The 72089-nt window shown below is 37.2% G+C and overlaps 2 protein-coding genes and 1 long non-coding RNA gene across 4 annotated transcripts in view; all 3 read right to left on the bottom strand.

The window, feature by feature from the left end:
- The window catches only part of RSPO2 (R-spondin 2), a 223442-nt gene extending 213661 nt beyond the window's left edge, over window positions 1–9781 (bottom strand). The window contains exons 1-3 of one of the 2 annotated variants that reach the window (XM_032251699.1): window positions 9756–9781; window positions 7432–8499; window positions 6193–6256 (exon numbers count right to left, since the gene is read on the bottom strand). The gene's annotated coding sequence lies outside the window, so the exon portion shown is untranslated. Of the gene's footprint in view, window positions 1–6192; window positions 6257–7431; window positions 9719–9755 lie in introns of those variants that run through there. The other variant, XM_032251690.1, reaches the window with a different exon arrangement.
- An 18840-nt stretch (window positions 9782–28621) lies between these two features.
- Window positions 28622–53016, bottom strand: LOC116532571. The gene is made up of 3 exons (XR_004260910.1): window positions 47510–53016; window positions 35883–35923; window positions 28622–32637 (listed from the first exon to the last, which is right to left on the bottom strand). It is a non-coding gene; the product is annotated as an uncharacterized LOC116532571 (long non-coding RNA).
- Window positions 53017–57672: 4656 nt separating this feature from the next.
- The window catches only part of EIF3E (eukaryotic translation initiation factor 3 subunit E), a 59661-nt gene continuing 45244 nt past the window's right edge, over window positions 57673–72089 (bottom strand). Inside the window, exons 9-13 of the mRNA XM_032251779.1 lie at window positions 71735–71836; window positions 70271–70380; window positions 59340–59442; window positions 58927–59061; window positions 57673–57855 (exon numbers count right to left, since the gene is read on the bottom strand). Of these exons, the coding sequence (XP_032107670.1) occupies window positions 57817–57855; window positions 58927–59061; window positions 59340–59442; window positions 70271–70380; window positions 71735–71836 (489 nt within the window). The 3' untranslated portion in view covers window positions 57673–57816. The remainder of the gene's footprint in view (window positions 57856–58926; window positions 59062–59339; window positions 59443–70270; window positions 70381–71734; window positions 71837–72089) is intronic.

A 72089-nucleotide genomic window follows, 5' to 3' on the forward strand; every position in this document is an offset into this window, starting at 1 on the left:
TCAGGGCTTTTCAAGGGTGGAGAGCATTTGGCTTCCATCATCCATCCTTCCTTTACTCTTTGCAGAGTGTTATGAGCACTGGCTTGGGAGACCAACAAACCAGACTTGGAATTCGGCTGTGTGTTTTTGGGTAACATGCTTAATATCTCCGAACCTCAGTTTCCTCATCTGTAAAATGAGGCTCATTATATCTGGCCTTTAGTACCTTGTTAGGGATTAATAAGAGAATATATAAAACACTTAGAATAAGGTCTAACATGCACCAAGAACTTGCATAAGGTAGTATGTGCATAGCAGGTATGCAAAAACACAGATTTATTTGACCAGGAAGGTGCCTTAAATGCCAAAACTTCTTTCAGTAATTCCCCCTTGTTCATTTGACCCTCTTTTACTGTACCATCAGGATTCGACTCAAGCCTCTTTGCCTCCAAAATAATGTTCCCAACTTTGTAGAGTTCAATGTGTCTTCCTCCATGTTCTCAAAGCAAATTGTTTGACCGTCCTCATGGCAGCAATTACTGGAGTGTTGAATGTAGTCATCTCCTTGTCTGTCAGCCCTATCCTGCCATACCCTCAACGCTTGGAAGATAAAGGAGAGACTGGTGTGATGGTTACAGGTACAGACTTCTGGAGCCAGACTGCCTGGGACCACATCCCATCCTTCTTTTGCCAGTTAACTGTGTGCCTCAGCATTCTCCCTCAAACCAGAAGTGAGAATAACAGTACCTATCTCCCAAAGTTAACTTAAAAGTGTGCCCAGCACATAGTAGGCACCATAGAAGTGTTAGCTTTTATTTATTTTTTAAATTCTTTGAGTTCTCTGGTTTTAGGAGACACCAGGTATTTGATACACAGGGGTTGGAGAAACCAGGGCACCACTGCAAATTACAAGGAGAATGAGCCTGGCATTTCCTTCAGGGCAATATATCATATAATGGTTCAACAATAATAAAACTGGTAAACAAAAGATTTGGAAACAGGATCTCAAAGAGATATTTGCACGCCCATGTTCATTGCAATATTATTCACAATAACCACAATGTGTCCATCCAAAGATAAATGCGTACACAAAATATGGTAAATACATAAAATGGGACATTATTCAGCTTTAAGAAGGAAGGAAATCCTGTCATTTGCTATAATATGATGAACCTTGAGGACGTTGTCCTAAATGAAGCAAGCCAACCACAAAACAACTATTGCTTGATTTCGCTCATATGAGGTTGTTAAAGCAGTCAAACTCATACTAACGGTGAACAGAATGGTGGTTTCCAGAGGCTAGGGGTAGAGGAAAAGAGGAAGTTGTTATTCAATGGGCATAGAGTTGTGTCATGCAAGAGAAAAAGTCCTTGAGATCTGCTGTAACATGATTGGCATATAGTTGACAATATTGTAAAATACACACAAAAATTGTTAAGTGGATAAATATATGGTATGTGTTTTTAACCACAATTAAAAATGTTTTAAATTAAAAAATTTAAAGCCAAAAAACAACTACATCAGGCATGTCAAGCTCAACACCATAAACTTATTCCTCTTTACTCCCGCTTCAGGTGACTGCTGGTCTGCATGAGACAGTCAATTCTTAGTAAAAACTGAAAGTGGGTTATCTTTCTTTATGACATGTACATATGTCTCTATGTCTGCGCCAATGTGTTTATTTTTACTGAACACACATTGACATCATTTGAAAGTCCTGAGGCAATTTGGGAAAAACTATACAGAATAAATGTTATCTGACATTTTAATGCTTTACTTTCTCTTTACCCAAGGAGTAGTCTGCTTTTCAAACAAGTCTTCTACTAGATAGCCTGTTTTACTTTTCTTCATATCACTTATTTCACTGGCACTATACAATAAATTCACTGGGCTATTGATCTACTGCCTGACAGTATAATTTAATTCCATGAGAGCATAGATTTGGTTTTTTACTACTATATCCTCAGCACATGGAAGAGTTCCCAGCACAGAGTAGGTGCTCAATTAACACTTGTTGAATTAATGAATGATTCTCCTGATACCAGGAGGGACAAGAGAAAAAACGTAGACTGTCCTAAGCTTAGCCATCAAAGTAAAGATGCTTGCATTGAATAGAAATTGTCTCTGGAAGGATAGAATTCTTTAATGTTTTTGCTTGCATTATTTTATGCCTTTGAGTCAGGCGATGAAACCCTTAGTGCAGCTCCGCGACCCAGCAAACATGATTCTTTAACTAGATACGTCTAGAGCACAGTGAACTTTATAGACTTCTTAACCACCAGATAATTCCAGGAATTGAATGTAGGGACAAGAATCCTTTAGATATAGGAAGAGATAGATGGAGAATCACTCAAGGGGGACCAAAAAGACAGGTACAATTATATCCTGAGCCATTTTAATATACTCCCAGATAACATCGCTTGAAACTGTTCAGGAGCAAATGAGAGAGGTATCAGAAACACACAGACTTAAGGGTGTTACCCAGACATTCATTCAATCAGCTTCAAAACTGAGTCCTTACCTAGAGTTAAAACTCTTCCTCTTTATTTCTTTTTGAAGCTAGGAAAATTTTCTACCAAAGATGTCTGCCAGCTTTTTAAGGCTTAGGATCCTTGATTGCAGAGTCATTCTTCAGGTATCCTGATGCCTTCTTCACACTGTTTTTAAGAGGATAAACTACATTTTTCTCATTCTGACCAGAGAAGATCCCATGTCTATCATCAAGGAGGTGATTATAGACACATATCACAGCTTCAGTTCCGTTGAGCCAGCATTCAGTTCATAGCATCCAGTGTCATCCCTCTGCTGACCCACAAAGATTATTTTTGTATCTTCATTTCTGTTTTCTTATGGAATCCTGCATCAGAGCTCTATCCAGAATGATCGTTGAGGAAGCTACCATAGCTCTGGAGGGAGAAGGTACCAAAAACATTTTCTCCCTTTTTTTTTCTTCAAAACTATCCCAGAGGAGAAGCTTGAGGGAAACCTGGTTGGGTTTATAATTCTCCTGCAGCAACAAAAACTTCCAGCAGCCGACTTTGCACAGCAGTTTCAAAACCAGAAACCAAAATAAACTGCCAATAGGAGCCTATCGACAGCAAGATGTCATGTGCTTTTTCCTGTTGTATAACCTAGCCTCCATTTTACCTTCCCTCCCAGAGGTCATTCCATGCAGAGAGATCAGTTCCTCTTTCCTGCCCCAAGCAAGTGGCCAATGAATGTATCTGCAGTTTATAAGATTCCTCAATCAGATTGAATATGACAGGAAAAGACTTTGGCAGGATCTGAGATCTCTGGGAGACAAGGATCTGGGACTGTGATTTCTTTGCCAGCCTTACTCCTGATGAGGGAGGATGGCTCAAGGAGAGCTCAGAGTTCAGGAAACATGTATTTTAAAAAAGCAAGCACTTGCATACAAGCAAAATCTAGATTAGAAGTGAAATGTTTGCAGCGTTAAAAGTGAATAACGTCAAGAAAGGCCAGCAGGCTGCTGCCAACAAATAAAAGTGAAAAATGAATGGTTTAGTCTTAGCAGTGGCAGTGGGACACACTGAATAGCAGTATGTGGGTGACTTTCACGTTTATAATAACAAGGGTAGCTATCATTGACTAAGCATGTGCCGTGCCCCACTGTGGCAAGTTTTTCCCATCTATTAACTGAGGCACAATACCATGTATGCAATCCCTTTTAACTCTTATCTCATCAGATGACAGCCTCCAGAAGCAGGGAGGTTAATAGCTTGAGCGTAATAATTTAGTTGCCAAAAAACAAAAAAAAAACAAAAAAAACAAAAGAAGAGCTGGAATTCCTTCCTTCTTTCTTTCCCTCCCTCCCTCCCTTCCTTCCTTCCTTTCTTTCGAGACAGGGTCTTGCTCTGCTGCCCAGGCTAGAATGCAGTGGCATGATCTTGGCTCACTGCAACCTCCGCCTCCCAGGTCAAGTGGTTCTCCTGTCCCAGCCTACCAAGTAGCTGAGATTACAGGTGCCTGCCATCATGCCCGGCTAATTTTTATACTTTTAGTAGAGACGAGGCTTCACCATTTTGGCCAGGCTGGTCTCCAACCCCTGACCTTGTGACCCACCCACCTTGGCCTCCCAAAGTGCTGGGATTACAGGCGTGAGCCACTGCACCCAGCCAAAGAACTGGAATTTCAACTAAGGTCTATCTGACTCCAACTTAGCCATCCTTGCCCCTGTGCAAGGCTGCTGTAATGGGAGCTTTGGACTGGCCTCTGGGTGAGTGTTCAAGCTCTGACTTGTGTCCTCCTTCCCAGCTATTTGCCAGTCATGCTATTGTATAAGGGGAAAGAGGGGTGGTGATTCCTACATTATTTCTTTCTTGGGAGTGGCTTCACTCTATTCCTAGAAATGGGGCAGATGGGCCTTTGCTATGGGATGATGAATAGCAAAGAGAAGCCCATAGAGGGGCATTTTGCCATACTCTCCACCACCATATATCTACCCCAGGGCCCGTGTACCCACAGGGTACCCACCTGAACCTGATCTTGATTGCTTTACTTTCCCTGATCTTGATTTTTTTACATTGGAAAACTCATCTTGTTAGTAATTCCTCTGTTTCTAATAATGCTTCGGTCCAGCTTGGTGTTTGCTGACTCCTCACACACCTCCCCGTGAGTGTGGCTTCCTTCAGCTGCCAATGTGGAGAGCAGCTGCAGGGATGCCAGGAAGCCCCAGGGCCATGGCTTCCTTGGCAGAAGCTCCAAAGAACACAAATATTCCCATTTTTCTTTTTGGCAGAAGTGGTAGATAAGTGCATTAACAAAAACAGGAATATGATGAAGGGAGGCTGAGAAGACAAGGGTGAAGAGGAGAAACTCCTGACCAAACAAGAAGCCAAACAAGAGGGGAGCATGCCCCCACCCATGCTGCTGGATGGTCTATATTGTGTGTTTTAGACTCATCCAGATGACAGTCTTATCTCCTGTCTTCTCAGCAGTTGCTACCACATTGCCAGAGCTCCACACATTTTGGTTTTCCGTGGCGGTAACAAAAACACTTCTCTTCCCCACAGCTAACACATGGACACAGGGAGGGGAGCACTACACACTGGGGTCAGTTGGGGGGAAATAGGGGAGGGACGGTGGGGGGTGGGGATCTGGGGAGAGATAGCAAGGGGAGAAATGCCTGATGCAGGTGATGGGGAGGAAGGCAGCAAATCACACTGCCACGTGTGTACCTATGCAACAATTTTGCATGTTCTTCACATGTACCCCAAAACCTAAAATGCAATAAAATAAAATGGGAAAAAAAATAATAATATTGCCTGTGATGACAGTGATCATGTATATGACCCTGTGCTCAGTGCTTTACAGGATGATGATGATAATTCACACTTTTATAGTTTACCGTGTACAAGCAATGTTCTAAATGATCAACAGACAGGCAGGTTAACTCATATATCAATATATGAGTTAACATATTAATCCTTACTGCAAAACCATGAAGTAGGTACTATTATCCTATTTTACAGATGAGAAACTGAAGAACAAAGAGTTAAGTGACTTTCCCAAGGTCACTGATCTGAAAAGTGGGTATTTATGCCCCAGGAAACTAAGGTTCAGAGGCATTAAGTAACCTGCTCAAGGTCACATAGTGAGAAAGTGGTAAAACTGAGTCTCAAGCCAAATCTGCCAGACTCCAAAGTATATACTAGCTATATACTTTGGCATATAACTCTATATAGTCCAGCTGCCATGCTAGACTAACACAACCACATACATATATATGTAGATACACATATATGCACAAAATATACACATATATACGCTATGCACAAAACTGAGTCTCAAACCAAATCTGCAGGACTCCAAAAGTATATACTATTAGCTGCTATGCTAGATTAACTCTATATAGACACATGACCACACACATATATACGTAGATACATATATGCACACACATCCTAGAAAACTAGAAGTTTTTATCCAAAAATTTGGGACTCTTGAATTCTAAGACAGTATTTTTTTATTGCCTCCAAAAGTTGTATATCTTGGTATACACAGAAAAGCATTACATTTGAAGGTGACTTGGGCCACACACAAAAGGCACCTTGAGGCCCCTTTTGACCCTGCCCTGCCACCTGTGAGCTGAAAGGTCAGTATTTTGGCACATCTAAAATCCACTTTATTTGGAAAGTTCTGCCTCAGAGAAATGTTGCAGGCATGAAAGCAAAAAGTGATTTGAGAACCTACCTCATCGTCCCCTTCTCACCTCTCCCATTTCTCTGCTCCTTCACTTGCTCTGCATTTTGGTGTACTGAGGAATAAGAAGAAATGGGTTGAATAAAGTCAGTTTCACTAAAAACACACAAATATGGCCCACCACCTGAAAGATTCCCATTTCAACTCTCCTTTTCCTTTCTTATTCCTCCAGGAAAGCAGAACAGTAGTAATTAAAATGGAAGCATGAAGAGGCCCTGGGCATATTGCAAACACCATTTGCCTAAAAGACTGCCAAGCTGCAGAATCCACTTTTTTCTCCCTGAATGAGCAGCAACTACTGTCTTGCCATGCCATCATAAAAACCTGCCTTCTGGATGTGCAGTGCAGGCGTGTAATGGCACTGGGTTTCCCTCTGAGCCAAAGCAGCGGGAGCTGCCCCACTTGGGCATTTTTTTTTTTTTACCAGAAAGAATAAACATTGGCACACATATCATTGGGGGCAGGCATGCCCTGGCAGAAGGGCACATTGTGTGACTGGCAGCCGGTACTCTCTGGCTTTCAGTTTTATATTTCTCAAATTCTAATTGACCTGCAACCACACTGGGAGGAGTTTTGCTTCATTTCTGTATTATATAAGACTGGGTGGCCCCAGGGCCTATGGGCTGTGGAGTTCTCTGGAGCCCAGGCTTGGAGTGAGTAGAGCTATTCCCAAAGCTGCCTTAATGCATGAAGAGGAGAGAAAAGAAGACAGCAACTATGAGCCTTCTCCTCCTCTCTGCCATTTCCCTTCAGAGGCCGTGCAGTGATAGATGCTTCATACACCCTGTTGCTCCTAATGCCAGATGCAACGCACATGTGTTGTCAAACTAGGATTAGTTTGTTATTTCTTCTTTAAGTAGGTTAAGCTTTTTTAAGCAGGGGTAATTAAGATTATGACTAGACAATGAATGAAAGAAATCATGGGGCTTAATGAGGGTACTGTAGTTACCCTAGAATGGAAAGGATAACAAGTTTGCTTTTATTGGTATGAGAAAAAAAGGAGACGGCAATAAAAGATACGTATATGTATGTATATATGCAGCTTCATCCACACTAACACCTGGTAGAATTGGGCGCACACCTGACCATTAATATAAATCAATGCTCACTTTGGGAACTGTTTTTTTAAGAAAAAAAGGGTTTTTTTTTCTGCATATATTCCCACTGCTTATGTGGTTCCTTAACTTTTCTGTGGTTACTAATTTCAAAATATTAAAAACATATTCTTACCCTGAAAGACAAAGGTGGTGATGATGTCAGCACACATCCTTTCTGATCATAGGCTCTAGGTGTCTCCCAAAACCGGCACAGTGAAAACAGAAAGGCATGGGAGAAGAAACAAGAGCAGCCAGAAAGGCTGTGCAAACCCTTCCTCAGTTGATTCCATTCGTAAACTCTTTTCATCTGTATTCTGCTCCCAGTGAGCATTGCTGGTACTTTTAGCGGTACTTTCAGCAATGCTCACTGGGAGCAGAAGACAGAGGAAGAAATCAAGAGACTCTTGACCAGTCTCTTGCTTCTAATTGCTCCACCCTCCATTCCATCCTTCACACAGCTGCCAGATTGATAGCTCTAAAAGGCCACCTTGTTCATGCTTTTCCTCTCTTTATATTATTTTCTAGAAGCACAAAAATTCCTCTTTGAGAACAATGTCCTGCAAATAATAGCTCCATGTTTGAAGACAAAAATCTTCAAATCAGCATTGTTTATTGACTGCAGCATATTTAATGTCTCATTAGTTAACTGTTAAATAAGCCATGGTTCAACTACATAATTTGAAAACATGGAGCTGGGGAAAAGAATAAGATAGCTCTAAATGTGCTGATATGGACCAATCTCAAGATACAAAGCAAGATTTGTATAGTATCTTCCTTTGCATGCAACAAAGGATAAACAAAGGAGATGCTTATACGTACACTATTTACACAAAGATACATCAGCAGTTAACGATCGTGGTTGTTTCCTGGGAGGGAAGTTACAGAACTGAATATCTGTCAGGGCTTTTTTGTTGTATGCTCTTTGGAGATTTTAAAATCATACATAGGTGTTACTTTTGTAATAAGAAATATTAATTTAAAGAACAAAAGCAAAGCCTTCCATGTAATGAAAGCACTTATCAACCTGGGTAAGTGATGAGGGCACTTCACCACCTGATCCCACCTACCTTTGATCCCACCTACCTTTGACCTCTGATGTTGACTCAAGGTCACATCACACCATTTGCCATTGCCTGACCTGCTCGTGCTACCCAAGAGTATTCCACACATGTGAACGTGGCTGGGTTTCTTCATGTATATACTGAGGATTATAACAGCACCCATGACACAGAGTTTTTTAGAGAATTAAATGAGATAAAACATAACAGGTGCTTATAACAATGCCTAGCAAACACGTTCTCAATAAATGTCAGTTGTTATTATTGTTTTATCCTAAGATGGCACCTCTCTGCAGAAAGGCCTTTGCTCCTTTCTCTGCCTGGTGAAAGGCTACTTATACAGTAAGGCTTAGCTCAAATATCATCCTGTGCTCCTCACAACCTCTGTGCTCTAAGCACTTTGTTCATACGCTTGTTTTGTGCCTTTCACATTCCATCATAATTACTATCATACCAGTCTACTTCTATCTAGCCCTTATGAAGTATATTGAGCAAGGACCGTGATATGTATCCTTTTCTTGAGTCTAATATACTTTCTCATAGTTCCTCAGTAATTATTTAGATAATTTAGTGTAATTAAAGCAGTAAAAAGAAATCCCCAGAAAATGCAGCATGTATGCATTGCAGCAATCAAAATCTTCTCGCAGTATGTCTGCTAATGGTTTCCCCACTATGTGACACCAAAGGAACCTTCTGGGAAATAGAGATCAGCATTAGTGCCAAGATTCCCCCTAAGGTGATCTAAGCACTTCACACCATTTTGGTTGTCAAGCCTCACTCTTCACAGCTCATCTTTCTTGCCAGAATGCTGGACCAGCTTTTAGTACTTAGCAATATAGATTGTGAGCTAACACTTGGCTGATGTCTAATTTAAAAGATTGACTGTGCATTAAAAGCCCTAGAAGGCTTAAAAAAAAAAAAAGACTTGAATAAACCATTGCAAAAGGAATCTCTTGGCTGATTATTGTTTTGGATTTGATATTGGATTTAATATTAACACAATAGCATATTCAATTGTCCTCTGTGCTCATGTGAGAAACAATATATTATTCATAGGTTTAAAACACAATTCCAGAGTTAAAAGATCTGAGGGAGAAAAGGTTATTTAGACTGATATTTCTCCATGAGTCATGTGTTATAAGCACCACCTGGAGTACTTAAGACTCAGGTTCTCAGAGTCTACCTAAGGCAATGAGGACCCTAGAGTCTGCTTTTTCATATAGAATACCTTGGTGATTCTTAAATACATGAAACTTGAGAGCCACTGATTTATAATGGCATTCAGATAAGCCACTGAGGCCAGAATGTCAAGATCAGCCTGGACAACATAGCAAGACCCCATCTACACACACACACACACACACACACACACACAAATTAGCTAAGCATGGTGGTGTACCTGTAGTCCCAGCTACTCTGGAGGCTGAGGCAGGAGGATCTCTTTAGCTCAAGGGGTTCAAGGCTAGAGTGAGCTGTGATCATACCACCGCACTCCAGCCTGGGTGACAGAGTGACAGCCTGTCTCTAAAAAATAAAAAGAAAGAGAAAAATCAGCTTGAATAAGAAAGTACAGCAAATGTAAAATTCTCATAAAACAAGCTTCACCAAGTCACAAAATACTGTGTGTTGTGTGTGCTTTCTGCCTTATATGCCTTTTAAGCATGGGTTCTGCATCCTTGGTTGCCTATATGACGTCATGCTTGCAAAGAAATCAAGGATATAGCATGGTTTGGATGACAGTGGAGACTTGAAATGTGGTTAATTAGTGATTGATTCTCTTTCTTCTTAGGCTCCACCTTGAGTTTTTCAATTCTAATCAGAGCTACACTTTCCCAGGTTTCAGGCTTGACCAGGGACAATGGTCATGAGGAGAAGGAAAGCAACATAGTGTGTCTTTGGTCTCAAGTAATGAGGAAGACATACAATGAAAATGGAATGAAAATCATTCTCTACTCTTTGTGACCCCTTGCTCTGCATTTTTAAGTGCCTTCTGAGCGCAGTCAGCTCCCTTTCCAGTCCTTCTTTACACCAAGCACAGGACATAATGGTCAAAAGCAACATACTCCACAAAGCATGTTCTCCCACAGTATACAAGTCAGCTCAGTGTGGTTTGGGAGTCTTTGAGCTTTATAAATAAGTGTATATGTTAACGGAGATGTATGGCAAAGCTACCTATGGTCTCTAGCAGAAAGAACACTTGTTTTCCAGCCAGAATATAGGTTTAAGACCCATTTTACCTTTTCTTTTTCCCCCCCCCATTTATTTATTTTATTGCATTTTAGGTTTTGGGGTACATGTGAAGAACATGCAAAATTGCTGCATAGGTACACACGTGGCAGTGAGTATATCTGGCATTTCTCCCCTAGCTATCTCTTCCCATCTCCCTCCCCTATTTCCCCCCAACTGACCCCAGTGTGTAGTGCTCCCCTCCCTGTGTCCATCTGTTCTCATTGTTCAACACCCGCCTATGAGTGAGAACATGTGGTGTTTGATCTTCTGCTCTTCTGTCAGTTTGCTGAGAATGATGGTTTCCAGGTTCATCCATGTCCCTACAAAGGACCCAAACTCATCGTTTTTGATGGCTGCATAATATTCCATGGTGTATATGTGCCACACTTTCCCTATCCAGTCTATCGTCAATGGGTATTTGGGTTGGTTCCAGGTCTTTGCTATTGTAAATAGTGCTGCAATGAACATTCGTGTGCACGTGTCCTTATAGTAGAATGATTGGTAACCCTTTGTATATATACCCAGTAATGGGATTGCTGGGTTAAATGGAATTTCTATTTCTAGGTCCTTGAGGAATTGCCACACTGTCTTCCACAATGGTTGAACTAATTTACACTCCTACCAACAGTGTAAAAGTGTTCCTGTTTCTCCACATCCTCTCCAGCATCTGTTGTCTCCAGATTTTTTAATGATCGCCATTCTAACTGGCGTGAGATGGTATCTCAATGTTGTTTTGATTTGCATTTCTCTGATGACCAGTGATGATGAGCATTTTTTCATATGTTTGTTGGCCTCATGTATGTCTTCTTTTGTAAAGCGTCTGTTCATATCCTATGCCCACTTTTGAATGGGCTTGTTAGTTTTTTCCTTGTAAATCTGTTTTAGTTCTTTGTAAATTCTGGATATCAGCCCTTTGTCAGATGGGTAAACTGCAAAAATTTTTTCCCATTCTGTTGGTTGCCAATTCACTCTAATGACTGTTTCTTTTGCTGTGCAGAAGCTGTGGAGTTTGATTAGGTCCTATTTGCCTATTTTGGCTTTTGTTGTCAATGCTTTTGGTGTTTTGGTCATGAAGTCCTTGCCTACACCTATGTCCTGAATGGTTTTGCCTAGATTTTTTTCTAGGGTTTTTATGGTGTTAGGTCTTATGTTTAAGTCTTTAATCCATCTGGAGTTAATTTTAGTGTAAGGTGTCAGGAAGGGGTCCAGTTTCTGCTTTCTGCACATGGCTAGCCAGCTTTCCCAACACCATTTATTGAACAGGGAATCCTTTCCCCATTGCTTGTTTTTGTCAGGTTTGTCAAAGATCAGATGGTTATAGATATGTTGTGTTGTCTCCGAGACCTCTGTTCTGTTTCATTGGTCTGTATCTCTGTTTTGGTACCAGTACCATGCTGTTTTGATTACTGTAGCCTTTTACCTTTTCTTATGTATACAGCCCTAATTAAGCAAGTCACTTCTTGCACAACCAGTTTTCTTAACCACAAAATGAGAATGAGAATTCCTACTTTATCCTCAAAAGGATAAAAGAAATAATATGAAAACAGGACTTACAATACTGTGTTGCACATAGTAGGTATTTAATAATATGTTATTAGCTTCATCATCAAATATAAAAGTGGCTGTAGATTTCTGCTATGGGGTATCATATAAACTGCATTGCTATGGGAAATACCAAGAGTAGTACAGGTCATGCTTAAGTTGCTGTGGTCCTTGCCAAGGAGATAAAAAAAAGAAATACACAATAGTAATATTGTATAAAAGTCATCTAATATAAAATATATCATAAGGCAGTATGTAATCAATTGCTAGAGTAAGAATATAACTAAAGAATGTAACAAACAAAAGAGAAGGAGTAATTCAAAGGCCAAAAGGGCAATTTGCTAAGATCACTTTGAATACTACTGAAGCATTTGTGAAAGTATATCTTCATTCATTCGACAAGTGTCTCCAGAGTGCCTACTCCAACCAGGCACTGTTCTAGACCCTGAGACACAGGACAGACAAGACAGAAAATATCCCCCTCTACATGGAGCCTATATTTTAGTGACAGGAGACAGACAAAAAGAGACTAAGTTGATGTTAAGACTACTACAGTCTCAGGTAGTTTGTCATAAGTTCTATGAAGAAGAGTGAAACGGGGTAAGGGATTAGAGTGGGACTAGCTGACAGCTATTTGAGAAATAGAGAATCAAGGGAGTTCTCTCTTAAGAGGGAATGGTGATCAGAGCTCTGAATGTAGTAAAAGAGTGAACCAAGAAAAGATCAGAGGGGAGACAGCGGAGAAGCAAGTGCAAAAGTAGGAATGAGCTTGGCCTGCAAGATCCTGCAGGAGGACCAGTGTGGCTGGAGTGAGCTGAACTTGCAGGGCAGTGGCAGGGACAAGAGGAGAGAGAAAAGTGAGGGCACAGATCACAAAGGACCTTCTTGGCCACCAAAAGAGAGAATTTTACTTTAAGTTGTGATGTAAGCCTATTGTAGGATTTTGAGCAATTTATTTCCTCAACAATGATCATGGGTAGAGAACAAAGAGAATAAATATGAGGCCATTTAGGGGGTTAATAAACTGGTAAAGAAAAGATACCAATGGCTTAAGCTGTTAGAGACCAGAAAGGAAATTAGAAATATAGTTATTTTAAAGGGTAACTAAAGAGATGCTCAAGGATAAATGATGAAGAAATATGAAAAGATGGCAGATGATATAAAATGGCAAGGTAAAGAAGAAATGAGTTACAGCTGTAAAGAAAAACAGTTCAGAAAAAGATTATTTAGGTCACAAACTGTAAAGACCTAATATCTGGAGGCTGCACACTTAGATTTGAATTTCGAGGTTATTACTTACTATTCATGTGCCTTTAGAGGTGTTACTTAACCTTTCCCCAGTTTCTTCATTTGTAAAATAAGAATAATGAGATCTGCATCATAGAGTTGTGAGTCAGGTAAGAAAACACATCAACTTTCTGACATGTAGTAGGGTCTCCAAAAATATTTGTTCTTTCCTTTCTACCCCCAGTTAAATTTATACTTTTTTCACTAACTTACAATAACAAAAAACTTATAAATTTCATCTTCATCATTTAGAAGCACGTGTAACTTCCTCATGAAGACTTTGTTTCATCGGATTAATTATTACAGTTTACTTTTGTTAATTACTATACTATCCAATAATATGAGTTTTGAAAACCGGCCGAGCATTATGGCAAGAAGGGAGATTTCCAGGCAAACGATGTGGGACAGTCAGATCACCTTAAGGAGAGAAGCCCTGTGCCAAACGCTATTTGCCAGATGGCTTGGTCTTGGGCCCACTGCAACTGAACTTTAGCAGGCACATTGTGAGGCGATTTTGATTGTCTGGGACAAGTATAGCGGGAGGCAGGCTTTAAGGTAATCAAAGCATAAACTGTATAGAGCTTTATGGATTAAGGTCACAGCCCCTCAATGAATACATAATGCCCTAAAGATGATTCCCTTCCCATTTGCTCATGCAAAAGGAGAAATGGAACAACAGAAGGAGATGACTTTTATTTCCATTGTATCGTATTGAGTGACTCCAGGACTCACTGCAGTTCCCACTTAGGGCCTCCCTTGCAGGAGATATTCCTATTCATCTTGTGGTATATAGGAAAATTGAACGGTTTTCTAAAAATTAGAATGTACTCCATCAAGCAATTGAAGATGAAATGTTGAGTCAGAGTCTTGGGGTATGAAATACAGCTCAAGGCTTCGGCTTTAATATCATCAAAAGTACTTTATGAACATCCTAGGTACTGATGTGTGCTATTGGGTCCTAGGGGACAATTCCACAGACCAAAAGGAACGGGCTCCAGGGAGAGTTTCCTGCAAGGAGAAAGGCAGAGTCCCCATTCAATGTGTCAGCAAATTCATCAAGATGCTGGTTGGTGCTCAGCATCATGCAGAGTAACAGGGCTACAAAGCAATATGTTTTATGGCCTCAGTGGTTTAGAGTCTGATGCATGGGTTTAAATACTGGAGGGTTTTACCATTGGTTTGCATCCTGGAAACTGACTGTACATGTAACAAGTAAGTAAGTGTTCTTTCCTAACTTGTCCTGTCTGGCTGCCTTTCTCTTACCCCTTGTGTGCCCATATCTCACTGTCCAGATGACCCCATGTGCCTTGCTGCCCTTCTTTCTTCTCCTAATCCATCAAATGTATTTGTTCATCATTACATTATATGTGTCTTGCTCTTCTAGCATTCAGCTAAACTGTTATTTACTTAATGTGTGCTTTCTCCCTACAGGTAACTAGTGGTCTTACCTCCCTTAAAAATGTGCATGGTATATGCAGTTACTGTCTGGTCATCTGTAACCCTAGACTAAACTTTCTGTTGTTCTACAGAGTCTGAGCTTATAGTATTAATCGGTATAGTTCCTTTCTTCAGACACTTTCAGAAAAATCAAGGGTAGAATAAAATTTAGGTTTTCAGTTAAGAAATAAATTGATAAATATTCTCTCTTCCTCTGTACTAATATTTCAAATACCGTTATATTGTTTTATATTGTTTTGCCATCCATACGAAGGCATCTGTTGGCTACACGAACTTCACTTATCAAACAAGTATTTATGAGCTTCTATTCTAGGTGATAGAAATATGTATAGGTGATAGAAATTACAAAGATAAAAGAATGTCATGCATGTCCTCAAATTCCCTAACTTCTAGTAGACAGAAATTAAATTGGATTTAGGGAAACTGCCAGACAAAGATCCATAAGGGCAAGAACCACCAAGTCACCACACAGCAGATCTGTTTTGTTTGTTTTAAGACAGAGGCTCATTTTGTTGCCCAGGCTGGAGTGCAATGACACGATCTCAGCGCCAACCTCAATCTCAGTGGCACAATCTTCATCTCCCGGGTTCATGTGATTCTCATGCCTCAGCCTCCTGAGTAGCTGGGACTACAGGCGTGTACCACCATGCCCAGTTAATTTTTGTATTTATAGTAGAGATGGGGTTTTTCCATGTTTGCCAGGCTGATCTCAAACTGTGGCTTCAAGTAATCCATCCACCTTGGCCTCCCAAAGTGCTGGAATTACAGGCATGTGCCACTGAGCCTGGCCCCAGATTTCTTTTTTTGAGCTGAAGAATCATTTGAGCATGATGACTTAATTATAAAAGTATAGATCTGGGAAGAAGATGTTGCCCCAATCTAAGGGCTATGGAAAGTACTGTGGTCTCCAAGGGAAATATTCTTTACATTGTCCAATGAGGCAGAGCTCAGCTCCTTGCTAACTAGCAGACTCCAATGCTTACAAGGAGCTAAGAACCTTCTTGGAGGGGAACTAACATGCCAACATCAGCACCAAAGATACAAATATAGGAAAATAGGAGGTGCTGGTCCTGGGTGTCTCTGACTAAGGTTTACAAATGGAGTATCTCTGGAGGGCAGTGAGAAACACAGTTTCAGTGTAAGGGCCGAAACCTTCATGGGGAGAAAGAAATACAACCTCGAAAACCATCTTACTGAAGTCCCCTAAAGTACATCAGTGACAAAGGAGCCAGACAGTTGAGGAGAAAGTACAAAATTCATACAGCAGCCCAAAAACTGGGGTCTGAAAGCAACATTGTTTTTAGTGCCAAATGCAGACAGCAGAGATTATTTATCTTCCTTAATCACTGTCACTGTTCTCTCCCACAACCATTGATGTTGGCAACCATAATTTGAGGTTCACAGATAATCCATATCACTCCAAGAGGTACTACTTAAGTATGAAACCTAAGTGGGTTGTAATCATGAGTAACAACTGTCTTTTTTCAACTTTGTGGATTAACTGTTGTGCTTTGTATCAAGATATTGCTAATTTAATTTTTAACATTGTGAATACTGTGACTCTATTTTCTGAGTGTTGCAGCAAATCCACATGGGTCTGCAGCAACCTCAATTCTTGTTTCCTCAGGAGAAAGAATTCAACTGAGGGGCATAAGGCCGAAGATGAGACCAAGGCAAGTTTTAGAGCAGGATGAAAGTTTATTAAAAAGCTTTAGAGCAGGAAGGCAAAGAAAGTAACGTACACTTGGAAGAGGAACAAGTGGGCATTTTGTTCAAGGTTCATTTGACCTTAGACTTACAGTTTTATATGCAGGCCTACTTCCAGCATCCTGCATCCAGTTTCCCTTGATTCTTCCCTTAGGGTGAGCTGCCTGCATGCACAGTGGCCTGTTAGCACTTGGGAGGTGAGCATGCGCGGTGTTACTGGAGTTGTCTGCATGCTCACCTGAGGTGTTCTTCCCTGTCCTGCTGGAATGCCCCCTAAAGGTCATATACCGGTTAAACCCCATCGCTTTGCCTCTTAATGAGCATACTCAAGCCCACTCACCGAGCTCCTGAGATCTTCTGGGGAAGCTGCTGATTATCAGTTTCAGGTGTTTGTACCTGTTGGGAAACTGCCTTTCCCTGGTGCTGGCTGTAACCAATTATTATTTTAGAGAGACAGTTAACATCTGCCTGACCATCAGCTGATGGTCATCTGACTTTCCTGGTGGGGTATGGGAGAGCCCCTCTTGCCCTGCTCATGCCTGACTAGCTATCTACTGTAACAAGAAGTCAGATAGTAGAAATGAGATTGATTACATTATCTCCAGCATAATCCAGGCATTATTGAAAAAATAAGGCTAAATGACTGTGTTATTTAAATAACAGATGAAAGCACACAGGCAAGTGGTTTAGGGAGGTAAATAACCAACAGCATACGGTTGGTACAATAGTACAATGTACAGAGAAGAATTTGAGACTGGACATGGTAGAGAAAGAGAAGTGAAAGCACATGTGGAGACTAAATCTCACAAGTCCACAATGAAATGGCCAAGTACCTCTAAATTAATTAAACGTTTTTTTCATCTCCCAAAACACATCAATACTCAATGGAAAACAGTGACCACTGGGACTGAGCTCCTGAGGGTAGAGGCAGCTATGGTCTCTACAGATCAACAGACTTAGTCTTTCCCCTTGCTGGCTCTGAGGAATCTGGGCAGTCAGATGAGTGGGATTCCCCCCAGCGCAGTGCACCTCCTCCACCAAGAGCAGCCAGTATTTCATTAAGCAGGTCCTGGATCCCATGCCTCCTGACTAGGTGCGATCCCCTCCACAGGGTTTGCCAGGCATCTTATGTAGGAGCATTCCCACTGACATCAGGTCTGTACCCCTCTGGGACAAAGATCCCAGAGGAAGGAGAAGGCAGCCATCTTTGCTGTTCTGCAGCCTCCACTTGTGAAACCTCCAGGTATAGGAGGGACCCTGGCAAAAAGGGTCTGGAGTGGACCCCCAGAAAAACCACAGAATTCCTGCAGAAGAGGGACCTACCTGATTGTAAAAAGAAAAACAAACAGAAAATAACAACAGCATCAACAAAAAAGTCCCTATAAAATCCCCATCCAAAGGTCAGCAGCCTCAAAGATCAAAGCTAGATAAACTCAAGAAAATAAAAAAGAATCAGCAAAAAAAAACACTGAAAACTCAAAAAGTCAGAGTGCCTCTTCTCCTCCAAATGATTGCAACACCTTTCCAGCAAGGGCACAGAACTAGGTGGAGGCTGAAATGGATGAATTGACAGAAGCAGGCTTCAGAAGGTGGGTAATAACAAACTCCACTGAGCCAAAGGATCATGTTCTAACCCAATACAAAGAAGCTAAGAACCATGATAAAACATTACAGGAGCTGTTAACCAGAATAACCAGTTTAGAGATGAACATAAATGACCTGATGGAGCTGGAAAACAGAACACGAGAACTTCACAATGCAACCACAAGTATCAGTAACCAAACAGACCAAGCAGAGGAAAGAATTTCAGAGCTTGAAGACTATCTTGCTAAAATAAGACAGGCAGACAAGATTAGAGGAAAGAGAATGAAAACGAATGAACAAAACCTCCAAGAACTATGGGATTATGTAAAAACACTGAACCTACAACTGATTGAGGTACCTGAAAAAGATGGGAGAACAGAACAAGCTGAAAAACAAACTTCAGGATATCATCCAGGAGACAAGATGATATGTTGGCCTCAACAGGCCAACATTCAAATTCATGAAATCCAGAGAACCCCAGTAAGATACTCCATGAGAAGATCAACTCGAAGACATATAATGATCGGATTCTCCAAGGTTGGAATGAAGGAAAAAATGTTAAGGGCAGCCAAAGAGAAAGGCCAGGTCACCTACAAAGAAAAGCCCATCAGACTAACAGCAGACCTCTCAGATGAAACTGTACAAAAGAGACTGAAAGCCAATATTCAACATTCTTAAAGAAAAGAATTTCCAAACCAGAATTTCATATCCGGCCAAACTAAGTTTCATACGTGAAGGAAAAACAAAATCCTTTTCAGACAAACAAATGCTCAGGGTATTTGTCACCACCACGCCTGCCTTGCAAGAGCTCCTGAAGGAAGCGCTAATTATGGAAAGAAAAAACCATTACCAGCCTCTGCAGAAACTGGTCTTTATACTGATGTATAAAGACCAATGACACCATAAGCAACTACCTCAACAAGTCTGCAAAATAACCAGCTAGCATCATGATGATGAGACCAAATTCACACATAACTACATTAACCTTAAATGTAAATTGGCTAAATGCTCCAATTAAAAGACACAGAATGGCAAGCTGGATAAAAAGTCAAAGCTCATCACTGTTCTGTATTAAATAGACCCATCTCACATGCAAAGGCATACATAGGCTCAAAATAAACAGATGGAGGAAAATTCACCAAGCAAATGGAAAGCAGAAAAAAAGCAGGGTTGCAATCCTAGTTTCTGATGAAACAGAGTTTAAACCAACAAATGTCAAAAAACACAATGGTAAAGGGATCAATTCAACAAGATGAGATAACTATCCTAAATATATATGCACCCAACACAGGAGTACTGGGATTCATAAAACAACTTTGTAGAGACCTACAAAGAAACTTAGACTCCCACACAATAACAGTGGGAGACTTTAACAGCCTAGTGTCAATATTAGACAGAAAATTAACAAGAATATTCAGGACTTGAACTCAGTTCTGGATCAAGCATACCTGAGAGGTATCTACAGAACTCTGTACCCAAAAACAAGAGAATATACATTCTTCTCGGTGCTACATAGCACTTACTCTAAAATCAATCACATAATTTGGAAGTAAAACACTCTTCAATAAATGCAAAAGAGCAGAAATTATAACAAACAGTCTCTCAGACCACAGTGCAATCAAATTAGAGCTCAAGATTAAAAAACTGGCTCAAAACCAAACCACTTAGAAATGGAACAACTTGCTCCTGAATGACACAGGGGTAAATAATGAAATTAAGGCAGAAACCAAGAAGTTCTTTGAAACCAGTGAGAACAAACAATGTACCAGAATCTCCGGGACACAGCTAAAGCAGTGTTAAGAAGGAAATTTATAGCACTAAATGCACACATCAAAAGGCTAGAAAGATCTCAAATAGACACCCTCCCGTCACAACTAAAAGAACTAGAGCACCAAGAGCAAACAATCCTCAAAGCTAGCAGAAGACAAGAAATAACCAAGATCACAGTAGAACTGAATGAGATAGAGACATGAAAACCCCTTCCAAAAAAAAAAAAATCAATGAATCCAGGAGCTGCTTTTTGGAAAAAAATAATAAAAGAGAGAGATAGATTAATAAAGAAGAAAATAGACATGAATCAAATAGATACAATAAAAATGATAAAGAGGATATCACCACTGACAAACCCACAGCCAATATCATACTGGAGGGGCAAAAGCTGGAAGCATTCCCCTTGACAATTGGCACAGATGAGGATGCCCTCTCACACCACTCCTATTCAACATAGTATTGGAAGTTCTGGCCAGGGCAATCACGCAAGAGAAAAAAATAAATTGTATTCAAATAGAAAGAGAGGAACTTAAAACTATCTCAGTTTGCAGACGACATAATCCTATACCTAGAAACCCTTACTGTGTCAGCCTAAAGTCTTTTTTTTTTTTTATTGTACTTTAGGTTCTGGGGTACATGTTCAGATCATGCAGGATTGTTGCATAGGTACACACATGGCAATGTGGTTTGCTGACTCCATCCCCCACCTCACCTACATCCGGCATTTCTCCCCATGAAATCCCTCCCAGACCTCCCCACCGCCCCCCCAACTGTCCATCCCTGGGCCGCCCCCAACAGACCCCAGTGTGTGATGCTCCCCTCTCTGTGTCCATGTGTTCTCACTGTTCAACACCCAGTTATGAGTGAGAACATGCAGTGTTTGATTTTCTGTTCTTGTGTCAGTTTGCTGAGAATGATGGTTTCCAGGTTCATCCACGTCTCTACAAATGACACAAACTCATCGCTTTTTATGGCTGCATAGTATTCCATGGTGTATATGTGCCACATTTTCCTTGTCCAGTCTATCATCGATGGGCATTTGGGTTGGTTCCAGGTCTTTGCTATTGTAAACAGTGACACTATGAACATACATGTGCATGTGTCTTTATAATAGAACGATTTATAATCCTTTGGGAACATATCCAGTAATGGGATTACTGGGTCAAATGGTATTTCTATTTCTAGATCCTTGAGGAATTGCCACACCATCTAATGATTGTTTCTTTTGCTGTACAGAAGCTCTGGAGTTTAATTAGGTCCCATTTGTCTATTTTGACTTTTGTTGCCAATGCTTTTGGTGTTTTAGTCATGAAGTCCTTGCCTAAGCCTATGTTCTGAATGGTTTTGCCTAGGTTTTCTTCTACAGTTTTTATGGTGTTAGGTTTTATGTTTAAGTCTTTAATCCATCTGGAGTTAATTTTAGTGTAAGGTGTCAGGAAGGGTCCAGTTTCTGCTTTCTGGCCACTGCTAGCCAGTTTTCCCAACACCATTTATTAAACAGGGAATCCTTTCTCATTGCTTGTTTGTGTCAGGTTTGTCAAAGATCAGGTGGTTGTAGATGTGCAGCACTGCCTCCGAGGCCTCTGTTCTGTTGCATTGGTATATATCTCTGTTTTGGTACCAGTACCATGCTGTTTTGATTACTGTAGCCTTGTAGTATAGTTTGAAATCTGATAGCATGATGCCTCCAGCTTTGTTCTTTTTGCTTAGGATTGACTTGGCTATGCAGGCTCTCTTTCGGTTCCATATGAAGTTTAAGGCAGTTTTTTCCAGTTCTGTGAAGAAGGTCATGGGTAGCTTGATGGGGATAGCATTGAATCTATAAATTACTTTTGGCAGTATGTTCATTTTCACAATATTGATTCTTCCTAATCATGAGCATGGAATGTTTCTCCATCTGTTTGTGTCCTCTCTTATTTCCTTGAGCAGTGGTTTGTAGTTCTCCTTGAAGAGGTCCTTTACATTCTTTGTTAGTTGTATTCCTAGGTATTTTATTCTCTTTGTAGCAATTGTGAATGGGAGTTCGCTCATGACTTGGCTCTCTGTTAGTCTGTTATTGGTGTATTGAAATGCTTGTAATTTCTGCACATTGATTTTGTATCCTGAGACTTTGCTGAAGTTGCATACCAGTTTAAGGAGATTTTGGGCTGAGATTATAGTGTTGTCTAAATATATAATTATGTCATCTGCAAATAGAGACAATTTGACTTCCTTTTTTCCTAATTGAATATCCTGTATTTTTTTTTCTTGCCTGATTGCTCTGGCTAGAACTTCCAATACTATATTGAATAGGAGTGGTGACAGAGGGCATCCTTGTCTAGTCCCAGATTTCAAAGGGATTGGGCAGTTACTTGAGGTGACCGTCTGTACCTTATAGGAGCACAAGTGCTGCGGTGAGAGCTCCGCTGTTCCATGCAGAGCTGCTGGGCAGGTACCTTTAAGTCTGCTGCAGCTGAAATCATAACCACCTCTTTTCCCAGGTGCTCTGACCTAGGAAGGTCAGCTTTATTTATAAGCTCCTGTCATGCTTCTGCCTTTTTTCATAGATGCCCTGCCCTGCACGAAGTAATCCACCACATAAACAGAACCAAAGACAATAACCACATGATCATCTCAATAGATGCAGAGAAGGCCCTCAATAAAACTCAATAGCCCTTTATGCTAAAAATTCTCAATAAACTAGGTATTGAGTAGTCTAGTCACAGTCTGCGAGCAGAGGCGTTGCTGAGCTACTGCAGGCTCTGCACAGCTGCAGTGTGAACTGCCCCGGTAGTGGCAGACTGCCTCAGTAGTGGGGGATGTCCTTCCCCCCATTGAGCTGGACCGTCCTGGGTCCAGCTGTGCTTGCTGCGAAACTGTCAATCCAGAGCGTTTCAGATTGCTTGTTTTGTAGGGGTGGTACCCACCGAGCCAGATCACCTGGCTCCCTGTCTCAGCCCCTCCCTTTCAGTTGAGTGGGTGGCTCTGTCTCTCAGGCGTTCCAGGCACCAGTCAAAATGACTGCCCAGACTTGTGTGAGTTTCTGTGCGCTGACCCAGCACCGGCTGAAACCACCGCACTGAAAACTCATGGCGCTTTTCAGCCCAGGAATCTCCTGGTCTGTGGAGAGTGAAAACTTGTTTGGAAATGTGGTGAGCCCTCACACTATGCACTGTTCTCAATGGGAACTGCATTCTGGATCTGTTCCTATTTGGCCATCTTGGATCCTCCCCCCAAAAGCTTCTTAAACTGATAAGCAACTTCAGCAAAGTCTCAGGATGCAAAAATCACAAGAATTCCTATACACCAAGAAGCAGAGACCCAAATAATGAATGAACTCTCATTCACAATTGCTACAAAGAGAATAAAATACTTAAGAATAGAGCTATTCTTAAGGGAAGCGAAGGACCTCTTAAAAGAGAACAACAAACAAATGTTAAAGCAATCCATGCTCATGGATAGGAATAATCAATATCAGGAAAACGGCTGTACTGCCCAAAGTAATTTATAGATTCAATGCTATTCCCAAATTACCACTGACATTTTTCACAGAATTAGAAAACAAAAAAACTACTTTAAAGTTCATATGGAACTGAAAAAGAGCCCATGTAGCTAAGACAACCCCAAGCAAAAAGAAAAAAGCTGAAGACATCATGCTACTTGACTTCAAACTATAGTACAAAGCTACAGTAACCAAAATAGCATGATACTGGTACAAAAATAGATACAAAGACCATTGGAATAGAATCGAGATCTCAGAAATAAGACTGCACATCTACAATTGCCTGATCTTTGACAAACTTGATAAAAACAAGTAATGGGGAAATGATTACCAATTTAATAAATGTATTAGGAAAACTGTCTAGCCATATGCAGAAAATGGAAACTGGACCCTTTTCTTATACCTCATATAAAAATTAACTCAAGGTGGATTTTAAAGACTTAAATATAAAACCTAAAACTATAAAAACCCTAGAGAAAAATATAGACAATACCATTTAGGACATAAACACAGGCAAAGATTTCATGATGACAATGTTGAAAGCAATTGCAATGAAAGCAAAAATTGACAAGTGTGACCTAATTAAACTGAAGAGCTTCTCTCCAGCAAAGAAAACTGTCATCAGCCAGGCATGGTGGCTCATGCCTGTAATACCAACACTTCGGGAGGCCAAGGAGGGTGGATCACCTGAGGTCAGGAGTTCAAGACCAGCCTGGCCAACATGGTGAAACCCTGTCTCTACTAAAATTACAAAAATTAGCCAGGCATGGTGGTGGGCACCTGTAATCCCAGCTACTTGGGAGGCTGAGGCAGGAGAATTGGCTGAACCCAGGAGGCAGAAGTTGCCGTGAGCCGAGATCATGCCACTTCACTCCAGCAGGTGACACAGTGAGACTCTGTCAAAAAAAAAAAAAAAAAAAAAAAAGGAAAAGAAAAGAAAGAAAAAAAAAAGAAACTATCATCAGAGTGAATGACAACCTACAGAACGGGAGAAAATTTTTGTAATTTATCCATCTGACAAAAATCTAATATCCAGAATCTACAAGGAACTTAAACAAATTTACAAGAAAAAAACAAGCAACCTCATTAAAAAGTGGACAAAGGACATAAACAGACATTTCTCAAAAGAAGACATTTATGTGGCCAACAAACATATGAAAAAAAGCTCGATATCACTGACCATTAGAGAAATGCAAATTAAAAGCACAATGAGATACCATAGCACACCTGTCAGAACAGCTATCACTAAAAAGTCAAGAAACAACAGATGTTGGTGAGGCAGTGGAGAAACAGGAACACTTTTATACTCTTGATGGGAATGTAAATTAATTCAGCCATTGTGAAAGACAGTATGGTGATTCCTCAGAGACCTAGAACCAGAAATACCATTTGACCCAGCAGTCCCATTACTGGGTACATACCCTAAGAAATATAAATTATTTTTATTAACAGATACATGCACATGTATGTTCATGGCCTCGCTATTCACAATAGCAAAGACATGGAATTAACCTAAATGCCTATCAATGATAGACTGGATAAAGAAAATGTTGTACATATATACCATGGAATACTATGCTGCCATAAGAAGGAATGGGATCATGTCCTTTGCAGGGATATGGATGGAGCTGGAAGCCATTATCCTAAGAAAACCAGCACAGAAACAGAAAATCAAACATTGAGTGTTTTTACTTATAAGCGGGAGCTGAACAATGAGAACACAGGGAGGGGAACAACACACAGTGGGGCCTGTCACGGTAGGTGGGGGGCCGCGGGAGGAAAGCATCAGGATAACAGCAAATGCATGCAGGGCTTAATACCTAGGTGATGGGTTGATAGGTGCAGCAAACCACCATGGAACACATTTACTTGTGTAACAAACATGCATGTCCTGCACATGTACCCCAGAACTTAAAATTAAAGTTAATTTATTTAAAAAAAAGAAAACAGTGGCTATTGAATTAGCTTGGGCATACTCCATAAACACACATTTTATGTCATTCCTTTAATTGCTTTATGACGTTGAGTCAAGTTACATGTCCTGATTCAGAGGTTCCTACTAAAATGTCTTGTGGTCAAACAAAAGGAGGAATTTTGATAACAGATGTGTTGGCCCGTTACTAGAGCTGATTCTGTCAGATCTTACCAGTGATCATGCTTTCTATAGCATATGTGATTAAATGAATAATGGCAAGAAAAGAAATGTTCCCTCTGACTCTTAGGAATTTTGTTTTGAAAAGTGAAATTTCAAATTATTTTCTTGATTTCTATGAAGACTTCAATGAGACTACAGAAAATACAAAAGATTGTTATCTTGTCCAAATAAAACCAGATTTTGCTCATCTATCTACAGATTCAGCACTGTACAAATGTAAGTTTTGTAAAATTCCACTGTCTGTAAATTTATTAACAAAGAAAGCAATAAGCTCCCACCTGCTAAATGTCCTACATGCCTTGTACACAACATTATTGAAAAGAGGGAGGAGGAGTGGCATACTTACCTGTAATATTGAGGCTTTCATCATAAAAACCTCAATACTTTTCAATTTCCTCAAAATGTAGAGAAACATGTCATGAGACTTTTTACTTTAGAGAAAAGAACAGGAGTTTGCTTCTTTAGACAGGGACCTACAAGATGTATGTCATTGTTGCCAGCTGTAAAAAGATGTTAAAATATTAGCCTGCCATAAATTATATTTCCAAAGTGTGGGAGAAGAAGAATGTCCTTCTCTAATTTGAAAATGCATTGAGGGTGAGGATGGAGAAAAATATTTATAGTAAAACATTAACTTATATGTTGTCTCTTCAAAACCAATGACCTTTGAAGAGGTGATAGCAAAGGATGAACTGACTGCCATTACTGCTCAAAGCTGTTGAGATTGCAACAACATCGTATTTTTTTTCATACAGTGAAAAAAAGTGACTCCTTTCATTAAAAATAAGATTTTTTAGGCCAGGTGCAGTGACTCATGCCTGTAATCCCAGTACTTTGGGAGGCCGAGGCAGGCGGATCATCTGAGGTTGGGAGTTCAAGACCAGCCTGACCATCATGGAGAAACCCCGTCTCTGCTAAAAACATAAAATGAGCCAGGTGTGGTGGAACATACCTGTAATTCCAGGAACTCGGGAGGCTGAGGCAGAACTGCTTGAGCCTGGGAGGCATAGGTTGCAGTAAGCCAAGATCGCGCCATTGCACTCCAGCAAAACTCCATCTCAAAAAATAAATAAACAAAATAAGTTTTCTTTAGAACTCAAAAAAGGGTAGCCAAGTTAAACAGAGCTTTCTCATTTCTTTACTAAAACTATACCTTATTTGGAATTCATCTTCAATTTTACAAATTAAAATTACCTCTATTCTTTAAAATCAATTTTTTCCAGATAAAGAGAGGTTTAACTTATGATAATGTCCAATGTGCTTAAGAATGTTTAAAACTGATGGACAATTTAGACATGGATAAGCTATATGATTAACTTCTAGATGCAAAAAACCTGACTGATAAGCAGCTGGTCTACCAAAAAAGTCTGTAGACACAAAATGAATAGACAAATCTGACAAGTCTAAAAATCTGTTGTTGCTAGTGAGTGAAATCCCAAGGTATTCAATGCTAAAATTCTTTTTTTGAGAATGTATTTACATCAACGTCATCACAGTAGCTTGACACCACGAATCAGTGTATTTGTGGGCTTGATAAGAGCAGTGGTGCAAGGCAAAGTGAATTTTGCATTTGACTGTTATTCACTCTTACCACTACATGTTTAATTAGTATGGACCATAAAATACACACTAATACAGTCTTAAATCGATTACTATCAAATAAAGAGATGACAAGAATTAAAATAAATCACTGTTTCAGAGGAAAGAAATATTATAAAATATTGTTAAATCCTCCTCACACATGATTTTTTTAAATTAGTCCAACTATTAATTACTACTAATTGCCATTGTTAACTAGTTACGTTATTTTGGCTTAAATGACAGCAATTATATATCAGAAAAGTAAGTAATACAAAATTTAATACAATTTCAAAGATATGCCCATTTAAATATGTTTATGTTGAAATTGTAACACACAACTTATTTATTCTATGTTATTTATGGCTGTGTCCCAGGTTGTATCTCTAAAAAGTTGTTCAACCCACTTCTCCCCCAGCCCAATCCTGTTCCCTCACCCACCCAGTGTTCTCAACAGCACTGCCCACTAAACCTTCTTCACACGACTCCCAGTCCACTGCTGTCTGATTCCAGGAAACCTAATGACAATAACCTACACAGAAATAGTTTCCTCCTTCATTAACTTACAGTCTAGCAGGAACAAAAAGCATCAAACATGTAATTACAAAAAACAGTCTGTAGAGAGGAAGGATTGGAATGCATAGAGGACTAGAGAAAATACAACTGGGATAGCCAATCTGGCTGGGAAGGCATCCCTGAGGAAGTCACAGCTAGTCAGTCCCCTGGAGGATGAAAGGAGAACCACTTGCAAGCCCAGGTTTCTGGCATTGGAATAAGTCAGGCTGCAAACTATTTGACTACCACAGAACAGATCAGGCTGATGGCCTATTTTGTGTGGCCCCTACGATGTTTTAGACAATGTTTTACAAAATCTTAGTCAAAAGGTAGTCTTTTTTTTAATCAAGACTTTTTTTTTACCTAACAGTTGGATTTCTGGCCTTTTTGGAAAAATGAGAAATTTAGCAAGACTGGATCTAAATCCCACACTACAACCATCAACAAGACATGAGTAGCCACTGCCCCGTTTTCCGGTTCACATCATCCACAACATTCCCAACTCCTGTCCTGCACTGAGACTGAGTGTTACATGCCAGACATCTTCTTAAGTGCATGCTGTGGTGCATAGTAGAATCATGCTCCCTATCAAAGTGAGAAAACAAGAGGACTGGGTGGCCATTTTCATTCAACCCATTTTACCCATTTGAGTTTGAGTTTGTAGTGTCCATCATAGATATACTCAGATAGATAGATATAGATATAATCTTTTATTGAGACAGGTCTCACTCTGTTGTCCAGGCTAGAGTGCAGTGGTGCTGTCACAGTCCCTGCAGCCTCAGTCTCTGGGCTCAAGTGATCTTCCCACTCAGCCTCCCAAGTAGGTGGGACCAGGTGTAAACACCACATCTGGCTAATATTTTTTTTGGTAGAGTTGGGGTCTCACTATATTGTCCAGGCTGGTCTCAAACTCCTGGGCTCAAGTGATCCTCCCACCTCGGCCTTCTAAAGTGCCCAGATTATAGGCGTCAGCCACCATGCCTGGCCAAAACAAAGGTTTCTACATTTCAAAAGTACAGGGCATTTTTGCAGAAGAGCTATAGTTCAGAATTCTAACATCTCTGTCTCCTAACCACCTGCCTTATAGTATTTCTAAAGTCAATACTTTTCTCAGTATATTTGACCTGGCTGATCTTTTGCCAAGGTAGAGGCCTCCAGTTGGAACTGCCATTCTCCAAGCCTTATCATTTATTTCATTCAGTCCATGTCCCTGAAAGCCATGGGGTGGTAAAACAATCCAATGAAGTGCAGGAAGAAAATGTTAGCACTACTTTTTATGTTCATTTTTATCTTATAAGAAGAAATAAAATAAGATGTATAAACATTTAAATTTAGCTTGGTGTGATATCTTTGCTCCTTCCATGTGCCAGGCTGATATGGATCTAAGCTAGGTATCCTATCTCACTTTTTCAACTTCAGTACATTGTGGTATGTTGCAGTTTACATTTGCCAAGTTGGTGAAGTGATTGCTCAAAGTTCAATTTAGTGGTAAAAATGGGACCATAATCAAAATCTCAGATGACTATATCCAAATATACTGTATTGAGTCTTTCCAGTTTGGGGATCCATGCCACTTTCTCCCAGTTCTTTCAAGGGTTGTAGCTTTTTCTCCCTTAGGAAGCTGTCGCAACTTTGTTCTTCCCAGTAAATAGCATCATCTTCCAGTCTTTCACTAGTTAAGAAAGACTTTCCTTAAATATAGCAATCCCTCTGGGAATTGGCCTTTCACCTCTCTGACCAGCTTGGATAAGATTCTGTGTAAAGTCATCTCCTTTCTATTCTTAAGAAAGTAGCTATCACCTCTCGTTTTTGCTTTGAGTTCACACAGAACTGAGTTTAGCTCCTTATTTCACTACATGTTCTTGGTCAAGTTATTTAACCTCGCAAAGCCTCTGCTATCTTATCTAAAAACTAAATTTTTCAAGGTGGTTGGGGGGTTATGTAAAGTATCTAGCACTTTATAGACTACATCATCAACAACAAAATAAGTCTCATAGCAAGGCAAGACTTACCTGCTATGGTATTCTAATGTCACTTTTATTTAGTCTTGGACATTTACCTTGTTCCCGGAATAATTATTAGAGAGAGAGAGACTGGCTTTAACTGAACCCAAATAACACAAAAATACTTACAAATATCCAGCTTTTACCTGGTTGGCCATTAAAAGATAACAAGAGCTCAGAATGAATCTTTCTGTGGCTCACTAGATTCTAAAAGCATTAAAATACAGTATTAAATTTTTTGCTTCTGGTTCCCACCTGCTCAGCTTGCATCTTATTTTCTTGACAACAGGTTTAAAAGAAAGACAGCAATGAGCAATGGAATGTCTGGGACAGATTTTCGGACACAGGAGATAAACTTGCACGTATATCGGCCTGCGTCTCATTCTGATCTCCACAGTAAAAGTACATTCCTTTGGTTTATCCTCACTCGATCTTTTCCATTTCCCCACTGAGGACTGATCAGACCTACTTCAGCCATACCCTCGACAGCGAAATGAATTCCACCGTCCTTTTCAGTGAGGTGTCATTTGTCAACTGGAATAAGGACTTCAATTGTAAGGAGGAAGCCCTTAATATTGATAGACAACCTCCGGCTATCAACACCTCACTCTTGCCCTGTGCCAGATACCCACTGCCCAGCTAGCTAGGTGTCAGAGGTAGCATTCCTCTTGGAGGATTCAATACCCTCCTTGGCGATCCCTTGACTCTGTTTGATGACTTTCATTATTTATCTCTGGATTTTGAGGAAATTGAGAGTTTTAAGCTTACTGGGGGTAGGGGTGGAGGAGCAACTAATTGGATGCTGCTCAGCGGTAACAAAGAAATGGATTGAGTATCACCTTATTTGTTTCAATGCCTGCTACTCCACAACATACTGTACCCTCTGGTTGGGTTTGCTGACTTCCTGGACCTCATTCACACTTTTACTTGTTAAAATAACAGTTGCAAAGCAAATACTGAAGTTCACACACAGTCACAGACACACACATACACACACACACCACACACACACACACAATGAAATGATAGAACATTGTTAATATTCTTAGAAACTCATTCTCTGCCCTTCTCTTCACTTCTTTTCTCTTCCCCAGAAGTAATTACTGTCCTAACTTTTGTGATAATCATTATTAATAGTTTTTATTATTTACATGTTATTCCTTAACAACGTAGCTTGATTTTGCATTTGAATTTTATAGAAGTAGAATAATATCATTTTTCCCCTGTGATGTGTATATTTCACTCCATATTCTGTTTGTGAGATTTCTCACATTGACATGCAGGCATAATTAGTAAATCTTCTCTGCTGTATAGTAATCCATTGTATCACTTTACTATTTTGCAATTTCTTGTGTCTATCTTACTGCTGGTGGACACGTTTTTCTCCATGTGCACTTTGCTCTATTAGTCCCAGCCTAGAAAACTCTTTTCTTTCCCCCATGTATTCAGTTCTCCTCAAATACTGACTATTGCTCTTTCTGATTATTCCTAATGTCTAGTTCACAGTCCATTTTCTGAATTGCTAATGCATACATTGATTAATCAGTCAAATACTTTGAGTATTTAGTTCTACAAATTTAGGCTCAATACTCCAGTTTAATATTCAGTATAACTCACAAATCTTTTCTTTTACCAACACTGTCACTATAATAGTGTTCAATTAGTATTTGTTAATCTTTGGTTGAGAATAATAACAATAACGATAATAATAATAGTAGTAGCAGTAATAGCTAACACTTATTGCATACTTATCATGTGCCAGGCACTGTCTATCTAGAGCTTTAGAAGTGTTAATTTATTTAATCCTTATAAGGATACTATGAAATAGGTAATACTACATTTATCCTCATTTTACAGACAAGAAAACTAAGGCCAGAGAAATTATATAATGTGCTCAAAGTCATACAGTTAGTAAATGTTAAAATAGAAGGGATGATAGAAACTTAAATATGGTCAACTCCATTACTCTGTAGCGATTTTAGAAATGTATAATTATAAATAATAACGGCCAATACTAACAACTATTTCTTGTTCTGTATTCCCAAATACTGAATTCAATCTATTATGTGATCTTAATTCTCACCCAAAATTTATGATGAGTGTTATTTTTCCAATTTAAAAGTGAAGAAAATGAGGCTCATAGGGATTGAGTAATTTATCTAAATAGCTGGTAAGTGACAGGCTGGGATTTGAACCTAAATACTGTATTTCCAATCCTAACATCTGTGCCCTGCTGTAATACCATGCTGCCTCTCTGTAGGTTCACCAGCGCTGTGATGTTGATGCTTTTCCTTGTTAAATTCTAATTTCTTTTCTTTATTACTTCTCATTACAGGATATGATGGGAAACGAATGCTAAGAAGTTTGATTTTTCAAATTGCAATGACGTTCAGAAAAAAAAAGTCATCACTGGTTGAAGTGACAGCAGAGGATGCACCATGGGAATTTTTTTATCCATATTATCCTGTTCTCTGTGTCACCGTAAGTGACTGGATATAGCACAGAAAGAAAAATAGAATGTGGCTAATAGCCCTGTTCAGAAAACTCATTGGCAAATATCAAGACATTCTCTTCTCCCATCAGTCCTTCAGATGACTCACTTCTTATTTCCTGAGTAGAAGGTATCAATTAGATCTCTCTCTGTTCTCTCTGCCACTACATTCATTGCTCTAACTATTGAAAGCGAACAATATTTTTTGAACCATTGTGTGGTAAGTACAATTACAATCACAATTCAATATTATTTTCATAGTTTATAACATAATAATTAAAATCTTATACTTTTAGTAAGAACGATCAAATGTAGCTAAATCTTAGCCCACAAAATGGTACATACCTGGTTTTTGTTTTGTTTTGTTGCTTATATTACTGCAAAGTAATTTGTAAGCTGAGAGAATCGAGGTGCCACTTGACAAGCTCCTTTATGAATCATCTGTGAAGTTTAAAAGTTAATATTAAAAAAAAAGTCTCCACAGAAATGACCAGAGGATGGTACAAGTTTAAAAATCTAGAGATATAGATGCACTTTTTTCTATTTACTTTAATTTCTAAACAGTAAAATTTACTCTTTTTGGTGAACGGTTCTATGGGTTTTGACAAAAGCATGGAGTTGTTTCTGTACCAACACAAACAATACACAAAAATGGTTTCATCAACCCCACCCCAAATTCCTCGAGTTATACTTCTGGGCTCCTGGCTACCACGGGTCAGTTCTCATTCCCTATTGTTTCACTTCTCCAGAATATCATATAGATGGAATTGCATGGAATATCATGTTTTGAATCTGGTTTAATCTCAGCATAATGAATTTGAGATTAATTCATGTTGATGTGTTTTATTGATGAGTAAAATTGGTATATGGTACATTGCATGGATGTACCACCGCTTGTTTATCCATTCTCCAGGTGAGAGACATTCATATTATTTGCAGTTTTTGGTGAGTAGGAACATTTATAAAACATTCACATACAGTTTTTTAGGTAAATGTCAGTGTTTTTGTCACTTAGTTAAATGACTATGAGTGGAATGATGGATTGTAATGTGTAAATGTATGTTTAATTTTATAAGTAATTGCTAAACTGTTTTCCCAGGGTACTAGTTTGCATTATCATAGCTATGTATAAGACATCCACTTGCTCCATACCCTTCCAGTGCACATGGAATGGCCAGTCTCTGATTTCAGCCATTTCAATCTATAAGTAGTGATGCTATATTGCAGTTTTAATTTGCATAGCCCTAATGACCAATTATGTTGAACATATTTTCATGTGTTTATTTGTCATCTGTTTACCTTCTTTGATGAACTGTCTGTTCAAATCTTTTGGCCATTTAAAAATCGGATTGTTTTCTTGTTTTTGAGTTTTAAGAGTTCATATATATTCTGGATCCAAAGTCTTTGTCAGATATGAGATTTTCAAAATAATTTCTCCATCTCTATGGCTTGTGTTTTCCTTTTCTTAACAGTGTCATTTACACTGTAAAAATGTTTAATATTGGTGAAGCTCAATGTCAATTTTTTAATGAATGGTTATTTCTTTGTATTGTGTCTGGAATTTTCACCCAAATTTAAAATTAGGACACAACGATTTTCTCCTATGTTTTCTTCCAAAATGTTAATAATTTTGTCTTTTACATATATGTGTATGGTACAATTTAAGGTAAAATGGATATCAAGCATTGGATATAGGTCAAGGTGAATTATTTTGGCATATACATGGCTGAGTGTTAGAATGGACTTGCTGAAAAGATTATTTTTCAGACCTCATCCAGCTAAAACAAAAATTATTTTTTTGCCTTAACATCTTTGGCAAAAATCATTTTACCGTATATGTATGGGTCTATATTTAGACTCTCTTCAGTTCTATTGATCTATTTACATGTTCTTTCATAAATACCACAGTCTTGAGCATTGCAGCTTTAAAGAAAGCTTTGAAATCAGGTAGTGTTGGTCCTGCAATACTCTTCTTCTCTTTTTCTTGCTCTGTCACCAGGCTGGAGTGCAGTGTCACAATCATGGCTCACTCCACCTCCCCGATTCAAGTGATTCTGCTGCCTCAGCCCCCTGAGTGGTTGGGACTATGGGCATGCACCACCATACCCAGCCTATTTTTGTATTTTTAGTAGAGATGGGGTTTCATCATGTTGGCCAGGATGGTCTCTATCTCTGGATCTCGTGATCTGCCCACCTCAGCCTCCCAAAGTGCAACATTATTCTTCTTAAAAATTGTTTGTCTATTCTAGATCCTTTGCCTTTCCATATACATTTTAAAATTAGTTTGTCAAGATCTGCAAAATGTTATGATAGAATATAGATTAGAATTGCATTGAATTTATAAATCAATTTGGAAAGCATTGACATCTTAATATTCAATTTTTAAATCCATAAACACAGGATATATATTTAGGCCTTCTTTGAATTCTTTCACAAATAATTCATAGTTTTCAGCATATAGATGCTGCATATATTTTGCTAGACTTATACCTAAGCATTTTTTTGGTTTGGTTTTCAGTGTTATTGTATTTTGTTTTGTTTTCAGTGTTATTGTAAATGATACATTTAAGTTTTTTAAATTTCTAATCCTTCATTGATAGTATATAGAAGTAAAATGGATTTTTATATATTGACCTAGTATCTTACAACTTGATAAACTCATTTAAATAAGTACAGTTAGGTTTATTCCTTTCTAGCCTGTACACATTTTATTTCTTTTTCCTGTCTTCTTGTATTGACAAAGACATCCACAAAAATCTTGAATAAGGGTTACGTCAGCAGATATTGTTACTTCTTCTCAACCTTAGAGGAAAAGCATTCAGTTGTTTGCCATTATTATGTTAGCTGTAGTATTAGTATTTGCCATTTATCAAGTTAAGGAAGTTTCCTGCTATTCCTAGTTTGTTGTGAAATTTTATAATGAATTGGTGTTGAATGTTCCAAGTGCTCTTCGTATAACTACCAAGAAGATTATATGGTTTTCATTTTTCACTCTGTGAATTATATTGATTGAATATTGCATGTTGAAATGGCCATACACTCCTGAAATAAACCCTAGTTGGTCATATATTATCCTTCTGTATGTTGCTGGATTTGTTAATATACTGTTGAGGATTTTTGAGATAAGCTTCATGAGAGACACTGGTCTGTTGTGTCCTCTTGTAATGTTTTTGTCTGGCTTTGGTATTTGACAAGAAATAACTAATTGATCAGAGCACAACTGAAGGAGATGGAGACACAAAAAACCCTTCAAAAAAATCAATAAATCCAGGAGCTGATTTTTTGAAAAGATCAACAAAATAGATAGACTGCTAGCCAGACTAATAAAGAAGAAAAGAGAGAAAAATCAAATAGACACAATAAAAAAAAAGATAAAGGGGATATCACCACTGATCCCACAGAAATACAAACTATCATCAGAGAATACTATAAACACCTCTACACAAATAAACTAGAAAACCTAGAAGAAATGGATAAATTCCTAGACACATAAACCAGGAAGAAGCTGATTCCCTGAATACACCAACAACAAGTTCTAAAATTGAGACAATAATTAACAGCTTATCAGCCAAAAAAAAGCCCAGGACCAGAAGGATTCAGAGCAGAATTCTACCAGAGGCACAAAGAGGAGCTGGTATCGTTCCTTCTGAAACTATTCCAAACAATAGAAAAAGAGGGACTCCTACCTGACTCATTTGATGAGGCACCATCATTCTGACACCAAAACCTGGCAGAGATACAACAAAAAAAGAAAATTTCAGGGCCAATATCCCAGATGAACATAGATGTAAAAATCCTCAATAAATATAGCAAGTCAAAACCAGCAGCACATCAAAAGTTTATGCACCATGGTCAAGTTGGCTTCATCCCTGTGATGCAGGGCTGGTTCAACATACGCAAATCAATAAATGTAATCCATCACATAAACAGAATCAATGACAAAAACCACATGATTATCTCAATAGATGCAGAAAAGGTCTTTGATAAAATTCAACAGCCCTTCATGCTAAAAACTCTCAATAAAGTAGATACTGATGGAACATATCTCAAAATAATAAGGGCTATTTATGAAAAACCCACAACCAATATCATACTGAAGGGCAAAAGCTGGAAGCATTCCCTTTGAAAACCAGCACAAGATAAGGATGTCCTCTCTCACCACTCCTAAATAGTATTGGAAGTTCTTGTCAGGGCAATCAGGCAAGAGAAAGAAAAAAAGGATATTCAAATAGGAAGAAAGGAAGTCAAATTGTCTCTGTTTGCAGATGACTTGATTGATTATTTAGAAAACCCCATTGTCTCAACCTCAAATCTCCCAAAGCTGATAAGCAATTTCAGCAGAGTCTCAGGATACAAAATCAATGTGCAAAAATCACAATCATTCCTATACACCAATAATAGACAAACAGGGAGCCAACTCATGAGTGAACTCCTATTCACAATTGTTACAAGGAGAATAAAATACCTAGGAATACAACTTACAAGGGATGTGAAGGACCTCTTCAAGGAGAACTACAAACCACTGCTCAAGGAAATAAGAAAAGACACAAACAAATGGAGAACATTCCATGCTAATGAATAGGAAGAATCAATATCATAAAAATGGCCATAATGCCCAAAGTAATTTATAGATTCAGTGCTATCCCCCATCAAGCTACCATTGACTTTCTTCATAGAATTAGAAAAAACGACTTTAAATTTCATATGGAATTTAAAGTCCTAAGCAAGAAGAATAAAGCTGGAAGCATCACACTACCTGACTTCAAACTATACTACAAGGCTACATTAACAAAAACAGCATGGGACCGGTAACAAAACAGATATATAAACCAATGGAACAGAACAAAGGCCTCAGAAATCACGCCACCCATCTACAATCATCTGATCTTTGCAAACCTGACAAAAACAAGCAATGGGGAAAGGATTCCCTATTTAATAAATGGTGTGGAGAAAACTGGCTAGCCATATGCACAAAACTGAAATTAGGCCCCTTCCTTACACCTTATACAAAAATTAACTCCAGAAGGATTAAAGACTTAAATGTAACACCTAAAACCATAAAAACCCTAGAAGAAAACCTAGGCAATACCATTCAGGACATGGGCATGGGCAAAGACTTCATGACTAAAACACCAAAGGAATGGCCACCAAAGCCAAAATTGACAAATGGGACATAATTAAAATAAAATGCTTCTGTATAGCAAAAGAAACTATCATCAGAGTGAACAGGCAACCTACAGAATAGGAGAAATTTTTGCAATCTATCCATCTGAGAAAGGGCTAATATCCAAAATCTACAAAGAACATAAACAAATTTACAAGCAAAAAACAAAGAACCCCATCAAAAAGTGGGCAAAGGATATGAACAGGCACTTCTCAAAAGAAGACATTTATGCAGCCAACAAACACACGAAAAAAAGCTCATCATCACTGGTCATTAGAGAAATGCAAATCGAAACCACAAGGAGATACCATCTCATGCCAGTTACAATGGCAATCATTAAAAAGTCAGGAACCAACTGATATTAGAGAAAATGTGGAGAAATAGGAACGCTGTTACACTGTTGGTGGGAGTGTAAATTAGTTCAGCCATTTTGGAAGACAGTATGGTGATTCCTCAAGGATCTAGAACCAGAAATACCATTTGACCCACCAATCCCATTACTGGGTATATACCCAAAGGATTATAAATTATTCTACTATAAAGACACATGTACATGTATGTTTATTGCAGCACTGTTGATAATAGCAAAAACTTGGAACCAACCCAAATGCCCATCAATGATAGACTGGATAAAGAAAATGTGGCACATAGACACAACGGAATACTATGCAGCCATAAAAATGGATGAGTTCATGTCCTTTGTAGGGACATGGATGAAGCTGGCAATCATCATTCTCAGCAAACTAACATAGGAACAGAAAACCAAACACTGCATGTTCTCACTCATAAGTGGAAGTTGAACAATGAACACATGGACACAGAGAGGAATACATCACACACTGGGGCCTGTTGGAGGGTGGTGGGGCTAGGGGAGGGATAGAATTAGGAAAAAATACCTAATGTAGATTACGGGTTGATCGGTGCAGCAAACCACTATGGCACATGTATACCTATGTAACAAACCTGCACGTTCTGCACATGTATCCCAGAACTTAAAGTCTAATAAATAATAATAACTAATTAATTGAATCAAATTATGGAAATTTCAGGAGGTAATATCAAATGTTTTCTAGATGTCCTTTAAAATTGGTGATTGACTCATACACTCACATTGACTTGAGAAAAATAAAATAGGACTCAAAAAAAAGATTCAAGCATCTAAGCTATTAACATTAAATTGTTTATTTACCCTAGTATGTATGATAAATGCCAAGAGAAATGAGTTAGAAAATGCCCAATGCCCATCTTCTTTCTTGAGGTTCCAAACTTATGACTAAGTTATTTCTGTAAGTCCAGGACCAATTTCTGCTTCCATAATGTTTAAAGCAATACTACTACTATACAGGATTCAAAAAAAGATTGATCTGTATTTTAAGGCATAGCTATAAGTATCCAATTCTGATGTAATAAAATAAAAATGGCAGAATAAAAGAAGTCCTAAGAAATATTTTTTAAACCTCCACTTTTTTTTTAATCAAGATTTTTTACACAGATAGATAGAAATTTACCTGAGGTCCTCTAAAATCAGATTAATTTTTCTATCCTCTTATTACCATTTAAGTATCCTCAAAGTAACTGTATACTGCCCTGTCAAAACACCTTCTCTAACACACCACCTAAAGTTAGGGCAATTAGATATTCCAGCTTAGATGGCAACTTATAATGCCGCTCTGTTTAAAATGAATTTGAATCAAAGCTATCAGTATAAAATCAAACATTCATTAGAACAAGTACTAGCTAAGCAATACTAAATGCATAGCAATTGAGAGACAAAAATAAGTAATGCCTTATGCTTTTAAGAAAATAACACCACGAGATAATGTATATAAATACTATCAACTAACAAGATGAATTTTTTTAAGTTATATTACTTATATTCTTAAAAGAGTATAACTGAAAGAAGAAAGTTTCTTATAAGCTAGTCTTTTAGAAGTATAAGAACCAAAAGCATGTCTGTTTTGGCCCTTACGCTATGCTTGGTACCTACCACAGTGCTTAGAATATAATGGGTACTACATAAATATTTGTCTGCTGACTATAAGCCTAGTGGTTAAGCACATGGGCTTGGAAGTGAGACAGATGTGGGTCAAAATCCTGCCTCATCCAGGTAGATAGGTACTAAGACTTTCGTTAAAGGCAATTTATCCAGTTTATTCTAACTTTTAAGTAATAAGACATGAATTCAAAAGACTTCTATTTCTGAAAATCAAATCTATTCTAAAAAGTTAAAATTACCACCAATGAAAATTGTGAAAGGTTATGTATTAGGCTTTGAAGGCAGGTCATAAAGGAGAGTTTCAGTGGAGCATGTTATATAAACAATTATCTGTACGAAAGGACACTTCAAAGAGGACGATACTTTGGGATGCGTAAACTCCAGCATATTTGTTTAAATTCAGTTTCAGTCACTAATGGCAGAAGACTAAATTTAATAAAAAGTGGAATTATGTATCAAAAGCCTTATAAATGTTTTTCATTAATTCAACCTCTGAGAATCTATTCTAAATCAAAATCCAGAGAAATTCATTGAATTTCTTGAAACAATTAAAATGAAAGGAAGAACCCAATGTCTAACTATAGAAAAATTATAGTAAATTATACTACATCAATGTCATTTACTATAATTATGAGAAGTTTTTACAAGGAAAACCGTTTTGTTACATTGTAAAACCAGAAGCATAAAAAAAATTACATAGTAGTCATTCGACTATATAAAAACCTGTGTAAACCAAAACCAAAACAAAAAAAATTAAAAAAAGATTTAAAAAAAACAACCTATGTAGAAATTGTACTGAAACTTTCTCAACTTTTCCAAAAACAGATTTTCAGATGAGATAAAAATAAGAGACTAATTCTTCAGGTAAGAGGAGCAAATAAAAAACTACAAACTAGTTTAAAGTTAACAGACGGTTTAAAATATATTAGGTAAACAAAATAAATGTTAAGACATTAATTTAATAAAAAGGAGAATTCAAGGAAGAAAGCACTAAATAGAAAAAAGATACACACACACGTTTCTCAGAGGGAAAAGGATAAGAAAAGCTATTGCAATTATTAAACAGAATATGTTATTAAAAATGATAAAAATATGAAAAAGCACTTAAAATTTAAAGCAAAAATAAATGATAAAATGAAAAATTCAAACAAAAGGTCAAAGGCAAAGTTGAGACTTGCAGTTGCTTCCCTGACATTAAAGATGTTGGAGGTCATCTCAGTTATCTTCACAAGAGAAGAGCTGAACAAACTGAAAATCAATGACTTTTCTTAGATCCCTCAAAGAATTGAAGCCATAGGACAAACCACCATCCTAAAAAAACTGGAGAGGCCGGGCGCAGTGGCTCACGCCTGTAATCCCAGTACTTTGGGAAGCCGAGGCGGGTGGATCACAAGGTCAAGAGATCGAGACCATCCTGGTCAACATGGTGAAACCCCGTCTCTACTAAAAATACAAAAAATCAGCTGGGCGTGGTGGCGCATGCCTGTAATCCCAGTTACTCAGGAGGCTGAGGCAGGAGAATTGCTTGAACCCAGGAGGCAGAGGTTGCAGTAAGCCAAGATTGCTGTAAGCCGAGATCGCATCACTGCACTCTAGCCTGGTGCCTGGACAGAACAAGACTCTGTTTCAAAAAAAAAAAAAAAAAATTACTCAATTCCAGACCCTTCCTTCTGGTCTTCCTATCACACATAATGGGGAGAAAGGTTGAAGAGCATTTGTGAAAGTCACAGCCTAAGGGCAAAGGCCCACTAAAAAACTGAGACTTCATAGGATTATATAATGTTTCCACTATCTCTGTGCTGATCATCATATCAATAGGACTCCTGTATGACAACACTGAATTACTGCCAAAAGAATTGCAAGACTTAGTCTTTATTTAAGAAAGAGTTTTTAGGGAAATTCAAAGATAACAAGAAAGATAAAACAAAATCATTGTAAAATATTGAAGCCTCTGACATGTACAACTATAGCAAACAGTAGACACAATCCAACTTCTAGCCAGATAACCATAAAACCTCAGACTAAAGGCCTATCTACCTCACTTCCTATTCTGAGATTTCTCATGTACAGCTTTCAACAAAAAATGCAACAATCTTGCATGTTCTTCACATGTACCCCAAAACCTAAAATGCAATAAAAAAAAATATTACAAGTCATGCTAACAGACAAGGGAACAAAAAGCAATCTGAACAGAAGAAACAAGCATCGGAGATAGACACAGATAGAGTAAAGATTTTGTGATTAACAGACTGGGAATTTAAAATAACAATGATTAATATGCTTAGGGCTCTAATTTTTTTAAAAGTGGACAACTTGCAAGGACAGATGCATAGTGTAAGCCAAACACTAAGAATCTAAAGAAAATGTTGGAAATAAAGAAACTCCGTAACAGAAATAAAGTAGACTGGGAATGACCAAAACAAAATAATGAGTGAGATAAGATGTGTCAAAAGAACCTATAAACAGAGATCTTTCTATGATCATTTGCTATATGACAGAGATAGGGTTGCAAAGCACCCATACCTCACTTTATATGCAAAGTCAATTCCAGGTAGATTTCACAGCCACATGTGAAAGGCAAACTATAAAACTTTTAGAAATCAAGATAGAATATTTTTATGGCCTCATGTTGGAAAAGATTTCTTAGATAAAACACAGAAAGTACATATCAAAGGAACAGTTTAATAAATATGACTGCTAAAATTAAGAACTTGTATTTATGAAAAGTCCCCATAAAGAAAGTGAAAGATAGACATTGGCAAAATATATAAACAATGAAGAATCAGTAATGTATAAAGAATATTATGGAACTACCATTTGATCCAGCAATCCTATCACTGGGTATATGCCCAAAGGAAAATAAATTGTTCTACCAGAAAGATGCATAAACTTGTACATTCATTGCAGCACTATTCACAATAGTGAAGACCTGGAATCAACCCAGGTGCCTATTAACAGTGAATTTGATAAAGAAAATGTGGTATATATACACCATGTAATACTATGCCATCATAATAAGGAATAAAATTGTATCGTTTGCAGCAACATGGATGCAGATGTAAGCCATTGCCCTAAGCAAATCAAAACAGGAACAGAAAACCAAATGCTGCATGTTTTTACTTATAAGTGAGAGCTAAACACTGGGTACATATGGACATAAAGATGGGAACAATAGACACTGGGAACTCCTAGAGGAGAGAGAGAAAAGAGGGGAAAGGCTGAAAAGCTACCTACTGGGAATTATGCTCCCTACCTGAGTGATGGGATCACTCAAATCCCAAACCTAAATGTCGCATAATATACCTATGTAACAAACCTGCACATGTGTCCCTAAACTTAAAAGTTGAAATTATATTAAAAAGAATATTGCAATTCATTTTTCAAAAGACAGCCTAATAAGACAATGGAAAAAAATGAAATTCACAGAAGCATGAACCGTATAACAAAGGATGTTCAATCTATTGACAAATCAAGGGATGCAAATTAAAATCACAGTGAGATAACATTTACATCTACCAATCCATTTGAAACTACTGTCACAAGGCAGAAATCCATGTCAATACTGGTAGGAGCAGGACTGTGCAACTTCTAGAAGTAGAGATTTGAGTGACCATGTCCACTGCCCAGTGAGCCCAGCTGCAATATCTGCTTTGTGACAGTAGTTTAAAAATTGTGAAAAACAATGGGTCTATGTCATATGCTGGACAAGCTGAACACAGCAAAACCCTGCAAGGAATCCTTGTCATTGTGGTTTATGTGCATGCCATCTTTGAAGTTGTGCAGAACAAGCATAGGAATTTGCAGGGTCCTGGCATATGCTTGAAATGTCAATTTCTGGATTCTACCTTCTCAAGGCCTGCACTCCTGAAGTGGGAAACTCCCCAAAATACAGGAAAGGGGGTCAAAATTGTTGGGTGGCTGTTAAGGGCTAAATTGTGTCCCTCCAAAATTCCTATGTTAAAGCCCGAAACCTCAGTGCCTCAGAATGTAACTGTATTTGAAGATAGGGCCTTTAGAGAGAAGATTAAGTGAAAATAAGTCTGTTAGGGTGGGCTGTATTCCAATTTGCCTGGTGTCCCTATAAGAAGAAGAAATTTGTTCTATGAGGGGACACCAAGCATTTGTGTGCACAGGCAAAAAAGCCATGTGAGGACACAGCATGAAGGAGGCCATCTGCAAGCCAAGGAGAGTAAAAACCAAATCTATGGACATCTTAATGTTGTTCAATTGTGAGAAAACAAATTGCTGTTGCTTAAGCCACCCAATCCGTGGCATTTTGTTATGGCAGCCCTAGCAAACTAACACAGTGACCAAAAAAAACAAGTGTTCTCTAAAACTACTCACAAGAGAAAAATAAAAGGTAGTATTATAAAAATTATTAGTCAAATAATTTTTAATCAAATCAAGTACATTATCAAATAGATAATCAAATCAAAATAGTGACTACTTCTGGAGAGATTTGCCTAGGATGTTGTAAATTAGCGGTACCAGGGACTTTTTGGTACCAAGGACTGGTTTCACAGATGGGGGTGGAGATGGTATGGTTTCAGGATGAAACTGTTCTACCTCAGATGATCAAATATTAGATTCTCATAAGGAGCGTACAACCTAGATCCCTCACATGCACAATTCACAATAGGGTTCGCACTCCTATGAGAATCTAATACTGCCGCTGATCTGACAGGAGGCAGAGAGAGCTCAGGTGGTAATGCTCCCTCACCCTCCGCTCACCTTTTGCTGCGCAGTCCAGTTCCTAACAGGCCACCAACTGGTAGTGGTCCTGGGCAGGGATTGGGGACCCCTGTGGTAAATTATCTATATCTTGATTTGGGTAGCTGTTACACAAGTGTGTGTTTGTGTCTATATGTGTGTGTAAATGTATACAATTTTGTGGTGTTATTTGTATACATTTTAGGTTTGCATACTTTACCATGTGTATGTTTTACCTCAAATAAAAAGTAAATTTTTAAGAACTACCACAAACAAAGTGAGTGGGTCACTTAAGGTCAGGAGTTTGAGACCAGCCTGGCCAACATGGCGAAACCCTGTTTCTACTAAAAATACAAAAATTAGCCAGGTGTGGTGGTGCACGCCTGTAATCCCAGCTACTCAGGTGGCTGAGGCAGGAGAATCGCTTGAATGTGGGAGGTGGAGGTTGCAGTGAGCTGAGATCATGCTACTACACTCCAGTCTGGGTGACACTGAGACTCTGTCTCAAAAGAAAAAAAAGTGGCTGGGCGCGGTGGCTCATGCCTATAATCCCAGCACTTTGGGAGGCCAAGGCGGGCAGATCATTTTTTCCTCACAAAAAATGAGCTAGCTACCTTTCCTTTCCCTGAAAATGTGGAATCCCTGAGCTGGGAGATGAATAGAAATAGTTTAAACCCTGATTAGTAAAGGTCTTGCCATGATTTTTCAGAACAGGAGTTTCAATGGTGTTATAGCCCTAACTGTTAGAAAGTTCTCATCAATTGCTTCTAACAAATGGTTCTAATTCTGTCCTCTTGGGCCACATAGAGCATATTTAATCCTTCCTTCATATCTAAATGCTTCAACTATTTGAAAAGTTTTTAGTTCCCCTAAGGTCTTCTCAAGGCTAAATATCCCCAGATTTTTCAAATGTTTCTTATAGGTCATGATTTTGAGCCTCCTCAACTCAGATGCCATCCTTCAGACACACTCCCTTTCTTCAGAGAATCAGTGAATGAGAAAACCTTATTGATCATCCAACAAAAGAAGAAAAGCCAGTGATAACATTAATTCTCAGACTCGGTACTATTTATCAGAAAAGAGTTGGGTATGGTTTTTTTTCATATTAAAAGGTGAATTTAAATAATTTTTAGTTTTTGTGGGTACATAGTAGGTATGTAAATTTATGGGATAGATGAGATGTTTTGTTACAGGCATACAATGTGTAATAATCACATCATGGAGAATGGGGTATCTGTCCCCTCAAACATTTATCCTTTCTGTTATGAACAATCCAATTATACTTTTAGTTATTTTAAAATATACGCTCAAGTTATTATTGAGTATAGTCACTCTGTTGTGCTATCAAATACTAGGTCTTACTCATTCTGAAAAGTGAATCTCTAAGAACTGTTCTTCCAGCATCCAGAAAATTCTAGTTTAGGGATAAACTTTACTAAATTATTTTATTCCTGAATGTGTGGGGACAATATAGATTAGTATTAAAGGGCATAGGCTCTGGAATGAGACTCTCTGGGTTCAAATCCTTTTGTACTGTTTACCAGCTTTATGACCTTGAGCTCACTCAGTGTTTGCTTCCTTCTCAATAAACTGGATAGGAATAATAGTAACTATCTCATAGGTTATTGAGAATTAAATAGGATAATGTATGGAAAGCACTTAAGTCACAGTGCCTGACACATGGTAAAGTCTTGATAATCTTAAGTAAAATCATTTATATACATTCTCAAAGTTATTTACAAATCTATTTCAAAATAAATCTATTTATGATGACTGCACCTAAATATAGTAGACGATAGCAACTAGATCTGCAAGTAAAATGATAATACAGTCTTTTTTTGCAATATTTCATTTCCCAATGCTAAATGCATGAGTTGATATACAAACTGTTCTTTTACTAATTCAAGTCAGTGGATCCAGAACTTTACTGTGAAGGACACTGATAAATGGGGCATGTGACACAATTCATTAACTTGAATATTCTAGGGGAGAAATGACGAGGGCTTGATTAGTACAGACAAGGCAGTAGCTTTATAACAACAATAAAAACTAACACTTTATTGAGTGTTTACCCTGTATCCAGCATTCACTCTGAAAGGCAGAGGAGGAAGGCAGGCACTGTGTTAATGCTTTATGTGATTTTTTTTTAATCCCACAGCCCTACAGTGTAGGTACTGGAAACATTCTTTAAGAAGGTTAAGTAACTTCTCCAAAGCCAATGTATAAGTGGCAAAGAAGGATTCCAGCCTAGTCCTTAATCACCAAGTTATTGCTGGGCAGAAAAAACCCAAGACAGTGCTTATGACTGTTTAGATAGGGGGTGCAAAAGGACAGGGAAGAGAAGAGCAAGGCCTGGCGTCTTCATAGAGGACAGAATCCGTAGCGATAAGAAACAGGGATTGAGTCGAGGGGGAAGCTGAGTAAAAAGAGTAGAGAAATAATTCTTTGGTGTTTGTACTTCTTAAGATGATATCTAAAATGCTTCTTTTGGGGTTTAAAAAAAGACAATATTCATAACAATCTAAATAAAGAAAACTGGGACATTTAGGTTACACTAAATCAATGTCTCATTACAAAGGAATTGAATGCTAAAGGTCAGTAACAACCACTTAGACTAGGTAACATTCTCAATCTTTCCTTTCACTTAATTCTGATTTCTGGGAAAGTTAAGTGAAAAACAAAAGATGACAAAAACACATTCCTTTTTCTTTCTTCTATCTTTTCACCAAGAGATGTTTTATATTTGGTAACTTTAGAAAGATCCATGTTTGTTTCAATTTGATAAAATAAAATTTAGAAGTGGGAAATTATGCCTCATTTCCTTAAATTCATCTGCCAAAGGAGACTTTTCAGGACCCAGCAGCATGTTTCACTGATGCCAGGTTCACTTCCAGAGGGACTTCAAGTCTGGCTGGTGACACCGCCATGCCAGTCAGTGCTTTCTTCAGATACACACCTGATTAAAGGCTACAGGATCAAAGAGCAAGCCACTTATAGCAAAGTGCTGCAGAGCCAAAAGCTCATCTGTGGATGTAATCACTTAAAACTATTTTAAAGGGTCATCACTAAGAGGGTGCTTATTTTTAGAAATAAGTTTTCTTTTGATACAAAGAAAAATGTTGGCCATTTCCTTTATGTTTATAACAACATTCCAATTTAATCTTCAGTTTAAAAATTCTTTAATTATTGCACAACAGTGCTTTGTTGATTGCACAACACCCACATCTCTGTTTGATACTAAAATCTAGACTTTTCTACAAGTGTTGGGGGTGGGATATGTACTCATGCCCACCCATTCTTATCCTTTATAGTAGTGATATATTTAAAAACCATGTTTTATCATTTGAATTTTTCTCTCAGGAGAGAGCTATAAACATGAATGATGGGGGAAAAAAGTCTGTTATTAAAAAAGTTATACTTTTAATCAATTTGCAATTACTTACCCAAATCTTTTTTCAAGCAACAGTAATAGGGCTGGAAAGAAACACAGATTGTGCAGGTATTATTTGATTGTGTTCCAAAAGTTTATTCTTCTGAATTTCATATCCCTATTTACCACTAAAAGTCATCAACATGTATACACATAAAATCTTCAAGCAAAAGTAACAAATAGGTGTTGAAATTTTTCTCAGAGCAATGATTAGAATCTGGTATAGAAGAAGGCTTTACAATCTAAGTTTTCCTTGTTGGTTATCATGAGCATCACTGAAAAATCTAGAAGAACACATGCCAAAACACACAACCGCATGCTTTTTCCTCCAGTCATACGTAAGAACCCAGCATAATTATTCTTGAATTAAAATCAAAAGCAAGTTTATAAGAAGAAATCTGTTCTTTTAAATACTGAGATCTCATCTGCTATTCAGCTAATAATAATTGTTGTATTTACTTGATTTTTATAAGAAAATTAAAAGTTGAAAGATAAAAATAGTCCTACCAATTTAAATTAAGTTATGTAGGGCATAAACTGCATACCACTTTGTATCTTTATATGTTTTTGGCATTTCTATTTTGAGCAAATACATATAATAAAAACATTAAAAGTTTGAATATAGTATAACTTTAAATTTTTCTCATTTTATAATGTTTTATAAAATTTGAGGGTGAACATTTAAGAACAACAAACAAACAAAAAACAAAAGGAGTTTGTTCGCTCCTAGAAGACAGAACCAAAAAAACATTGGGTAAATCTTAAAAAAACACACACACATTAGTTTTGCTTCTCTACAATTTAGTCATTATAGTAGAATATAAGTTTCAAACACACAAAACCTCGAGTCTCCTGGTGTATCTTGTGTTACCATCTCTTGTTCCATGGCATTCCTATGTTGGAGCAGAGTGTTCTTAGGGTAATTTAGCTGAAAAAAAAAAAAAAAGACTACAGTTCTTCCTTGTCTATTCAACTGTCCAGAGATGCCAAAGAGAGTTCTTTTACTTTTTTCCTTAGATACTCTAGAAGTGGGGGAAAAAAGTGTATAACTTTAAAAAAAAACTTTGATGAATGATATTTAAACTTTCACACTGTTTCCTAGTAAGAGAATGTAGTATCTTAGAATTAATTTTGTTAGTATAGGCCTATGCTTTTTTTTTTCCCACTTTATTGTCAACTGTTCTTCTCAGAGTTGTTTAAGTCACTAATGGTCAGATAAAAAAAGGTTACCAAATGACTAACCAGGTAAACTTCAAGACTAATGCCTGATTTATATTACAAGGTTGTTCTCAAGATCACTTAAAATTATATAAATGATTATAGATGGATGGTAACTAAAAGTGAAAATAGAAAGAAAATAAAAAGGATTGTTGATTGTTAGGGAAATCTGAGTCCTACAAATCCTCAAACAACTAGGCACAAATCCCAGGGCAAGAAAGCTAGACAACTAAGAACGTTCTCTAATTATGTCCTCTATTAAAACAGGAGGCATACTGGTTTTGTAGACCTCTCGGCAATTTCTGAATCAATGAGATCATTCTCATTCCAACCACTATTTTCTAGGACTGGTTATACTAACTTGTCAGCAAAAAATTTAATTTTTTAGATTAAAACGATAACAAAAGTCTCAATATTCAAGTTTGTCACAGGCTTCTTAAGTTTTGTTCCTATCATACAGCATTTACTCTGACAGCAGCACGTGTTACAAATGTTTTGACCTTTGAATACATAAAGATAAAACTTCTGATCTGCCACTAAGCGCTTCATGCTTTATGCGTTTTGTTTGAAAAAGTTGTGATGATTTTAAGCGGATCTATCTGCACTCATTTCAGGTCTCCCTCACATCCAATGGCATGCACTTGGGAAACAGCTGGCAAAGGTTCAAGTGCAAATCTGTGGTTAGGAGTAGAGAAACACTAAGTGGCATATGCAGAGATGGACCCACAGTTCTGGCCTGGTTAGCCAAATGAACAAAGACACAGCTACCCATGTGTTTCCTTCCTGTGCAGACAATTTGTCTCTAAAATGAAATGAAAAGCTCCATACTCCCTCATTCTAGGAAAGAAGAGGGAATCACTGTCAGGTTCTTTCTGCCAGACTGCAGCTGTGATACTTCCCAAACATCACCTGTCTACGTGCATGAATGAATGGACAGTGAACAAGTAGGTATCTACCAAGTAACTATTATTACGCCTTCTGTTCCAGGAGTTACAGTGCCTAAGGGCAATGTAGAGGCAAGATAAAAGATGTCCACAAATAAATGCAATCCAATAGTATTTTATTCTCCTAGGAGAGCTGCCAGATTTCAAATCCTGATTAAATAACACTGTCTTTCTATGATCCAATTATATTTTTTTCCATATCACTTTGTACATAAGCCATGCCTCTGGTCCTCAAACAGCTGCCTTCTAGCATCAATCAATTTGGAATCTTAGAGGTATACCTTTAAGCAATTAGACTTACATATACATACACACATAAGTATACTTAGCTTATTTACCTGGAATTGTGCCTACGTTTCCAAGCTGTTTCCCAGTTCAAAATGTCAAATTCAAACAACATTCTCCTCACCCCTCAATGGTCTTTACAACAATTAAAGACAAAATGAATCAATCTGGCATTGTTCTCCCAGTCTCAGAAGACTAAATGGAAGTCAGCACAAGAGTCATGGTTTTAGAACCAAAATAGGAGATGCCTTAGATTAATGTTATTTCTTGCAGATTGTAACAGTCAAACTGTTTATTAAATAAATGAAATGAAAAATTAACAAAACGTAACAGTGTTTGTGCTACCTCTCCAGGAAGTTAGCACTTTTCCAGAAGACGTTTGATCACTGAGAGAATTAAAAATGCATGGGAGTAAATTATGCATGGGAAACACAAAACAGTTTAACAGCGAGCTGTTTTTTCAGTCTAATTAAAGCCTCATTGGAAGCTTTCAATGTTTCACTCCAGCAGATAGTTTGGCCCTGACCTTGACTACTTTTCTTACTGCTGGTCTTTTGGCTGAGTTTTTACTACTGGATTCTGTTGCTAAGGCAAACACAGTTTAGGGTCTCAATTGCTCTTGTGTTAGTGGCGCAAGAACTAATAGGGTTTACTACCCAAGTGACTTTTTCAAGGTACGTGAGTGAGGGTATTTGAGGATATCTGTACTGCTATGCTTTGTTCACAAAGTCACTGGCTAGAAAGCAAAACAGTGGTCATATGTGATGATCGGTCATAGGCTGGCAAACCACACAAGGTCAGAATATTGTAAGATTCTAAGTCCAATAGTTTTGTATGCTGTCCAGCTTTTTGTTTGACAACTGGGAAGTTGAGAGGAAGGAAAACATCTGAGATAATTAGTGCATCTGCCGCTCTCCATTTTTACTTACACCATTACCAAAATGGAAACAAGACCAAGAAAAAGATAATTTTTATGAAACTTTTCACACATTGCAGTATCTTGATAATTTTAACAAATCTTCAACTGACTTTAACCATTTTAAAAATGTATCTTACAGAAGCACTTCATAAGTCTAAGTGTTTTCACATGCAGTAGTACTTATCATTTTATCTCATGCTCATGTGTCTGTTCCAGACGTAAACTGTGAACTCATGTAGAAAGGGATGTGATGTTTTGATTTTTGTGGTTTTTCAAATTTATTTATTGGTACTTAATCCCAAATAGCCAGGCACACAAAGCAGTCAATACTGCCATTTCACAGACTAGGAAATTAGAGAATAAGAAATACATGATTTTGGTCATGGTCACCTGATAAGAAAAGAAAATTTAAGTTTTCTGAAAGATACATTTAGTTTCTAATCTTTTACCTTCAAGTTCAATTTTTTTTCCAATATGCCATTCTGAACATTCACTGATTCATTCATTCAATAATTTATTGAGGCCCTAATACAAGCCAAACACTAGGGATTCTGTAGTGAACCAGACAGATACCATACATAAATGAAAATGACAGTCTAGGACAGGAACTGACCAACTACAATTGACCCTTGAACACACCACAATTTGAAAAAACTCAGACAACAATGTAGCCTAAAAATATTGACCGAATTAAGAAAAAGGTGTCAAGAATATATAAAAATATGTAGATACTAGTCTATTTTTATCATTTACTACCATAAAATTCACACAAACAAATCTATTATAAAAAGTTAAAATTTTTCAAAACTTATACACTTACAGACATGGTCCCATTCCCAGTCAAGAGAAATGTAAACAAATGCAAACATGCGATATTAAACCACACATGCATAAAATTAACTGTAGTTAATACTGTATCACTTCATAATTTCATAGCCACCTCCTGTTGCTATTGCAGTGAGGTCTTGTGAGTATCCACTTAAAATGCCATGTGATGCTATCTCTGTGTGAGCAGTTCATCTCTCCAGTAAATTGCATAGTGCTGTAAAAAGTGATCTTTCATGGTTCTCATGTTTTTCATGTTTAGTGCAAAACCATAACACCACGGAGTCCATACAAAATGCCACCAGTGGTACTGGAAGTGATCCAAAGAAACAGAGAAGTCATGACATTACGAGAAAAAGTTGAATCGCTTGATAATATACTGTAAATTGAGGTGTGCAGCTGGATTGCCAGCCATTCCAAGATAAATGAATCTAGCACAAGAACTACTGTAAAAAAAAAAAAAAAAAAAAAAAAAAAAAAAGAGAGAGAGAAAAGAAAATGTGTGAAGCAGTTGCTGCAGCTATGCCAGCAAGTACAGAAATATTGTACTTTTTTGTGAAATACGTTTTTATCTCATTTTGAAAATGTAGTTTTTATGTGGGTGCAGAATTGTTGTAAGAAAGGCATAGTTATATGGTCTAATATGATTCCAGACAGTGGTCATTATATGACAACTTAAAGTCAAGGGAAGGTGAAGGCCTAAAGCTAGAGAATTTAATGCCAGCAAAGGATGGTTTGATGATTTTAAAGAAGACAGGCTTAAAAAGTGTCAAGATAGGAGAAGCAGCTTCTGCTGCAAGAGGCAGCAGATGAGCTCCCATACACTAAGAAAATCACTGAAGAGGAGGAATGTCTGCATGAATAAATTTTTAACTACAGACAAAACTGTCCTATTCTTGAAAAAAGTACACTTATTTGTAAGGGTGAGCACCAGGATTTAAGGCAGCAAGAAATAAAGCCAACTCTACTGACTTATGTACATACAATCAGATTTATGATCAGGACTGCCCTTATCAATAAAGCTGCTAACCCCTGAGGCTTGAAGGGAAGATAAACACCAGTTGCAAGTCTTTTGGTTGTACAAGAAAGACTGGACAACTTTAACCCTTTCTCTGGATTGTTTCCATTAACGCTTTTTCCCTGAATTCAGGAAGTACCTTGCCAGTAAGAGACTGTCTTTTACGTTTTTTTGATATTTGACAACCCCCTAGCCAACCAGAAGTCTGTAGGCTCAACACTAAAGGTGTTCAAGTGGTCTACTTGCCCCCAAACACATTATCTCTAATTTGGCCTCTCAATTAGGAGGTCATAAGGACCTTTAAAGCTCCATGCACAGCCGGGCGCGGTGGCTCGCGCCTGTAATCCCAGCACTTTGGGAGGCCGAGGCGGGTGGATCACGAGGTCAAGAGATCGAGACCACCTTGGTCAACATGGGGAAACCCCGTCTCTACTAAAAACTACAAAAAATTAGCTGGGCATGGTGGCGCGTGCCTGTAATCCCAGCTACTCAGGAGGCTGAGGCAGGAGAATTGCCTGAACCCAGGAGGCGGAGGTTGCGGTGAGCAGAGATCGCGCCATTGCGATCTGGGTAACAAGAGCGAAACTCCATCTCAAAAAAAAAAAAAAAAAAAAAAAAAAAGCTCCATGCACATGGTACTCTATGGAAAGAATTGCCAATGCTGTGAAAGACAATCCAGATGGAGAGAACATCACGAAAGTCTGTAAGAATTACACCACTGCAGATACCATTGTTGTTAGAAAGAAAAAAAAAAAAAAAAAGCCATGAAAGCCATCAAGCCCAAAACAATAAATTCCTGCTGCAGAAAACTATGTCCAGATGTTCTGGAAAACTTCATAGGATTTACAACAGAACCAATCAAGGAAATCATGAAAGAGGTTATGGATATGGCAGAAAGGTGGGGGGCAGAGGGTTTCAAGATATAGGTATTGGAGAAATTCAAGAGCTAACAGACACCATACCATAGGAATTAACAGAACACGACTTGATGAAGATGTGTTTCTGAACCAATGCCAGATGATAAGCCAATGCAGAACCAACAGTGCCAGAACACAAATTAACATTAGATATCTGACAGAAGGATTCCGAATATTCACGATTGCTTTTGACTTCTTTTTATAGCACAGACCCTTCTGATACAGGCACTAAAAACTACAGCAAATGATTGAAAAAGGATGAGTACCATATACAGATATTTTTAGAGAAATGAAAAATCAAAAGTCCAATTACAATGTTTCCTTAAGGTTGTAGGTGTACCTATCTTTCATGCCTTTCCTTCTACCTCTTCCACTTTCTCTTCTGCTACCAATGAGATTGCAGGACCAATCCCCTCCTCAGCCTAATCAATGTGAAGACAAGGATGAAGACCTTTATAATGATGATCCATTTCCACCTAATGAATATTAAGCATATTTTCTCTTATTTCCTCATTCTTTTCTCTAGTTTACTTTATTGTAAAAATACAGTATATAACTTACAAAATATTTGTTAATCAACTGTTTATCAGTAAGCACTTAGTTCCTTTGTGGGAGTGGTAGGTTATACATGGATTTTTTACTTCATGTAGTAACTTTTGATTCTTGGGTTACTGGAGAATAGGCATCCCTAACCTGTTGTTCAAGCGTCAATGGTGTGTATATATGGTATGCATATGTGTATCTGTGTGTGCAATAAGGCAATAAAAACAAAGAAATTATTAACACAAAAGTTACGGTAGTGTTTACTTTTTAGGGGCAAAGAAGAAAATACAATTACTGAGGGGCTCAGAGGTTCTTCAGTTACTAGGACCATTCTATTTCTTAAGCTCAGAAAGGAAGCATTGGTATTGGGTAAATGCATGTTTTTTTTTTTTTCTTTAAACTGGACATTTGCATATACTTTTGTATAGTTCATATTTAAAAAGGATAAACACATATGCTTGTGAATGCATAGAAAAAATTTTAAAGGACTCGAAGCAACTTTTCTTTTTCACTTAAGTTTCATGAATGCTGTTCTTTGAAGTGTTTATAAAAGCTGCTAACACACAGGAGGATGTACTACCTACCAAATGGCAAAGAAAAAAAAATTAGTAAGTACTTATTTGCTGCTCAATACTTTACTGGAACAGTCTACTTGTTATCAAACTTAAGGTTAAGCCCCAAATGAAGTAACTTTTATTATGGAAACAAAAAATATGTTTTAACAATGAAAAAGTGTTGTTAATGTACAAAAATGGCCATTAGTTGTATGTAGTCTTTCTCTCATTGATACTAGTAATCCACAGTGGCATCATCTTTCAAGTTCAAAGAGTGGCAACAAGTGAAAAGAAAAAAATGGTAGAAGTGAGCATTAATTATTCATAAAATAGATAATCTTGAAGAAGCAGAGTATAAATAGAAAAAAGAAAAATCAAAGACATGTTCTTCAGAGTTTTCTATGTTCCAATAGGTCTTGTGTGTAAGGGGCCGCTAGTATCCAATGATTATACCAGTAGAAAAATAGAGTACCCTTTGCTCTCACTGGAAGATAATGGTTCTGTGAGACCTAGAGTTTGGTGGATCAAGATCCATTCACACAACCTACTAAATATGTATGCCTTAACTCTTTGCAATTTCAAATTATAAAGCAACAAGGAATGATGTAAGGAAGATTAGTGTAATATAACTGAAGAGTCTTTTCCTTACTTTAACTTGTGCTAAGTACTGCCTGAAGCCAGCAGTCCCCAACTGTTTTGGCACCAGGGACCGGTTTCGTGGAAGACGATGTTTCCCCAGATGGGGAGTAGGCCACATTAGAGATGAATGTGCAACCTAGATCCCTCTCATGCTCAGTTCACAATAAGGTTCATGCTCCTGTGAGAATCAAATGCTGCCACAGACTGGTACCAGTCCACAGCCCAGAGGCTGGGGACTCCTGCCTTAGGTAACTATCTGAGTATGCTTCCTCATCAATAATATATAAATAATATCACCTAAATTTTAATATTTCCAGGCTTAAGCAAGGCATTCAAATGTTAAGATTCCTTTCCTTCTCCTTATTTAGAGAAACAGAGGACATGAAAAAGCCTGACACATGATAAATACTATTGGCTTCCTATGACACACAACAAATACTGATTATTGACCTTCTATTTTTCCTACCTAGGGCTTTTACTAGTCCACTAGGGCATATTTAATAACAGCTGAGCTACGTAATCAACTAGAAATCTTTTTTAGCTATTAATGTGGCTTGGTTGAGCTAGTCTTAAACAGTGATTAATGATGTCTCCATATAAGAACTTTTGGCCCTTTGGTTACTGGTGAAGAAGGAAACATGGAGGAGGTCTTGTTTCCTTCCTTCTCAACTGAGAACGTCTTTCTCAATTACACATAGCCTGAGTAATTATGCAATTTTACATAGTTCTGTATAACTATGGCTCTATTTAATAAAGATTGGAACTTTTAATTCATGGAATTAGCTGCTACAAATATGGAGAGTCTGTTCTATCTTGTTACTGACGTCACACGTTGGCACCATTTTGTACTATCAAGAATCCTCTTTATATTTCTGTATTTTTTCCTGTCCTATACTTAACATTTTTGTAACACTGGTTACGAATGAATAAAAAATTAGCCCTTGGCTTATCCTAACCAATAATCTTCCTAGTTTCAGCATCTTTAGACTAAAGCTTAGAAGTACCAATACCCCAAGCCAAGGGATGGAAACCACAGCAGGTCAAATGCCCTTGGACTGTTTTTGTTAACAGTTTTGCAGGAACACAGACATAAGCATTCATTTACATACAAAGGCTGCTTTTGTGCTACATGACAGAGTTGAATAGCTAAAACAGAGAACATATGGCCTGCAAAGCCTAAGATTTAATATCTGGACTTCTACAGGAAAAGTTTATAGACACCCATGCTAAGTTTAATATTGGGAGGTCTCCATGCTCTTTCAATGGCAGATGTAACTTAAATACTGTAGTCTCCAAACTTAACTGAATATGGAATGTGGCCTGATCAGATGTCAAATAAAAGAACAATATATATGTATCTTTTATCTTTGAACCTCCTCCTTGAGAGCAGTGACAAGTTTCTGTCATCTGACTGGCTGTCAGTTCAACAACCAAAGTGAAATATCAAGCTACTTCTATGTAAAAGAGACCCCATGAGGGCTTTGTATCTCTTAAATGCCTCAAGTATCCAGTTAACAGTATGTGCTTGCATTTAACAATTAGGGAGACACTTATAAAATTAGACCTACATGCCTAGTCTCCATAACTATACAGTGAGTGACTGAGGAGCCACTTTAAGAAATTAAGCAACAAATGGTCTCAAACTGGAAACAACTAAAATATCTTTCATGTGGTAAATCAATACCATGGAATACAATTTGGCAATAAGAAGAAATGAGCTACTGATTTTGTGTGTGTGTAGAGGCATATATATATATGTGGGTGTATATATATGTATATATACATATAAATGTATGTGTGTACATACATATATATGACAACTTGGATGGCTCTCAAGAGCACTGTGATAAATGAAAAATCTAATCTCAATGGTTGTATATTATGTAATTCCATTTGTATAACATTCTCCTAATGACAAAATTATAGTGATGAGGAACAGATTAGTGATCCCTAGGGTTAGAGCTGGTTGGGAGTAGGTATGGCTACAAAAGGGTAGCATGAGGGAGATCATGATGATGATAGTTCTCTCTCTTGGCTGCAGTGATGTACATAAATCTACACATGTAATAAAATGGTATGGAGCTATTCACATACCATTTTATTACATGTGTAGATTCACATACAATGTTGGTTTTGATACTGTACCATAGTAACATAAAATGAAAAAGTTGAGGGATACTGGGTTCAGCCTACATGGACTTCTCTGTACTATGTTTGAAACTTCTGAATATATAATTATTCCAAAATAAAGTAAAAAAACAAAAAACAAAAAAAACCCCATAAACTTGTACATGCAAGAAAACTGACAGCAAAATAAAATGAATCATAGTCAATTTTATTCCAATTCTTCAAAATTTATACTCAATATGCTGTTTCCAAAATGTAAGGTACCCTTTACATAATAATTTTATTATATCATCTTTCCTTTATAGTTTTTTCACTGTTTCTTAATGGTTCTTCAGTAGAATCCAGAATCTTGAGTTGCCCAGTTAGGAGCCTAAAATATGCAAAAAGAAATCAACAGGGTAAAAAGAAAATACTTTTGGAAAAAGCTAACATAGAAGAAAGTGACAAAGCATTTACTTTAGCACTACTCTTGCCAAACCATTGTAAGATCTCAACTCCTGTGATTACTAGATAGATGTCAGATGTCCCACTTAGGACAAAACCAACTTATCAAAATTATTATCTGACATAGTTTTTGGCCAATTAAAATATATAGCAATAACAGTATCATTAATACTGGAACAATAAAAAATACAAATAAATCCTGAAGCATACGGAAAAAAAACATCATATGAAAGTTATTTTCCAGGCTCAGTTATTCCAAACTTGGTTAAAGCATGCAATTCGCATTCCAATGCATCCTTCTCTTTCGAACTAAAGGACTATTCTGTGGACAAAATTTGTTCTAAAATTTCAATCAAAAGGGGTTTCTGCACATTCCACAACTGTTTCCTAATGACTTCCTATTCTCCAGTTACACATATTCATAATGTCTAAACAACATTAAAAATAGTTTAGGATTCCAAAATTATAAGGCCATTCAAGTTTCTTTAATATCTAACATGCAGGATCTCTACCAAAATGGGAGATTAATTTTTCATATGAATATCAGATGAAAGATAATGAAATTTGTATAAGATCAGGACTAATACATATAATAAGATCAACATTTTTACATAACTGTTTCTTTAGATTTAGAAAGAATACACATTTTGAACACTTGAAAGAGAGCTACACATGTAAGTTATCATCTGCCAGTATCAAAATGATGTGTTGAAAACCCTGAGGAAATGAGTTAATGAAGTCACACAGGAAGAGTAAAAGCAAAAGAAAAATAGTTATAATGAACTGGAACACAATTTCTTTTTCAGTTTCCATGTTTAATACATATAATACAGCTAAGAAAAAATTCATTTCTGTTAAGTAATTTCTTAAACAAAATGTTCATACCTTTAAAGAGAAAAAAAATCAGCTACAATTCATATTGACAGACTTCCAAACTTCATGTAACAATTACATGGTTGCTAAATCCCAGACAGAATAGAAAATGTGTGGTTCTTACCTCTGACCTGCTATTCTGATTAAGTTTCTTCTCAATATTCATGGCCAACATCTGGCTTCTAAAAGAAAGGCTTTTGGTCTTTTCAATCACTTGCTGATAGGGTGAGACTGCATTGTTACCCATAACCACATGACCCTAAAAGGAAACACAGGGAAACAGATCCTACAATGTTAATAACTTTCTCAGTAAGTAATGAGCATGACATAACCTTTGCATATATTTTAATGCACTGTATAGAGATGACAATATTTACCAAGCAAGAAAAAAATATGAGGCTGCTGTTGCCTTCAAAGAACTATTTTACATTGAAACAAAATAAATTATTAAAGGAGGTAATAAAAGGTCCTAGTTAGGAGTTCCTAAAAGTAAAATCAGGAACTGACAGTATATAGCATAGCTAACATAATACTCACCAATTTAGAATCAATCTTGGCATCCAGTCTTGCATTTCTAATCAAATTTACAATCCACCTTTCAGCTTCTTCTGGAGTCATGTTCAGTTTATCCGCCAACATGCTAATGAAAAGTAAAAACAGCAATGTTAATTAACTGGGTCCAAAAACTTAGTTTTGTGTACACAGTCTTGACTCACTCTCTGCATAGTGACTTTTTGGTATTTCTGGATCACCCTTCTCTTACATACCATGACCCCTACTGTCTGATTTGTTCATATGCTTCTGCCTATTGACCTGTAGTATGCACGACCTATTCCCTTCACCAACTGGACTGTAAAATTCTTGAGGGGAGGATGCTACATTCTGTATTTACGGAAATCCTCCAGGTTCTAGAACAGTACTTTACATTTATACCAGATGCTCAACAAGTAATGATCTAAGAGATTAAAACGCTTTTATGATGTTTCTTCTATATAAGGGTATATTAAAAGTCAGCCCTCCATATCCACAGGTTCCACATCCTCAGATTCAACAAACCATGGATAAAAAATATTTGTGGAAAAAAAAAAAAACCCAACAATAAAAAATAACCATGCAAAAATAATACAAATGAAAAATCAATACAATATAACACCTATTTACATAGCATTTACATTTTTAACAGAACCTCGAGATGATTAAAAGTATGAGATAATATGCATACGTTATATGCAAATACCTTGCCATTTTATTTAAGTCACCTGAGAATCTATGAATTTTGGCATCCAGGAGGGTCCTAGAACCAGTCCCCCAAGGACTAAGGGACAACTACGCAATGGTTATACAAAGTAAACCTTTGCATAAAGAAGACATGAAAAAGATACTTGCACACATATTTCTAGCAGCACAATTCAAAATTCACTTAGAAACCGACCTAAGTGCCCACTGACAAACAAGTGGATAAAGTAAATGTGGTATATATAAACCATGAAATACTACTCAGCCATCAAAAGGAAGAAAATAATGTCTTTTGAAGTGACTTGGATGAGTTGGAGGCCATTATTCTAAGTGAAGTATTGCAGGAGTGGAAAACCAAAAACCTTATGTTTTCATTTATAAGTGGGAGCTAAAAGTTATGAGCTAAAACCTCAGAATTCACCATTATATTATTCATCCATGTAACAAAAACCGTATGTATCCCAAAAGCTACTGAAAAAGTAAACCTATAAGGAGCATCAGTAATAAGTAAAATCTCAGGAAAAACATAAGTAAAACTCAGGGGCAATGTGTATGTTTATGCTATAAACTGTGGGGTCACTCCCTGGAGCTATATACTATATAGCCTATATGGCCACTGAATTTGATAAAAGAGACAGAGGGAAAGGACCAGACCATGAAGATCTTGATGTAAAATACTCTTTGATATCAACCAATCTGCATTTTGTATTTTTCCAATTTTATGATCAGGTTGAAGAGGGCCATTGCAATGCTTAATTTACCAGAATTAAAAACACAGCAGTCTTAGTAGGTTGTCAGTTCAGCTGATGGAAGAGTACCTACATATGCATGTATAATATTTAAGAGTATGTAGTATACATACATGTATATATATGTTTGTCTTTTATCTTCATTGAAACTATCAAGTCTCAGCTAAAACAAGACCCTCCATAAGCCTCCTAAGACACCTCTCCCATCTGTGATACATCATTTGAGTGCTTTCATAGCACCTATTTTTGCTGTAGTTGTTTTATTGAATATCTGCTTCTAAGGCAGACTGTATACATGTACACAAAGTGCACACACCATATCCTCCTCATTCACTGCCATTATGTCCAGCAATTAGTAGCATGATGCCTCGTACACAGGATACAATAAATATTTACTGTCTGACTGATTCCTATTCTAGTCACTTGTAATTGTTTTATTGAATATCTGCTTCCAAGGTAAACTGTATACATGTAAACAAACTGCACGTACGGTATCTTCCTCATTCATTCATTGCCATTATGTCCAGCAATTAGAGCATGATGCCTTGTACACAGAAGACAATAAATTTTTACTGTCTGATTGATTCCTATTCTAGTCATTACCCTAGCTCAGGCTCCATTACTATTTCTTAGTCTTCTAACTCTTTACCTCTTGAGTCTCTTCAATCTATCTTACATAGCTACCAGGTTAGTTCTACAACCAAACTATTGTAGTTCCCACTTATCTGTAGTTCCATCTTCCTTGGTTTCTGTTATCAGCAGTCAATCCCTGTCTGAAAATATTAAATAGAAAACTCCAGAAATAAACAATTGGTAAGCTTTAAATTGTACACTGTTCTGGGTAGTAGGATGACAGCTTGTGCTGTCCTACTCTGTCTCACCCAGGACTTGAATCATTCTTTTGTCCAACATATCCATGCTGTATACACTACCCACCCATCAGTTATATAGTAGCTATCCCAGCTAACAGATCAAGTGTCCTGATATCACAGTGCTTGTGTTCGAGGAACCATTATTTTACTTAATAATGGCCCTAAATTACAAGAGTAGTGATGCTGGCGTTTTGCTATAATTGTTCTATTTATTATTAGTTATTGTTGTTAATCTCTTACTGTGCTCAAATTATAAATTAAACTTTATCATAGGTATGTATGCACAGGGAAAAACCCAGTATGTATTGGGTTTGGTACTACCTGTGGTTTTAAGCATCCTCTGGGGATCTTGGAACATACCCCTTGGATAAGGGGTACTATTACACCCAGTTTATTCCCAAATTCCTTTCAATACTTTTAACTTTCCAAGTTCCCATTATCCTCTTTCATAAATACGCCAGCCAAACCAAACCAATCCTTTTCCTTTGCTAATATTCACTCAACAAAATATAAACTGTGTTACATGCTGTTGACAAAATATCCTCTGTTGTCAGCCGTTATGGAGTTTAAGTCAAGGGGGTCTTGACTTAAATGTAACTTGATCTTGGGGGGGCAGAGGTTATAGTGAGCTGAGATGGCATCACTGCATTCCAGCATGGACAACAAAGTGAGACCCCATCTCAAAAAAAAAAAAAAAAAAAAAAAAAAAGGAAAAGTGGAAGGAATTATCTATGTGAGATGCAGAAAGGTCTACCAGTTCTAAGCTGGAGATTTGGGAACAGCTTACCTAAGGAAATGATATTTACTCAGATTTTTAAGACAGTAGAATGAAAATTCCATTCTAGGCTGGATGTGTGGCTCACACCTATAATCCCAATACTTTAGAAGGCTGAAGTCAGAAGTTTGAGACCAGGCTGAGCAACACAGTGAGATTCTGTGTACATGTGTGCATGGACACAGACATACACACAGGCTGAGCAACAAAGTGAGATTCTGTGCACACGTGCGCATAGACATACACACACACACAGGCTTGGTGACTTGCACCTATAGTCCCAGATACTCGAGAGGCTAAGGTGTATCATTTGAGCCCAGCAGTTTGAGACTGCAGTAAGTTATGACTATACCACTGTACTCCAGCCTGATGACAGAACAAGATCAACAAGACCCTGTGTCTCCATAAAAAATAAAAAGCAGGCCAGGCTCAGTGGCTCACGCCTGTAATCCCAGCACTTTGGGAGGCCGAGGCAGGTGGATCACCTGAGGTCGGCACTTTGAGACCAGCCTGACCAACATGCAGAAGCCCTGTCTCTACTAAAAAATACAAAATTAGCTGGACGTGGTGGCGCATATCTGTAATCCCAGCTACTCGGGGGGCTGAGGCAGGAGAATCGCTTGAACTGGGGAGGCAGAGGTTGCGGTGAGCCAAGATCATGCCATTGCACTCTAGCCTGGGTGACAAGAGTAAAACTCTGTCTCCAAGAAAAAAAAAAAATTTCCTTAGGTAAGCTGTTCTCAAATCTCTTTGTTTGCACTGTGCTTGTTGATCACTTATTTGTTGATCTTTACTTAGTGAATCAAGTCAAAGAAAAACCTGAAATAAGGGCCAAGGAATACTAGTATATTATTTACGGCATCTCAGTTTATCTAAGCTATTGATTATTACTCTGAATTAAAGAATGTGGAACTAGTCTAGTTTGTTTTAAGTAACATGAAAATACACAACGTAAAAGAAACTAAGTGTTTAACAGACCTGTAATCCCAGCACTTTGGGAGGCCAAGGCAGGAGTATTGCTTGAGCCAGGGAATTTGAGACCAGCCTGGGCAACAAAGCAAGACTCCGTCTCTGCAAAAAGCAAAGAAAACAAAAAGCAAAAAAATGACTAATAGAAATAATCAAAATCTACACTTCTGTTCCAATCTAGCAATTTTATACAGAATAGTACAGATTTTTAAAATAAAAGTGTAATATCCTATCAAAACTTAAAAGACAAAAAGTTGTCCCCCTGGTGGTCTAGTGGCTACGGGGCAAAAACACTAAAAAACCAATTAAAAAAAAAAAAAAGACAAAAATGCTTACCTCATGTTACTGAATATAATTCAATTTATCAATAAACTAAAAGACAAAATCCAACAACATGCAGAATTTCTGAGAAAAATACCTAGTTCAATCCAGATTTTGAACACCAAGATTTCTAGATTATTTAGATTACACTAAAAATCTCAACCTTGTCTGTAGGCAGCTTAAGGTAGATACTTAAATATGTTCTGTAAATCCCTTATAAATATCTTTAACCTAAGTAGCTCTCCTACTCAACTGACACACAAAAAACACAATATCAAATATGTTAAATAAGATATGCACAGAATTCTTAAGGGCTACTTCAAAAGCCAAAGCCAAAAAAAAAAAAAAAAAAAAAAACTCATCCTCAGTTCAATTTAATTAAACATGTTCATGCTTCTAGCACAAAATGAAATACTTTTTTGTTTTCAGAAAGTAAAAAATACCAGAGATCCCATTTATGGACACAGACATATGTCTTGATTTAGGGAACCGATTCAACTCTAGATTTTCTGTCAGTTTTTCACTGCATAATCGTTTAAATGGTCTTCCTTTTCTGAACCGTCCCCTAGCCACCATCCTCCCTCACCCTCTTATCTCAACAAAGACTTGGAAAAATAAGGATCTGGGGAACCTATATTTCACCTGTCTTGTTAATTACCTCTTTGCATAACCTGGCTTTCCAAATTTTATATGATGGCACAATTTATTTCAAAATACTGCTGACTTAACAATTAGAATATAAGAACCACTGGTCTAGTTTTTACTGAAGACTGTTGGCCAACTATTCAGCACATCCAAAGAAAAGTAATCCAAATCTTTTCTAATTAAAGACAATAATTAAAGATTAAATGTTAAGTGCAAACTGTTTAACTGTATGATTGGGAGGATATAGGACAAGGAAAACAGGAGAAAACTGAGAAATGCTAAATCCTTATGTGACAACTGAAAATTCTCACTGAACTTCCCAACATCTCTTTATAATCTTATAATTAACTAAACCTTATTGATAATGCAAAAATGCAATGATAATGGCCTTTGAAACTGTTTATCTCCATCTGGAAACACACCTTTCTATTTCTCCCAACTATCAGTAAGTAATTCTAAATATAAATTATTATGAGGTAATAAATATTAAGACCTAAAATGTAACTTAACAAAATAAGCAAAGTAGAATAACTTCAAAACTTAAAGTAAGCTCCACTGGGAAATTACATTAATGTATGCTCCAACATGTTTATCATATACATTCAAAATATTACTTCCATACTTTGTTTTTATCTACAATTGAAAACTGGTCCAAGAATTATTTTAGAACAACAGCTTTTAAATTTCAGACACATACCATAGCTGATAAAACTATTCAGCTATACTAAATTAAACCCCACCACAGTAATCTTTTTTGACAGATGTTGCATACTTTATGGTAAACAGATTTGTAACTTATCCTACATATCTATAGGCTTATATAAAAACATTCTTAATAATACATTTTTATAAAGCTATGATTATCACATGTGCTTACAGGCATTTAGTCAGGAAATCTATTAACAGAGAATGTTCTGAATTACAAATGGAGTTTAATAATCAATTATGGGTTTTATAATACTATTTTCAGCATTAGAAATGTGTCCTTTGGCGGAAGAAAAGAAAGCTGAGACATATCCTTCCCCTCTCCCTATCCCCCAAAAGATAGAAGCATCAAATAACTTTAACTAGAGGTAAAAATAAGCCAGAATAAACGAGTGAATGGAATAACTTGCCACAGTTAGTATTCAGTGTAAAAAGTCTAGTTTGGGGCTTAAAGATATTCCATTTAGAGAGTTATCAGGATTCACTGAACCTATCTAATTTTCTTCTCATTGCTCTTCAAAGCAGAGTGACTAGAGAACGATATGGACATATTTTAAATAATGTTTAATTTCAAATATAAAATTTTGAAATTTCCTAAAATTACAAATATTTTCAATAATTCGTAGTTTTATATTTGTTTGTCTACTTATTTAATATCCGCTTCTTCTGGATTTTAAGCTCTTTGAAAGTGTACTCACTACTTTCTGTTCTGTGTTTGGCCAAAAGGGGCACTCATTAACATCTGTAATGTTTTCTTTGGAGAACTATACTACTAGTTAGGTTGCTATTAATTAATTATACCTTAATCATGATATGTAACATATTTAACGTTTAGGAAGCTAACACTAATTTTTAGAAAATGTTTTGCATATTCTTAAAGTACTAAAAATATAGAATTGGAGAACAAATGAGTGTTTGCTAGAAATTAAGGAGAAGATGGCAGGGAAGAGAATACCACCATAAAGCAGCAGCTTGAAGGTGATAGAAATGTTCTATATCTTGAATGTATCAACATCAACATCCTGGTTGCTATACCTTTCCATGGTTTTGCAAAATGTTACTAATGGGAGAGACTGAGTAAAGAACACAGCGGGGGGGTCTCGTTATTATTTCTTAAAACTGATACAAATCATCTCAAAATAAACAGTTTAGCTTTTTTTTTTTTTTAAAAAAAAAAAAGCCAGATCTTGCATCAAAATCCCTTAGAGGATCTTTTTAAAAACATAGTCACTGGGGTCTCCCCCCAGAGATTGTTTTTGTTTTTTAACTGTTAGGCTCAGTCATCCAGTATTTTTTATTACTTGAGTATGCAATGAGTTTCCCATTTGATTCTAATGTATTATCAGTACTACAAAATCACAAATTTACAGCAATGATTCCCCAAGGCTGACTGCAAAAGAACCACCTGAGGTTTAATCTCAGATTCTCAAGTCTATATCCCAGAGATTTTGAGTCAGAAGGTCTGGGATGAAACCAGGAAATCTATTATTTTTAAGCTTAAATTCTGATTGTTTTACTTCTCCAGATGATTTCAACGTACAGCTAGGTTTAAAACCTCGGGATCAGAGAACAAGTATTTTTTTTCCTATGTATTGTTTAAAGGTAATTTTGAGATCTTGTTAGTCATTATTGTAGATTTCAAGTCCTTGGAGCCCAAATTAAAATGTTAGCTGTATTTATCAAGTACCAACATAAATACTTTTTATTTCCAGCCACCGTCTTTCTAACCCATTAAAGCATCTTTAAAAACACAAAGAAGCTTACCTTCTTAATTCATTTTACAACAAAGGTATTAAATTACTGATTTTTTTTCACTCATTTTAGCAGGCTGTAATTACATACCTTAAAAATTGGTGACCTAGCCGGGTGCGGTGGCTCACACCTATAATCCTAGCACTTTGGGAGGCCAAGGTGGGTAGATCACCTGAAGTCAGGAGTTGAAGACCAGCCTGGCCATCATGGTGAAACCCCATCTTTAAAAAAAAAAAAAAAATTGGTGACCTAACGCAGTGGTTTTTGATTCTGGCGTGCTTCGGAATACCCTCAAGATACAGCACAGCAGCCCTGATGCAAATCATAGCATAGCCTACTCAGTAAATCTGATTCAAAAGGTTAGGGTGGCTACAAGGAGTTTGTAAAACAAATTCTACAGAGATTCTGAAACACAGAGTTAAATTGACTTAGTGTTTTCATCCTTATCCTCTGGCTCAACTGATACACTAAATAACAAATTAATCTAAACCTGACATTTCTGAAAATATAAATTGTTCACAATATAAAAGAATATATAGGCCAGGCGCAGTGGCTCACCACTACAATCCCAGCACTTTGAAAGGCCGAAGCGGGCGGATCACTGAGGTCAGGAGTTCGAGACCAGCCTGGCCAACATGGTAAAACCCCATCTCTAATAAAAAAAATATAAAAAATAGCCAGGTGTGGTGGTGGACGCTTGTAATTTCAGCTACCCAGGAGGCTGAGGCAGGAGAATCGCTTAAATCTGGGAGGTGGACACTGCAGTGAGCAGAGATTCCGCCACCACACTCCAACCTGGATGACAGAGCAAGACTCTGTCTCAAAAAAAAAATAAAGAAGGAATTTATAATGAGGTACAGTCCAATGAATATCAGATACCTATTAGTCCAGGGTCTATCAAGACCTAAGCACCTTACTGTCCTCAAGCCTTAAGTTTCCTGGCTACATAACAATGCAGTTGTTCTGAGTCAGTGTTAGTCAAACTGTGTTCCAAAGACGTGTTCTAGTAGTCAGAAGAAAAGCTGAACAGAGCTATAGGACAGGCAAGGTGAATGGGCTCTGCTTTGATCGGCTTATATACATATATAAATAGATATATTCATATACACAATACTGCATTTGAAAATAAGTCGTAGTGCCACACACACAGAGATTTGGAAGCCATGCTTCAAGATCTTGAAATGTGAGCCACCTTTAAAGTATACCATACTGAACACATATAAATACATTTTCAGATATAAAACATTTCCATCACTACATAAAATTTACTGAAAAGTAACTGTGTTATTGGATTAGAAGATCCCTAAGATTTCTTTCAGATTGAAAATTCTACTACAGTATTTGAAAAAACACTGGGCACAAGTGGCTTACGCTTATAATCCCAGCACTTAGGGACGCCAAGGCTGGTGGATCACTTGAGGTCAGGAGTTTGAGACCAGACTGGACAACACGGTGAATCCCCATCTCTACTAAAAATACAAAACTTAGCTGGGCATGGTGGCACATGCCTATAATCCCAGCCTCTTGGGAGGCTGAGGCATGACAATCTCTTGAACCCGGGAGGCAGAGTTTGCACCACTGTACTCCAGCCTAGGCAACAGTGTAGGACTGTGCCTCCAAAAAAAAAAAAGAAAGAAAGAAAGAAAAGAAGAACATACATTATTGATCTATGGATTCTTAATCATCTTAATAAAACATTGAAAAAAATTGAAGAACTGAAGTGAAAGAAAATGCTACTACTAGAAAAAATATATTTTCGGACTCTGGAAAGCCACTAGGACTTTAGTCTGAAAATGTTTTGTAGATTTTTGTCTAGCAGGAAACTACAGTGATCAAGGAAATAATAAAAATCTACACCAAAAAAAAAAAAAAAAAAAAAAATTGAAAAATTCTTAGGTAATGCCACATAAAAGTATATAGAAACATTCCCACTCTATTAACTTCTTTGAGCTGTACATCTCTCTTCAGTAAGGAGGACACATACTTAATCTATTTCACTGATAAAAGATAATAAACTAAATCCCAAGAAAGAAAATAATGAATCCATGGTTGCAGAGATAAAAGAGCTAGAAAAAATCTTACTGATAGTACCTTGGAAGCAAATACCAAAGCAGAAAAGCATTATTATGGACAAAAATGGCAAGTTCACTAATACAAAGAGCAGAAGAAATTTACTTAAATATTTATATTGTATCCTCACACTATACTGAACAAAGCATATTAGGTGCTACAAAGTTAGTATGTTAGGTGCTAAAGATGGAAAAAAAAGAAAAAAAGAGTCAGCTTTCAAAAGGCCCACAACAGCGTTCGTAGCTAAATCAGTTCTGGACCAAAAAACTCCTAAATGACCATATTATAATGAGAAATGGAGAAAATTCCGTAAGGGAAACCAAAATACTAATATCCCTCTTTTATAAGCTCTAATTACAAACCTTAAAAACAAACAACAATCCAAGAATTCAGTTACCCACTGTCCACCAGAGCCCCACATATGATGTACCTATATCTCTTTATTTCACAACCAACATTAGTATTAGGAATTTTCACATAATTTATAAGAGAATCAGGTTTGAAAAATCCTGTCTGCAAGCTATAGTAAAGTGCTAATAAAACTGAAGGCAAGGATTCAATTCCCATAGGAAAAATCCCATGATTATGCTATCCTTCTATCTCTGGAGAACCACTTCAATGGACAACCCATTAAAATTAGGCCAGTCAAGTATGGATAAGCAAAAACAAATGGCATTAAAGCAAAAGAATTTGTTCTACGCACTATTCCTCAGAGGCAAACATTAAAGTAGTAGGTTTTTAAACATTTCTGTTTGACTTCCTCTGTGCCCACAGGGTGCTACTTTTAAAACTCTAATGTGTACAATTTATTTCTAATAGGTTACGTACATTTCACAATTTTTTCCCAGTAGTTTTCTCACAGAACAGAGGAAATTCCAACTAAAATTCACCATAATTTTTCTATCTTACAACACATTAAGATGCAATAGTTTACTATATGAGAATTCAAATATGTAATTAAATAATACAAACTAAATGGAAAGGTCTACCAAATGTAGTGGTCTTTCAACAGAATTTCCGATGTAATGGTTATCTCCTTCTTTGAACTGCTGTTGAAAACCATTTTAGAAATGTTTACTTCATTTTTCTCATGTAAAGGTACAACAGTATTTATACTTCAAGAAGGTAACTGACAACCAAATACTACCTTCAACTTAGTATTTTGAAAAATGCTATATACATACAAGCTAAAAATATCTGAGCCTGTAGAAAAGTTAGGTTTTTAAATAAATTATCAAATTGTTTCATTGTTCTTCTGAAAGCAAAGGGAAATAAAAATCCAATTAACTGGATTATTAAGTGTAAATACACAATAAATGGAAATTTCCAGAAATTTTAAAGTAGAAAATACAAATCAAACCACGGTGTTCTTACTTAATGCTGATACACTGATGGATGCGACAGAAAGTCTCAAATATGAAGAGACGGGCATTTTCAATGAAATCTTCAAGGCAAGCCACCAAAAAGAAGTCATTCACAAGTACCTATATGTACAAATACAACAAAAATTAACGATGCTGACAAGCAATTGCCTGAAACTTGAATCAAATATTTTGTCTGCTTTATTTTTCCATTCTAATATCATGAGTTCTATACCACAGCACTTTCTATAATACTGTTTTCAAATCTTTAATGATTTAAATAAGTAGTAAAAGAATGCCACAAAATAAAGACCTAAAAACTGCTATGTTTTCTTGTTCCACTGATAACTTAATAAAGTAGCCTTCTGACAACAAAGTTTGGTGCTATCCATTATTCTACATAAATGCTCTGCAGATAACATAATCTTTTCCAACTATTTAAAACAGTTATAAATGAACTAAAGCCCTAAGTATTTCTGTAACCTTAAGTAGACTTAGAAATCAGAAAGGAAAAGAATGCAAAAGGTGGCTCCTATGCCATAGATGGTATAATTAAAAGAGAATGTTTTAACTTCAAGAACAGCAACCAAGTGCTCTCTAGGTCTTTCAACAGCAAAACCCAGACATTTAGCATAATGAATATACACCAATGTTTACCTTAATAATGAAACGACTACGAAAAACACAAATTACCATCTGGATTCTAATTTTCTATTCCGTCCAATGTTTGAAAATCACCAGGGAATGTACATTTGCATGATCAGTTTTTTTTCTTAGAGAAATAAAATCTTTGTCAACAAATTGCCCATTTTGTGCTAAAATTTTGGTTCAAATGATGAAGCTGATGACCAGTAACTTGTGAATCTAGTAACTGTGACTACATTTAGCAGGTAAAATTCTTAGTTTAGTTTCTTAAAACTTGTAAACTAATTATTCAAAACAACTATAATCTAACTCTTCCACAGTTGTTAAACAACAGGAGGCACTGCAGTTATAAAACTTGTAACTACAAAGAATTGAGTGGTTTATCACAAATGTTAAATACAATCATGTGAAAAATTCTAAAGATAAGCCCACCTATGAAACAAAATTAAAAACACTCCATATATTGCAATTCAAAGTGACTTTGCTTATACATAAGAAATATTATATTTACTCATTCAAGATAAGATGTGGAATTATATCTGTGAATTTAAGTTACCCCCAATATTTTAACAAACTTCCCTCACAGAAGGGATAAACACATGGCAATAACATTTAAAAAGTCATTACGTAGCACATTCCTATTTTACGATTAATAAACATAAGCCATTTAAGTCATGACAGGGTTAATAAGTCACTTAGGCCATTTTAAGATTAACAAACATATTTTTGTTATAATTACACTTCATTATTTTAATGAAGATACTGCAAGATTAACTTTAAAATATCCAAAAATTTAAGATTATAAATTTGTAAGTAAAAAAATCATACTTACTGATTCACATTCCCTCAGCTTTTTCTGAGCCCCATCAAAGTCAAAGTTAACATATAAGCATTCAACAAATTCTGTAATTGGGTCTTTATATGTGTAAGATTCCTGTAAAAATAAATAAAGGTCAAGGTAGGTGTGGTTCAACACTGTTTAGCAGATTGCCCCAGAATTTCTCAATCTTCCTGTTTTCTGCTTCCTTATCATTAATTTCTAATCAAATTACCCAGCATCTTCTTAAAGCAATTTTGTTCCTATTTTGATTCCAGACCACACCTTAAGCTTATAATGTCTTTCAAACCAAGTTCTCTAATTCTCATCTAAGAAGCATTCTGAAAGCTTTCAAATTCCCCTACTACCA

Source organism: Sapajus apella, unplaced genomic scaffold, assembly GCF_009761245.1.
Source record: "Sapajus apella isolate SASKATOON/1434 unplaced genomic scaffold, GSC_monkey_1.0 scaffold3, whole genome shotgun sequence".
Lineage (NCBI taxonomy): Eukaryota > Metazoa > Chordata > Mammalia > Primates > Cebidae > Sapajus > Sapajus apella.